Here is a 72,089-nt window from a genome sequence, read left to right as displayed (position 1 = left end):
TTAGGGTTACGGTGAGATACTTAGGGTTAGAGTTAGTAGCCCTACCCCTACCCCTCTAACTCTAACCCTCTAACCCTAAGCACTAAAAATAACCCTAACCTTAGCCCTGACCCTAACCCTAGCCCTAACCCTAACCCTAACCCTAACCCTAACCCTAACCCTAGCCCTAACCCTAATTCTATTTTTTTCTGGTTCTGGACATGCTACAGAGCTGAAACTTCACAGGTACACTTTTTAGACCCCCCAGACAATAAATCCAAAGAATTTTTTTTTTTTTTTTTTTTTAAGTTTTCCAATAATTGTCTCTCTATCAAAAATGACAATTTTTAAGAACTTTTTTGTGTGATTTAGTGTGTAGGGGGTCTAAAAAGTGTACCTGTGAAGTTTCAGCTCTGTAGCATGTCCAGAACCAGAAAAAAAGATCATTTTTCAGTAGAGCAGGGATGGTGGGAACCAATTTTACACCTTTTATTACCTATGGGGTTATGGGGACCTTGCTTCATATTCCCCCCTCTTTTTCTCCCCTTCTCCCCCAATTTCCAGATTACCATCTAATGCAATGTACTTATACGCTTATACTCATTTACTTATAGATATGATCATACACCGACTCTGAAGAAGTGGCGTTAGTCCACGAAACGCGTCAGTCAATGGATGTTATGATGTCATGCTAATACTCTGTACTACTGTTTCATTGCCATGTTGGTTCTTTTGAGATTGTCATGGTTGGGGTGTACACATGTACTCCATTACTTTACTGTTATTATACCATGCTAGCCTATACGTGCAATACATTATTATTACCCCCTTTTTTTACGTATCAATAAATATGATATAACATTTTTTACTCAGTCATGTCTCTCATTCAAAGTCCCAACCTTTTTTGCATTGTCTCAATTGATATAAGGGATGGAGGCGCACGGCTAATCCCACCGTGCGTTTCATTTAAAGTCCCGCCCTCCCCCCTCCTTGTCTTACCTGAATTAGGGATGGAGAGACATGACAGGTTGATACAATTTTGTTTCATTGTGCATTGACTGCACATATTGGCTTACATTTTTTTTAGCCTAAACGTGCTGTGTCAATATAGATTCCCTCCGGCTTTGTTGGGGGTTTCTTTGCACTTTAGTCACAGGTATCAACCCCAGTTATATTCGTATATTTATATATAACATATACTCCATACTTGATTCATATTTATTTTCACAGGCCTATATGTGATCATTTAATGGCTTTCCAGTTTGCTCCAGCGGTGCTGGCTGGCGGTGATGGCTCTCTCCCCTCTGCATACCTCGGGAGCTGCGATGTGTGACGGGGGCCCTCCCCTTCCCCCTATGCTCTTTGAGCACGGCGGATCGGGTGGGCGGTCCCGACACACATCGGCGTCACGCTCTGCGCCGGCGTGTGACGTCATCTGGTGCCGCAAGCCGACGGCTGCTGTTCCATCCGGTGCATAAGAGGAAGCCGGCTGGGCGGTATGGCGTCTGCCTCCGCTCTACGGCTCCATATCTCTGCACCTCGTGACGCTGGGCGCTTGATGGTCGGCGGGCTCGGGCGCTATAGCGTGTCACACTCTCCTTTCTGGCTGGATTTACTCTTGTTACAGGTTATTTTATATCATCTTTCTACTTCTACTACTCTTACACCAATTCCCTTCCCTTATCACTCCGCTCTCCATTCAGTCACTATTACATGCTTCCTTAATCAGGCACAGCTATCAGTCGGGCTTCTTCCGACTTTATTCACATCTATCACTTCATTCACATTTTTACCACCGTCCCATGACTCCCCCCTTTTTTCTGCCTTTACTAGCTCACTTCACCACATATCACCCTCACACCCATTCACTTAATATAATTTCCAAGTTTATATGTTTTGACATTTCCCTTACCACAACTCCCTTACTACATATTCCAATACTAGCATTATGCTCCTCACAAAGTACATAGTCATGTAGGTATTCTATTACTATACATACCAACTAAGTAGCCTTATATCCCCTATATAGTACATACTTATCTATTACAGTTAATATTTATACTCATTTCATACAGATATACTTTGGCTACTGTTATATATTTATCATAACCATGACCATTTTATAATCTTTTTATTATCTCAGTCCCTCATCACATCCCCCCATTTCACCTCACTTCATTTTCCATCCTCACACCATCTTTATTTTCCTTCACCACACACATCAGTTCAGTAACATCAAGTTGTATACTCAATACAATTAATTACCACTAATTATGGCCATTTACTCTATTCAGATATACTCCGTTACCCAGCAACATTTCTACAAATTTACTCTATATGTGACACCTTCGCCTTACCCGCGGACCCCTCGTGCCCTCAGCTCCAGGGGGAGACATCAGGGGTTGTTGCCCCCACCCCCAGAACCAGTCACTGTTGGAACCACTGTGTAAGTGTTGGGGTTATGGGGACCTTGCTTCCCATTCCCCCCTCTTTTTCTCCCCTTCTCCCCCAATTTCCAGATTACCATCTAATGCAATGTACTTATACGCTTATACTCATTTACTTATAGATATGATCATACACCGACTCTGAAGAAGTGGCGTTAGTCCACGAAACGCGTCAGTCAATAGATGTTATGATGTCATGCTAATACTCTGTACTACTGTTTCATAGTGATGTCGCGAACATAAAATTCGCTGTTCGCGAACGGTGAACGCGAACATCGGCGAATGTTCGCGAACCGGCGAACATTGCGAACCGCCATAGACTTTAATAGGCAGGCGAATTTTAAAACCCACAGGGACTCTTTCTGGCCACAATAGTAATGGAAAAGTTGTTTCAAGGGGACAAACACCTGGACTGTGGCATGCCGGAGAGGGATCACACAAAAAAAGTTCTTAAAAATTGTAATTTTTTGATAGAGAGCCAATTATTGGAAAAATTAAAAAAAAAAAAAAAAAAATTTCTTTGGATTTAGCATCTGGGGGGGTCTAAAAAGTGTACCTGTGAAGTTTCAGCTCTGTAGCATGTCCGGAACCAGAAAAAAAATATGAATTAGGGTTAGGGCTAGGGTTAGGGTTAGGGCTAGGGTTAGGGTTAGGGTTAGGGCTAGGGTTAGGGTTAGGGTTAGGGCTAGGGTTAGGGTTAGGTTTAGGGTTAGGGTTATTTTTATGGCTAGGCTTAGAGGGTTAGGGTTAAGGTTAGAGGGTTAGGGTTATGGTTAGAGGGTTAGGGTTAGGTTTAGTGTTAGGGGCTAGGGTTAGGGTTACGGTGAGATACTTAGGGTTAGAGTTAGTAGCCCTACCCCTACCCCTCTAACTCTAACCCTAAGCACTAAAAATAACCCTAACCTTAGCCCTGACCCTAACCCTAGCCCTAACCCTAACCCTAACCCTAACCCTAACCCTGATTCTATTTTTTTTTCTGGTTCTGGACATGCTACAGAGCTGAAACTTCACAGGTACACGTTTTAGACCCCCCAGACAATAAATCCAAAGAATTTTTTTTTTGTTAAGTTTTTTTTTTTTCCAATAATTGGCTCTCTATCAAAAATGACAATTTTTAAGACCTTTTTTTGTGTGATTTCGTGTCTAAGGGGTCTAAAAAGTGTACCTGTGAAGTTTCAGCTCTGTAGCATGTCCAGAACCAGAAAAAAAAGATAATTTTTCAGTAGAGCAGGGATGGTGGGAACCCCTTTTACACCTATATGATCTTTTTTTCCTGGTTCTGGACATGCTGCAGAGCTGAAACTTCACAGGTACACCTTTTAGACCCCCAAACAATAAATCCAAAGAAATTTTTTTTTTGTTAAGTTTTTTTTTTTTTTTCCAATAATTGGCTCTCTATCAAAAATTACAATTTTTAAGAACTTTTTTTGTGTGATTTAGTGTCTAGGGGGTCTAAAAAGTGTACCTGTGAAGTTTCAGCTCTGTAGCATGTCCAGAACCAGAAAAAAAAGATACTTTTTCAGTAGAGCAGGGATGGTGGGAACCCCTTTTACACCTATATGATCTTTTTTTTCTGGTTCTGGACATGCTACATATATATATATATATATATATATATATATATATATATATATATGTATATATTAAAAAAATACTCAAATACCAGCCCTCAAAGGGGCTTTTGGGGACAATATATATATATATATATATATATATATATATATATCACAGAACAAAAAAAATTACACAAATACCAGCCCTCAAAAGGGCTTTTGGGGACAATATATATATATATATATATATATATATATATATATATATATATATCCAAAAAAAACCTCAAATACCAGCCCTAGGAAGGGCTTTTTGGGGTGCTGTCCTTACAGCAGGAGTGTACCAAGAACACTGGCTAACAAGACCGGGAACTGTCCCCAGCTATAACAGCAGCAGCAGCACTTTCCCTGCTCTCAGTAACACAGAAATGATCTAAAATGGATGCTGCCCTTGCTTATTTATAGGAGGTGGGAGGGTGTGGGAGGGAGGTATGCTGATTGGCCTGGAATGTGTCTGCTGACTGTGATGTTCAGGGTCAAAGTTTGCCTCAATGATGATGTATAGGAGGCGGACCGAACATCGCATATGTTCGCCCGCAGCGGCGAACGCGAACGTTCGAAGTTCGCCGGCGAACCGTTCGGTACATCTCTACTGTTTCATTGCCATGTTGGTTCTTTTGAGATTGTCATGGTTGGGGTGTACACATGTACTCCATTACTTTACTGTTATTATACCATGCTAGCCTATACGTGCAATACATTATTATTACCCCCTTTTTTTACGTATCAATAAATATGATATAACATTTTTTACTCAGTCATGTCTCTTATTCAAAGTCCCAACCTTTTTTGCATTGTCTCAATTGATATTAGGGATGGAGGTGCACGGCTAATCCCACCGTGCGTTTCATTTAAAGTCCCGCCCTCCCCCCTCCTTGTCTTACCCCTTTTACACCTATATGATCTTTTTTTCTGGTTCTGGACATGCTACAGGGCTTTTGGGGACACTAGATATATATATATATATATATAAATAAAAAAAATCCTCAATTACCAGCCCTTAAAAGGGCTTTTGGGGACACTAGATATATATATATATACCTATACATAAATATATATATAAAAAGAAAGATATATATATATATATATATATATATATATATATATATATATATATATAAAGAAAAAACTCAATTACCAGCCCTTAAAAGGGCTTTTGGGGACACTATATATATATATATATATATATATATATATATATATAAAAAATAAACAAATACCAGCCCTTAGAAGGGCTTTTTGGGGTGCTGTCAGGATGTTGTCCTTACAGCAGTAGTGGACCAAGAACACTGACTAGCAAGACCAGGAACACTGACTAACAACTGTCCCTAGCTATTAACAGCAGCAGCAGCTCTCCCTGCTCTCACTAACACACACTGCTTCAGAATGATCTAAGATGGATGCTGCCCTTGCTTATTTATAGGAGGTGGGAGGGTGTGGGAGGGAGGTATGCTGATTGGCTGGAAATGTGCCTGCTGACTGTGAAGTTCAGGGTCAAAGTTTGCCTCAATGATGTATTATAGGGGGCGGACCGAACATCGCATATGTTCGTCCGCAGCGGCGAACGCGAACATGCTAAGTTCGCCGGGAACTGTCCGCCGGCGAACAGTTCGGTACACCTCTAGTTATAAACCATCACATATACCCAGTGAAGTGAAACAGAGATTAAACAGAGATTAAACAAATCCTCCTACATAGGTTTTACTTCAACAACCCCTGCAAGTGGGCAGATCATGTTAAAATCTTTTATTTATCTGTCAGGAGCACTGAGGAGGGGGCGGAGAGGCTGCAGTTAGAGTATGTGAGAGATGATTGGAGGAAAGGAACACATCCCCTCCACACAGCAGAAGAAATGTATCCCCTGTGTTGTGAAATAGACAGGCTCAGTTCTGAGCTCTCCCTACCCACACAAATTTATCGCCTGTGTTTGGAAAACGTCTCAGAAGTCACCTATGCCGATAACAGAGGAAGGAAGCACCAGAGAGAAACAACATTTAGATCTTTGGAGAGAGATAAGTAAACATTGCAGATATATGTGCTTTGCTCATATTTCATGACTGAGACTTACAACCACTTTAAGTGCTTCTTCTCCAGAGTTAATAACTGTAATCCATGTAATCATTCTTCATAGCTGAGATCCTCCATCCCCCTTATCAATATTGTTGCATTTGCTGAACTTCTTTTAATTCAGCAACATCTTTCCTGAGGACTGGCAACCAAAATTGAACTACATTTTCAAGATGAGGCCAAACAGGTTTTTCTTAAGGGGTAGAATTTTTGATTTATTTCTTTAATGTATATCCTTTTTAATACATGGGAGCTAGCTTTGTTAGCTGTGGCTTGGCATTGCATGCTGTTGTTAAGTCTTTGATCTAAAAGTACCCCCAGACTCTTTTCAATCACTGATTCTCCTAAGGTAGCCCCTCTTAATGTTTAAGCATCAGTTAATGTCCGACTGTCAGCTGTACTAGTCCCATTATAAGTCGATGATTACCGCCATTACTAATATATAAAAAAAATCCAGTATATATGCACTAATTTGGATCAGAGACACGTAGCAGAATACATTTTGGCAAAAAATTACAAAGAAATTCGATTTTTTTTTTCAATTGGATATGCTTTGTTGCAAAAAGTAAAAAATATTGTTTTGGTTTTTTTTTCAACATTTTCGGTCTTTTTTCTTTTATATCACAAAAAATAAAAAACTATTGTTGATCAAATACCACCAAAAGAAAACTATATTTGTGTAAGAAAAAATATATCAATTTTGTTTGGGTACAGCGTTGCATTGCTGAACAACAATTACCAGTTAAAGTAGCGCAGTGCTAAAAAGCAAATAATGGCTTTGTCATGAAGGGGGAAAAAAACCTTTCAGAGCTCAAGTGGTTAATAAATCCTCCATCCTCTGAGTGCGGTACACCTAGAATAATACTTAACTTCTACTCAGAGTGAGATTTGCCTATGGGATTGAATGTGGCCTATGCACACAGGGGCAATATAGAGTATTGCCAGCTTAGAATATGTCAAAGAAAAGATCGCTGGACCAGGAGAAAAAGCAAATATTAACCCAGGTAGGCTGCAGTCAAGGCTTGTCATGGTTTAAAACCATGGCCCCACAATCTTTCTCCATGTCAGTTGCCACTGCTTATGCCGGGTTCAAACCGCTCTAGTTGCCTCCCTTTTCGCCAACATCATCATGCCTGCACTGTAATCAGTATAGGACCAGTGGTCACACCATCAGGTTCCCAATACTGTAGACAGACCAGTAGAAGTCTATAGGGACCAGATGAGCTGACAAGGACAGAGGAAGGATGTTTTTAACTCTGTGGAGATTGCACCCCATACATCTGGGGTGGGGGAACAAATATATTAAGAACAAACATTTAAAAATACAGGCTGTCAACATTGTAGCAGGCAATGGGATGTAAAGAATTTCTTTTTTTAATATTAAAAAAATATGGAAGAACAAACAAATAAAATGTGACCCTATATTTCTTTAAGGAAAATTCTGCAAAAAAGAACAAAAAAACAGAACAGAATTGTATTATACTTCCCCTTTAAAACATACATATTGCAAAGAGCTAAATGTCTTCCCGATAAGTATAGTTCATTTTTTTTAAAGGTCCAGTTATTTTTTTTCAAACGCAGAAATGAATTTGACTTTACTTTTACAATTCATATACTGTATATTATGTATTTTTTTATCTTTTTATTTTTTTATTTTACATGGATTTTTACAGTTGCGTTTGGATCAATGCTGCATTTTCACCTTTGTCGGTTCACTACAGTAGCTGCAGATGAGAAGAAATTGCCCCCAGCATTACCATTATTTTTTATCTTTTATTTCTGTTTTATCTTTGCTTCTCCTTGTATTTTCAATTTAGTTTTCACATTATGAGGTCCATTAATCAATATTTTCACCAAAGAGTCAAACATTTTTTGAATTAAATAGAAGAATTAAAAGAAATGGGGATCATTGGCAAATGCCGCATTATTCTTGGATAACAACATTGGTAAATTTACTCTTATGATTCGTGTTTGCTATCACTAAGTTCTTTCTTACAATTAAATTCATTATTTAATTGTTTATTTTATGTTACTTTTTTTATTGCAGGTATTTATTTGGCATGGTCATTTTAAGCAATATTTTACATTTTGTACATTCACAGCAGGCTGAAATCTCCATGCATATACAAAATATTAAGCTATAGTCAAAGTTTCTATTTATTTATTTCCTTTTTTCTGGTAAAAATGTTTGAATATATTTGCATGAAAAATCTCCTGCAAATTAGGGCTCAGGCTTTAGGTGAGGGTGGACCAAGAAAGTGAAAGATCACATGGTGTTAGTCTAACACTAGCAGCTTGCTGGCAGGAGGAGAGCAAAGTCTGAGTAGAGTGATGACCCCATCAGTGGGATTCTGCATGATAATTTAGCAGTCTGGAGATAGGTCAGTGACCAAGCTGTGTTGCTTAACTGCGCTGGAGAAAAGTGATTCCTTCAGCCAGGCTATTGTTTCAAACCTGCCTAGGTCAACAGTGTCTAAACAATATCCTGTATTGGTATTTCATCACTACATGTAGCTGTTTGCCTAAAGTCAAATTGTAAAGGATTGTTTTTATTATTATCAGTGAATAAAGAGGTTGTAACCCTAAAAAAAAAAAAAAAAAAAAAAAAAAACCCTGTTCCTTTAAAGCAGGTTAAACAGCATAGTGCCTGTGCTGTCTTATTCTGTCCCTTTCTGTACTGTAAAAAACCTGGTTGATCCTTCCTGTTCCTGTGTCCCCCTAAGTGAACTGACCACAGTAATCATGGCTGCTGATCCATGATACTGTGGTCAGTTTACGCGCCTCCTGCTGTGTTAGAGTCACCTCCCTCTCCCCTCTTTCCCTCCCTCCCTGCCTGTCACCTCCTAGTGTGTGAGCGAATTCCACCCTGCCCCTCCCCTCCTGCCCATATTAGTAGCTGGCAGTAAAGTCAGAGAGTAGGATTACTGCCAGCCCCTCTGTTCTAATAAGGTATACTACAGAGTATAAATGTTTTTTTTTTTTTTTTTTAAATAATTCCACTAAATACCTTAGATTGGGGGAGGAGAGTAGTGGGAGGTCACGTGACTACTTTCAGACTACCCTGAAATAAGGTATTTAGTGAAATCATTAAAAAAAAAAAAACATTTACACTCTGTAGTATACCTTATTACTGTGATGGCGAACCTTGGCACCCCAGATGTTTTGGAACTACATTTCCCATGATGCTCAACAACACTGCGGAGTGCATGAGCATCATGGGAAATGTAGTTCCAAAACATTTGTGGTGCCAAGGTTCACCATCACTGCCTTATTAGAACAGAGGGGCTGGCAGTAACCCTACTCTCAGACTTTACAATCACGTTAAGCTTTGCAAGGTTTACCTAAAGGCATTTTTGATGTGACTGTATACATGCTTGAGCACCATACTTTTGTTATTGTAATAAACATAATAATTTACAGATTCACAGCTGGAGGGAGCAAACACTCATTTTACAATTACCCTGCCCCACCACATACATGGTTTGTGCTTTGTGCCTTACAAAGAACACAAATTTTTGAGTCAGCCGACTCATTGAAAACAATGCATTTCCTGCATGACTGATATTATATCCCATCTTGGCACTTGTAGTCCACTTGGTTATCTGCTAATAGATTTATGTTGATGAGCTATATTCAGAAAACAATTATTTTCAAATATTTTTTTAAGAAATTAGAAAAAAATCTTTATGGATTTAAACTATCTCTTTGAGTTATATTTTTCTGCTATTGGATATTCTTGGCAACTTCATATAAAACACAACTTGAAAGAAATGATTATCCCTGACTTGTTGGAGTGCCTGGTGTGGTTGCTGGTTGCCGGCCTGAGAGGGGGACCCCAATTGTGGCATGGATCCTTTCACCTGATCGACAACCAGAGACCAAGGACTAACTTCTGTGGTGAGAACTACTTGGTCACTTGGGTTAATTTTAATCTAATTAGGCACTCCATCAGAGAAAAAGTGCCCCACTGCCAGAGTTCTGAGTTAATATCCTAGTTGCCATTTGCTAGGCAGGGCAGTCCCAAAGTCTTTAGGTTGCACTATGGTTACCTCTTAAGGAACCTCTTTTCAGCCATCAGAAAGATTGTCCTCAATTTCACATTCTTGCACATTAACATGCACAAGTTTTGCTGCAAGAAAACCTAGGAGGCCTGCATGGGATCAATGCTGGGTGGTCCTTCAGGTTATTCCCTTGCTAACTGTGTTTGTGAAGCCTGCTTGACTTTGTTCCTTACCTTCTGCTACGTCTGACTCTTCCCTGGATTACCCTTGTCTGTTTTTGTCTGCTGCCCATCCTTGTTATCCACCCCAGCCTGGACTTTTAACAATGCTTTGGCCATCTGATTCTGTACTTTGCTGCCAGCATGCTGTCAACCCTTGCCTGACATGGACTCTGTTCATGATTTGGTACCTCTCCCCCTTGTTGTTACCAAATTGTGACCTGACACCATGCTTCTGCCTATCTGACATTAGCACTTTCCAGTTCATGTTTACTAGTTCAACTTCCTGGCACCTGCACCCTCCTGCTACACTAGCAGTCCCTGTTTCCACTTCCAGGGGTGCTAGGATGGCAATTTTGGAAGAGCCCATCCTCATCATCTCCAGTTACTCTTATAGGTACATGACAACTATTGTTTAATAGCGTTGTTTCTGACTTTAAAATGGAACTTGACCCCTAACAATTTACAGCAAGGAACATACATTCCACATAATAATTATGCTACCAAAATTAGTGCGTGATGTAAACTGCCTCCAGAATTGCTTCTGTTTCTTCTTGCTGGAGGCTGCCATTTTGCTGAAGCCTAGAGCCCCTGAACAGCATTACAAACATAAAGCCGATTTAAAGCCACCGATTTAGTCATCATGCACAGTGGTTTCTTGTAAAGGCTGTTTATCATGACAGGAGAGAATCAGCGTTATAAACTCACCTAAGCTGCATTTTTTCGAAAGAGTTTAGCAGAGGAGTTTGGGAGTTTGTTTATTTAATTAGCCATGATTTAATTAATTCTGGCCATTGAAATGAACTCTGAAGTGCTAAACATGCCTAGAGTTTATGCGTGTTTATGCACATTAATGAACAAGCGTTTATGGGTGTTTTTGAGCATTTATGCACTTTTTTCAGCATTCACCGCTTTTTTTGTGATCAGAAGAACTACTCTTGAAAGTGATTTTAAGGTGTTCAGACAACAGCCCAGAAACTCCCCTGCTGATAAACTGCTAAAAACAGCCATGTGGACACATAGGATAACATAGAGGGGAGTTTAAGGGCTGTTAAAAAAAACACCCTAACTCACAAAAACGTGAGTTTATCAGCAGCAGTGTGCATGAGGCCTTAATGGTTTTAAAAAGCAGTTACATTCCTGAAATGCCGGGATTGCTGTCACATTTGCTTGTGTCCTCAGCCAAACTGTCAAACCATCAAGTGGCTGGTGTCATAACTGATCACATGTGCAGCACCATGGCTGTTACAGATCAAACAGAAGCAGCATCCTTAGCTGTAAAGGATAGGAGGGTTTAATTCTGCTTTAAGGCTGTCAGCAGATTGGCCTCTACAAACTCGTCAGTGCCTAAAAATGACTAGAAACGGAGAGCATCTGATCATGTGCAGAGCAGGGTGAAACAGTGTATTACTGGACTGTAATAGAATGTATTAGACTGTAAGACACTTAGTTGTAATGATGTACATAACTATACCTGCAAAAGGGTCCAGCCTGAAGACCCTTTTGCAGGTATAGTTATGTCGTTAAAGAGGAGTTCCACCCCCCCCCCCCCCGCCCCCAGGAAAGAAAATTAAAAGTCAGCTGCTACAAATACTGTAGCTGCTGACTTTTAAATATTAGAACTTACCTTTCCAGGGTTCCCGCGATGTTGGCAACCAAAGCCGATTTTCGTATTGGCTCTCGGGTGCTGCCGCCGCTATTCGGGGTAAGGGAACCCGGCAGTGAGGTCTTTCAGCTTCACAGATGGTTCCCTAAACAGAAAGAAAGCAGCGCCAGTTTAGTGAAGCATAAGGTTTATTAATACAAAAAAACAGGTAGTGACTTACTCTTAGGTAAGTAAAGGCCGGTATGGTAGGTGAATGGGATCATCCATCTTCTTCTCCTGGATACCGTTGTGGAAAGGAGGGGTGCGAGGTGCCGGTGGCGCATGGAGACTGTTGTGTGGCAGCCTTTCTGATGGTCCTGTGGTGGTGGAGGACTTTCATTGGGGCTCCACTTACTACTTCCGGTCAGCCCGACATCACTTCCGATGAGGCGGAGGGAAAGATGGGCATTGCTAGCTTTCGGAGCATCCATGCTCCTTCATTAGGCGGGTAAGTCACTACGTGTTTTTTGTATTAATAAACCTTATGCTTCACTAAGCTGGTGCTGCTTTTTTTCTGTTTGTACTCCTCAGAGCCTCTCCTTGTTCCAGCTGGCAGACGCTTTTCGTGGGCTTTTTCCCAGGAGTGGGGAAGAGTACCTGTCAAAAACAGGTACCCAGCTGAAAGGTGCCAAATGTGGCACCGGAGGAAGGGAGGAAGCACATAAGCGGAGGTTCCACTTTAAGGGGGGAATTCAGCTTTAATTTTTTTACTAAAGCTCCACTTTAACCTATAGTAATTCTGCAATGCCATAGTTGTTTCCTGTGTGTTTGGGGTGTTTGGGAGTGAATGGTATTCACTTAAACCTTCTCAATGTTTTGTAAATGTAATTTTTTTTTTTTTTCAAACAAAATTTTTTTTGTGTAAAAAAAAAAATAGGGTATACAGAAAGTATAGACATTAGTCATATAGTGAGGTACAAGAATCATGTAATTTGAACTTATTGGGGTTGATTTACTAAAGAAAAAATATACTATATAGTGCAATTGCTCTAGATCTGAGGGGAAGATCTGCTGATCATCCAATCATGTACAAGCAAAAATGCTGTTTTTTGTATTGTCCTTACATGTGATTGGGGATTCTTTGCAAAGTGAAGCTTCACCTCATTAACTAAGCTCTGGAGCAACTGAACTTACAGTGCATAGTATTTTTTGCTTTAGTTAATCAACCCCTGGTGTTATTGTTAATCTGTCTAAACCATCCTTTATTCTTGCAGGCTTTTCTTGTTAATAAAGCCAATTTAATGGGTTACTTAACCCACAACAGTAAAATCACTCTGTATATACAGTAAAACATGTTTTTTATACTCACTGTGGAACCTAAGGGGTTAATGCCCATCTCCTGTGAGAATAGAGCCTTAGGGACAAGCTGCACATGCTCAGCTTGGTGTGTATTGGTAGAGAGTTTTTTCTTTTCTTGGGAGGGTGCATGTGATCATCACAGGGCCAATCAGCACTGTCCAGACAGAGGGTGCTGTGGTCTCAAAGGACAGTCAGAGTAGAATGAAAACTCCTCCTACGAGCTTTAACCAGACACTGATAGAAGTCACAAGACTGCTATATACTGCTGATGAGAAAAGATGTAGCACATTCCAAGGTAGGTGCTAAAATCATCTATTTGCTCCTTCTGCTTATCAGGGGAGCTGATCTGTTAGTTTGCCTGTCACATGTTTCCAGGTGTGATTCACTGGATCTGAGGGAGAGTCCCCACTGTATCCAATAAGGGAGCTTGTTGGACGGTGGAGGAAACCTAGCAAGTGACACATCAGGTTCCTGTTTTATGGCAGTCCCAGTGGAAGGCCATTCCTGCGATGTTTCCTGATATTGACCATAAATACGGAGGGGCCATGTGACAGGGCACCTTTGGCAGGAAGCAGAGTCCCAGGAGGAGGCAGACGGCTGTCTCTCCTCCTTCAAGGTGTGAGGAAGGTGGTCTTCGGCAGATGGCCTAGTGAACCGGGTGTGGAGCTGAGCTGCAGAGGATCCTGAGTGCTGACAGTGGAGCTGGTGGCAGAGTGTCTCAGGAAAAACAGTGTCCGTGAGTACTGAGGGACCTGGCAAAGGGTCTGGCCCAGGAAGGGGGACCACTCCAGAGAAGTCAGGGGGATCGAGGAGCTAGCTCACACAGGAAGTGTAACAGTAAAGGGGGTGCCGTGTAGTTGACCCTGAAGAATAGGAACAAAGGGGATGCCAGGAAGGGCCCTGAAGATTGTTCTTCACTACAGTACAGTTTACCTCAGACAGTTAATTTCTTACTACGTCACTGCTACTGACAAGGTGAAGCAGCGGCCTAGCAATGTTCAGCATTATTCAGTCGTCCAAGCTAATTGTGCATAGTTATATAAGTTGGAGTATCCCACTCATTCCCTTCTCCTATCCAAGTTCTCAATAAATACACAAAAACCAAAGCTCCTAGACTGTTTCCTGACTGAGCCAAAATTACATGGAGAATGTTGAACTGTCGTGCTGTTGCTAATGGTAACTAGGGTTCTGCTACTTTCACACCTATATGTGTGTATGTGTATATATACATATATGTGTGTGTAGCGGGGGTTAAATATGCCTAAAGACACTGTTTGATATGTGGGAAGGAACTAGGCTCCCTCTAGTGGTAGCTGCATGGAATTTCCCGGGCTGTGACTTCCTTTTCATAAGATGAAGAAACTACATCTCCCAGGCTGCTTTGCAAGATCCAGGGTGCACGGCTGCACCGCACGGCACTATGGGGGAAGTTATTTAAAGGAGGAGGGGGGCTGGGCCGAAAAAGGCCTTTCTGCGCTGGACTCTGAGGAACCAGGGAGCGAGAGTGAAGGACTGGTGCCGGATATTGGGCCAAAGCCTCTTGGCCTGGGGGGGGCGACGTGGAACCGTCCCATCTCAGGCACGAGGCATATTCCTGGAGGTCATACTGCTGTTTACAGAGACCGGAAGTCATCCGCCAGAAGGACCTCGCGCGGCTGGCACATAGCCAAAGGACTGAGACCGCAGTGGAAGTGCGCGAAGGGGAAACTTCTGTTGGTGAGAGGGCACATGCCCAATAACTGACTTTATCTGCCGAAGAGATAGTTCTATCTACAGATAGCGGTAGCGCAACAGGAGGTGATAAAACCCCGGGGTTTATCAGCATACTCTCTCAGGAGACTCATAGACAAACAATAAGGTCTGAAAAGGAGTCGCCAGAGGCTTATCTCTCTCGCAGAAGTTGTTGCTCAGTTATACAGACCCCCTGCGGTGACAACTAACAGCTCGCTGTTTCTCTCTCTCTTGATCTTCATTCTTAAATTTGGATTACAAATGAGCTCTATTCAATAACCTTGCTAGCGAAGATCAACAAGAAAGAAGAGAACTCTGGGGGAGGGACTCAGATAGGCCTACCTACCTGGTACTGTGTCTAGCCTTAATGCAGGAGGAGTGTGGGGGTATTCTTTTACCTTTTTAAAGCTGTTTTAAATAACCTTTTATGGACTTGTATTGTATTGTATTGTATCTCCCCTATTCAATTTGATATATAGTAAACTAAGTTTGGTTAATTACAATCCTGTGCGTTGTTCCATTGTGTCACCCAGAAGGACTACCATTCAAGAAGGTAACAAGGTATTGTTGCATAGTGAAGTATTGTATTCCAATCTGTGTATCCATTTGATAGTCCAGTTCTATTCTGGGTCAGTTGTGCCTGAGGAGGGATCGAGCCAATTTGATTGGGTTGTTAGGCAGGGTGTAGACCCAATAATATAATCAGCAGCTCCTGCGGGGGTGGTGCTACACGTGGGGGCTCGTCCGGGATTTCTACAGTCCTGCAACACAACCCTCTCAGCCATAGAATCCCCTCCCACGCAGAAATGGATCCTGTCGCTGCTGCTGAGTGGTGCAAGGAAGAGAATGTCATAGTGGAAAATGGCCTGGTGGTTGAAATCAAGGGAGAAGCCTGGACTGAAGAAAAGCTCCTCCCTGTTTTGAGGGCACTATCCACAGACAGGAAATTCTGGGTGATTGACATGAAAACTGACACCACTGTCCCACACACGTATGCACTGTGTGAGTGGAGGAAGGGGGTCCCTGATTATTTCAATGGAAACAGTGTAAAAACTACTGACCAAACAGAACTTTTCCTGATACATCCAGGAGTTCCTATTGCGGGTCCCTCATCCACCACCCCTGGGGTATCCAGCCAAGAAAAAGGTGTCCAAGAAGGGCATCCTGAGTCATCACATTTGTCGACTTTTAGCTCAGAACTGTGTGCTGTTCTTGGGGAGATTGTGGCAAAATGTAGTAGGGACTCCTCGAGCTATCTGATGACTGGATATAGGAAGCTCCGGACATTCTCTGGGAAACAGCCTGTGTCTTCAGCAGAAGATGGGTTCGAAGAGTGGTTAGATACCGCCACTCAGGCTTTGGAGGAATGGGAGGTACCAGAACAGCACAAGAAGCAGAGGATCACAGAGAGTTTAAGGGGACCTGCATTAGAGGCTGTGCGTAATCTAAAGCTTAGCAAGAAGAACTGCACTGCACAGGATTATTTGGACATTCTGCAAGATGTGTTTGGTCGGACGGAGAACGTGGCTGAACTCCTCTACCAGTTAGACCACTGTTATCAAGAAGAGGGGGAGAAGTTGTCCGAATTCATTAAACGTCTGGATAGGATTATCCACCAGATTCTGTTGAAGAAAGGAATAGACCCCCGGAAAATAGATGAGACTCGTGCACGACAGGTTCTGAAAGGGGCTCAACCTTTAGATCCCATTGCCATACTGTTACGAACTCGTCAAGATGGCGGCATTCTAGAATACCCCGACCTGATTCGAATGGTCAGAGAGGAAGAGGTCATGTTGGATAACAAGAAGAAAAGTCGGCAGTTTGACTCAACTGCCCGGGTTAGAGTGGTAAGTGTGGAAGAGGGCGACTCTCAAGTTGAACTGCTAAAGACCCAAGTGTCTCAGTTGATAGAAATGGTGTCCATCCTGACTGGTCAGGTATCCACTCTACCCAAGGGGAGTATATCGGAGAGGCCAGATGAACCTGTTAGTCTCAGCACAGATCCAGAGCCACGGCCTGCAAGATTGTTAACTTGTTTCAACTGCGGGGGAGTTGGACATGTTAGAAGGGTATGTCCCAGCTCAGGAAAGGCTGCCACGAAACCTCGCGAGCCAGCGGGAAACTTCAGAGGACACCGGTGAAGGAGTCAACCGGGTGTCCGCCAGTCTTAAGGGGCTCCAGGAGTGGTGCAGGATCAGGGAAACCGAGTCAGGGGGTTAGACCCAAATATAACACCCCCAGTTCTAGACTCCGGGTTACTGAGGGAAGGAAAGTCAATGCACACCGGGTTCAGCGGGGGCCCAGATCAAGGAAGAAAACGGAGAAGAGGGCCAGGGTACAGAGAACTGAATCAGATAACAAGGCTACATCAAGAGAATTCCCAACTAACTTGGTCGGGCCCTCCCCAGTGGTCTCGGTTCAGGTAGAAGGAATTTACGCAAGAGCCCTCCTTGACACAGGGGCCCAGGTGACTCTTTTGTATAGAGACTTCTATGATAAATACCTTACCCATCTACCTTTGCAGAAGTTGGAAGATCTGGAGATATGGGGTATTGGGACCCAAAGTTTTCCTTATGACGGGTATCTGCCAATCAAGTTGACCTTTGATCCATCAGTGGCTGGTGAAGCGGAAACCTTCGACACCTTAGCGGTGGTCTGTCCTCGTCCACCAGGGGCCAATAAAAGCTCTCTCATCGTAGGAACAAACACTGATCTGGTAAGGCGCCTTTTGATACAACTGGTCCAGGGACAAGATGCTCAGGCGCCCAGGATCCATCCCATGCTACGGCAGGCCTACCAACGATTAGTGTTGGAGCAAGAGACCCCCGCAGAAGGAGTTGGACGACTCTGGAAGCTGGACAGAGCAGAAAAGGTCTTACAGCCAGGAGAGGTGGCCTGTTTTAAGGCTTCTGTTAAACTCACATGGCAACAGCCGGGTCCCTTCATTATCTTTGAATCAGGTCAAAAGGAGAGACAGAGAGGGATAGAAGTGATCCCTGAGGTGATCCCTTTGAAGGTGTTACAGGAAAACCGTGGAAGGGTTTTAGTGAGTGTCAGAAACACCTCTATTACACCGGTGAAGGTACCGGCCAGAGTGCTCCTGGGCCAAGTCAACCCGGCTACCCCAGTTGCCCCCATTGATTTCAAAGAAAAGGAACAGGGTGAAGCGGTTATAGAGGAGCTCTGCTCTGGAAACGCTGCCCTCCCGCCGGAATGGGTGAAGAGGGCCAAGGCACAACTTGCTCGATGGAGGGAAATATTCTCTAAGGACGAGTTTGACGTGGGATGTGCCAGGAGTGCCACTCATAAGATCCGCCTGAGTGAGGACAAACCTTTCAGGGAGAGAGTCCGGCGAGTCCCCTTAGGTGACTTAGAAGATCTACGTCAACAGCTGGCAGAGCTCAAAAAGATCGGGATTATCCGAGAATCCAGGAGCCCGTATGCTTCCCCGATAGTGGTAGTCCGGAAGAAAAATGGATCTTTGAGGCTTTGTATCGATTACCGAACGCTGAACAGAAGAACCATCCCAGACCAGTATACCACTCCTCGAATCGAAGATGCCCTACAGAGTCTGTCAGGAGCGAAGTGGTTCAGTGTGATGGACTTAAAGAGTGGGTATTATCAGATCCCCATGCACCCTGAAGATCGGGAGAAAACAGCCTTCATCACCCCTGTGGGGTTCTTTGAGTTCAATCGCATGCCTCAGGGGTTGTCCGGGGCCCCTTCCAAAGGCTGATGGAAAGGACCGTTGGAGATATGAATTTGATAGAGGTACTGGTATACCTGGATGATGTTATCGTGTTTGGCAGAACTTTGGAAGAACACGAGGAGAGGTTGGAAAAGGTCTTGAAGAGGCTACATGAAGAAGGTCTGAAACTTTCTCCTGAGAAGTGCCAATTCTATCAGTCCTCGGTCCATTACTTGGGCCATATCGTGTCTGGAGAAGGGGTGGCCACTGACCCGGACAAGCTGGATGCTGTTGCTTCTTGGCCGAGACCCACAAATGTGACCGAACTCCGGTCATTCCTGGGCTTTTGCTCCTATTACAGGAGGTTTGTGGAGGGGTTCGCCCAGATTGCCCGACCCCTAAATGAGCTCCTGAAGAATGAAGAAGATGATGTCCCTGAGTTGGTAAAGCCGGTGAAGTCCACCATGGGACCCCGGAAGGCTAAGGAATCCATCCAGGATCAGTGGACCCCGGAATGCGAAGGGGCCTTTGTCCAGCTGAAGAAAACCCTAACCACTGCCCCTGTGTTGGCCTATGCGGACCCCACAAAACCCTATGAACTGCATGTTGATGCCAGCCGAGATGGGCTGGGGGGGGTTCTTTATCAGGAGCATGAGGGTTATCTGCGACCTGTTGCCTATGTGAGCAGAAGCCTACTGCCTGCTGAAAGGAATTATCCTACCCACAAACTTGAATTCTTGGCCTTGAAGTGGGCAGTGGTTGACAAATTGAAAGACTACCTATACGGAGCTGAATTCGTTGTCAAGACAGATAATAATCCCCTCACCTATCTGTTGACTACGGCTAAGCTGGATGCAACAGGACACCGATGGTTGGCTGCCCTCTCTAGCTTTAATTTTAGTCTGAAGTATCGGCCAGGAATCGGAAATAGGGATGCAGATGCCCTGTCCAGAAGGTTGCATGCTCCACAGGAACCTGTGGAAGAATGGACTCATTTGGCTCCAGAAGGGGTGCGTGCCCTATATCAGGGAACTGAATTTCGATCCCGAGGAGGGTCAAGAGCAGAAGAGATTGGGGTTTCGGCTATCGGAGTACCCAAATGCTACTGCCAGGTGACCCAGGTTGAAGGGGAGGATTTGCCCCGGCTGTCCAAAAGGGACTTGCGGAAGGAGCAGTTGGAAGACCCTTTAGGAAAACTTCTCTTGGAAGCCTTGGAGATCCAGAGCCCTGAGTTGCTTCTAACTGACTCCTCTCAGGGGGCCCGTCTGTTACATAGAGAGTGGACCCGGTTACAGATCAGAGAAGGAGTGGCCTATCGGAGAGGTCCATCTGAAGATCTGGAGGAGAAGTGGCAACTGTTCTTACCAGCTAAATACAGAGAGGGAGTTTTGGCCGCTCTTCATGATAATCATGGCCATCTGGGGCCCGAAAGAACCTTTCAGCTTGTCAGGGACAGGTTCTACTGGCCTTGTATGAGGGCCGAAGTTGAAGGATACTGTCATTCTTGTGTCCGGTGTATACAGAGGAAGACTCTGCCACGTCAAGCAGCCCCAATGGGCCATCTACAAAGCCAGGGACCCATGGAGCTGGTGTGCATTGATTTCCTTTGCTTAGAGCCTGATTTGAGTGGCCAGGGGAATGTTCTTGTGGTAACAGACCATTTTACCAGATACGCTCAAGCATTCCCAACAAGGGATCAGAAGGCCTCAACGGTAGCCAAAGTTCTTGTAGAGAAGTTTTTTGTACATTATGGGTTACCACAATGCCTCCATTCTGATCATGGAAGGGACTTCGAAAGTAGACTGATCAAGAGACTGTTGGATATGTTGGGCATTCAAAAGACTAGAACCACTCCCTACCATCCACAAGGGGATGCCCAGCCTGAACGATTTAACAGGACTCTCTTGGATATGTTGGGGACTTTGAGCTCAGAGAAGAAACAGCATTGGGGCAAGCATGTAGCTGCTATCGTGCATGCTTACAACAGCACTGTCAGTGATGCTACTGGATATTCCCCTTATCGGCTGATGTTTGGAAGGGAGGCTCGGTTACCAGTGGATTTGGCCTTTGGCATTTCGCCTGATCATACCTCTTCAGCATCGCATAGAGGATATGTGGACCGACTGCGGAAGAGTCTGAAAGCGGCCTATGACAAGGCCCAGGCTACATCTGATCAACGTGGACTGCGGAATAAAAAAAGTTTCGATCTAAAAGTTCGGATCCATGACCTGCAGCCAGGGGACAGGGTCTTGTTGAGAAACTTGGGTGTCCCAGGAAAACACAAGTTGGCAGACCGCTGGAAGTCCCAACCTTATGTTATCTGTAAGCAACTGCTAAACCTTCCTGTGTACCAAATTCGGCCTGAGGGAAGTGTGGGTCCATTGAAGGCTTGGCATCGGAACCATTTGCTGCCTCTCTCTGAGGCGGTTCGTATGCCCCCTGTGGAAGACTTGTCAGAGGCCCCTTCGACTTCTCGCCGGTCCAGACCGGTTACCAGATCTCAGACGACGCTCCCAGATGAGGGAGAGGGAAGTTCTCTATCTGAAGATTTGGAAGATGAAGAGGAGGTACCTGACTGGTTGTGGTCATCTCAGTTGCCAGAACCCACACCTGCCTCCCTGTCCTCATCTGACTTGGCTGATAGAGGAGCCCTTCGGGCAGAAGCCCCTGAATTCATACCCTTTCATATGCTTCCAGAAGAAGCAGCTGAGGATGAAGATCCTGAGGAGGAGGTTGCACCTTTCTCTGAAGAAGAACTGACCGCTCTTGAACCATCAGGTTCCTCTGTGTTGGAGCATGAGGAGGTGGATATTGAAGAATCCTCAGAAGTGCCTGATCCTAGTACCTCTGAGAGCATGCCTCCACGGGAACAGAGGGAAAGGAGAGTCATTCACCCACCTAAGAGACTGACCTATGATCAATTAGGTGAATGTTCGGAAGAAGCTGTTTTTACCTCCAAAAGATCTCCTGACCAGCCTAGCTCCTCCACTGTAGATTTGGTGGGGGACAACCCTAGCTCACCCCCAGGCACAATTGTACAAGCCACCCAAGTTTCAGGGGGTCTGAGAGAGATCATGAGAACAAAGTATTGAAGTAGAAAACGTTTGCATTTAAGTTTGTACATAAGGATATTGGGTTGGCCATTATAATAAGCACAGTTTTTGATGTTCACAATTTGGTTTACTTTGTGAGTTAATGTTTGTGCACATTTTGTTGCTCTGACCTCACTATATGTTTTTTTCTCTTTCTCACCTTTTGATGTTTTTTTTTAAAAACACAAACTTTAAGATGTAAGTGTTTAAGAAATTGCAAATGCACATGTGTTTTTTTTTAAAGGAGCACTATATAAAAGCACTAGAAATCAGCACTATATTAACACCGTAGAAATCACTTATTTGCTTATTAATTGCACTTTATCGTTTTACTGTTGCACTGCTATCAGAATACAAAATTGGATACATTCAGATTGACTTATTTCAGCAAAATGTTAATGTTTTTGTTGTATAATGCCAACCTATGCACTAGGGTACATACTGTTGACCTCTTTGGGGACCAAAGTTTCTCAAGTGGGGGGAGTGTGTAGCGGGGGTTAAATATGCCTAAAGACACTGTTTGATATGTGGGAAGGAACTAGGCTCCCTCTAGTGGTAGCTGCATGGAATTTCCCGGGCTGTGACTTCCTTTTCATAAGATGAAGAAACTACATCTCCCAGGCTGCTTTGCAAGATCCAGGGTGCACGGCTGCACCGCACGGCACTATGGGGGAAGTTATTTAAAGGAGGAGGGGGGCTGGGCCGAAAAAGGCCTTTCTGCGCTGGACTCTGAGGAACCAGGGAGCGAGAGTGAAGGACTGGTGCCGGATATTGGGCCAAAGCCTCTTGGCCTGGGGGGGGCGACGTGGAACCGTCCCATCTCAGGCACGAGGCATATTCCTGGAGGTCATACTGCTGTTTACAGAGACCGGAAGTCATCCGCCAGAAGGACCTCGCGCGGCTGGCACATAGCCAAAGGACTGAGACCGCAGTGGAAGTGCGCGAAGGGGAAACTTCTGTTGGTGAGAGGGCACATGCCCAATAACTGACTTTATCTGCCGAAGAGATAGTTCTATCTACAGATAGCGGTAGCGCAACAGGAGGTGATAAAACCCCGGGGTTTATCAGCATACTCTCTCAGGAGACTCATAGACAAACAATAAGGTCTGAAAAGGAGTCGCCAGAGGCTTATCTCTCTCGCAGAAGTTGTTGCTCAGTTATACAGACCCCCTGCGGTGACAACTAACAGCTCGCTGTTTCTCTCTCTCTTGATCTTCATTCTTAAATTTGGATTACAAATGAGCTCTATTCAATAACCTTGCTAGCGAAGATCAACAAGAAAGAAGAGAACTCTGGGGGAGGGACTCAGATAGGCCTACCTACCTGGTACTGTGTCTAGCCTTAATGCAGGAGGAGTGTGGGGGTATTCTTTTACCTTTTTAAAGCTGTTTTAAATAACCTTTTATGGACTTGTATTGTATTGTATTGTATCTCCCCTATTCAATTTGATATATAGTAAACTAAGTTTGGTTAATTACAATCCTGTGCGTTGTTCCATTGTGTCACCCAGAAGGACTACCATTCAAGAAGGTAACAAGGTATTGTTGCATAGTGAAGTATTGTATTCCAATCTGTGTATCCATTTGATAGTCCAGTTCTATTCTGGGTCAGTTGTGCCTGAGGAGGGATCGAGCCAATTTGATTGGGTTGTTAGGCAGGGTGTAGACCCAATAATATAATCAGCAGCTCCTGCGGGGGCGGTGCTACATGTGTGTATATATACCCCTATACAGAAGTTTAGATGTTATGACTGTTAAACAGACAATGTTCGGGTCGAACCGATGGTCGACCCGAACCGTTCGATCATCCCTAATGGTAACCCAGGGGAACCCGTAACCAGCAGCTCCCAAGCGAGTAGTGTTACAAAGGTATTTAGCAGTTTACATTTACTAAAACTATTGCATTTCCATGTTCTGTGTACTGTGGGAGACCAGATATAGTGAATGCAGGCTCCTGGGTTTAGTAACTCTTTAACCACTTTACGACCAGCCTCCACAGATGTACTACGGCAGGCTGGCTCATACAGGCAAAGTTCCGTACATGTACGGAGCTCGTCTGGGAGGAGCTAGGGGGCAAGCGTGCTCCCACCCCTGCTCGTCAGCGGGGAAGCCAGTGCGTGTGTCAGGCGGCTCCGATTGCCACCTGACACCGGCGATCTCTCCCCGCTGACAGAGAAGGACGGACAGCTGATGTAAACACAGCCATTCGTCCTTCTCCCTCGGATTATGACAGAGACTATGTGATCCTGCTATATAGGATCGCATGTTTCTGCAATCGTCTCACAAGCCCAACCCTCCCACAGTTAGAAGCATGCACCTTTATCACCAACAGTATTAACCCCTTCCCTACCAGTGTCATTATTATTACAGTAACAGTGCATATTTTTAGCACTGAGTTCTGTAGTAATGTCACTGGTACCCCCAAAAGTGTCAAAAATGTCAGTTAGGGGTCCGATCTGTCCGCCGCAATGCCGCAGTCCAGCAAAAAATCGCAGATCGCCGCCATTACTAGTAAAAAAAAAAAAAAAACAATAAAGATGACATAAATCTTTATAGTAGTTAGTAAACGCAATAGCTTTTGCGCAAACCAATCAAAATACGCTTGCGATCTTTTTTTACCAAAAATATGTAGCAGAAAACAAATTAACCTAAAATGTTAAAAAATTTTGATTTTTACTTTTTTTTTTTTTTTGTTGAGAATGTCATATAAAAGAATGTGAAAAATATTGTTTTTTTTTTTTTCAAAATTATTGCTCTTTTTTTGTTTATAGCGCAAAAAAAAAAAAAGTGATCAAATACCACCAAAAGAAAGCTCTATTTGTGGGAAAAAAGGACATCAACTTTGTTTGGGTGCAGCATTGCACGACCTCGCAATTGTCCGTTAAAGTGACGCAGTGCCGAATCGCAAAATAGGGCCTGGTCATTAAGGGGGCAAATCCTTCTGGGGCTAAAGTGGTTAAATTGTTCCTAGAGATGTCCGTGTCATTCAAGTCCAGATACAGGACAGGTCATCACTGGAGCAGGACAGAAGGGCCAAACAACCCAGTGGCTCCTCTGGTGGTAGGGCTACCAGGACTTTGTACAGGGTAATAGGGAGAAAATAAGGAATGCTCATTGTTCAGATTTACATACACTTTGTTGCTTTAGTAATAAACTAAAAGCACTCATTTTTTGAGACTTAGCAAACTGAATGGTCACGTGCAAAAATACATTTTATAAAACAAAATGTGACTGAGTGATCGAAGAGAATATTGCTTTATTTTATTTATTTATGTAAACCGCCTAATTGTATCCCTTAGTATATTCTTTAGTAAATCAATGGCAAAGAGAACAAGAACAAAATAGAAACTAAACAAATAGAAGCTGAATTAATTAGGACAATGAATCTGATGGAATGTACGTCCTGCCTGTGGTGGAATGTGGTAGATTTTGGCAGATATCTTGATGAGAAAATTGGCCCTAAAGGCATAAAAATGCAGATCTTTCTAAATGTCATAACTGCCTTTAAGGAACACTGGGAAGCTCATTCTGATACCTATACATGCTACATGATAACCTATATGGAAGAATACCAATGAAGAATATAATTATGTTATTGCAAAAACAGATGCTTTATTTGTGTAACTCAAACCATACCGGAAGCATTCATATCATATTCAAATGGATAGTATAACACATACATTCATGGGGCGCTTGAACTGGGATTTATTAGCAATTAGGAAGGCTGAATAGGATTGAGACGCTTATGTGTCAGGGTAAGCATGCAACTGGGATCTAAAATATCATCAATAGTTTTTTCACAGACTTAATGATGGCAGTATAAGCAAAGGATGGAAGTTGTTTGTCTGATCATTCAGCTACACAGAAAACAATAACAACTAATAGATGAAACACAAAGGATGATTGAAGGCACATACCTACGTGGTCAGTTTATCTACACCAAGTCGCAGTCACAAATAGGGCACAGCAGGATGGTCCCTGAGCTCAATGATTCATTGGCTGTAGCAATATAATCTGTAAAGTGGTGGTCAAAAAATTGGAAAAGGAGGAAACATGGACTTTGCAGGCACTGGGTACTTAAAAATCACATTTTATTGTATAATGTATCTAAAATCATCAAAGAAAAAGACACAAAAAAACATATAACAATAATATCCCATATAAGGGAAATATAAAATGCAAAGTTGACAAATAGGTGATTACACTGTTGGTAATGCTGGACAATTACACAAATACAGTATAGTTTATCAGTAGTAATACTTTACATCGAGACGCTCATAGCCGCAGGTGACAGGGAATGCTACTGTCTTCCCGGGAAGATCGAGCGATGTATATTAACAGTAGATCGTACAATTCCGTTGAGCCATATTGCTCGACATGTTTCGCCTTATGCTTCCTCTGGGAGCTAATGGATCAGTATTCTGTATAATTCAATAGGCAATGACGATGTAGATAAAAGGCTTAATTAGTAGCCAGCATGGAAGGTGTATGAAGGATCAGAATCATCAATGTTGATGGTTATAGAGGTAAATACGCAACCAAGCGTTATAGGCCAGCAAGAGTTGGCATAAAGCACATCAACTGGTATGCCAATAACATATACTTGCATAAAGTGGAGTACTCATATATATAACAGGTATAAGTACTCAAAGATGTCCGGTAGGGCCAAAGAAGTAACCCTTACACAGCGTCCGATCCTGGAGCATACACCCTCCCTGGATGGGGGGTAAAGTGGTGGTAACTACTTAAGGACCAGGCCTATATCTGACACTTGTTGTTTACAAGTTAAAATCCGTATTTTTTTATAGAAATTTACTTAGAACCCCCCAAACATTGTATGTGTATGTATATGTATATATATATATATATATATATATATATATATATATTTTTTTTTTTTTTTTTTTTTTAGCAGAGACCCTAGAGAATAAAATGGAGATTGTTGCAATACTTTATGTCACGCTGTATTTGTGCAGCGGTCTTACAAATGCAATTGTTTTTGAAAAAAATATACTTTTTTGAATTACAAAATAAGAAAACAGTAAGGTTAGCCCAATTTTTTTTCTATAATGTGAAAGATAATGTTACGCTGAGTAAATAGAGACCCAACATGTCATTCTTCAAAACTCGGCACGCTTGTGGAATGGCGACAAACATTGGTACTTAAAAAATCTCCATAGGCGACGATTTAAAAATTTCTACAGGTTACCAGTTTACAGTTACAGAGGAGGTCTAGGGCTAGAATTGTTGCTCTCGCTCTAACGATCACGGCAATACCTTACATATGTGGTTTGAACATTGCTTACATATGTGGGCTCGATTTGCGTATCCATGAAAGACAGAAACTCATGAATAATCTTGAGTTCTTATGCGATGATTTTACCGAACTGCTGTAAATGCAACCTTTATATTGCTACAATAAACTTTAAAAGGTTTTATACTATGGCGAGTTTCTGTCTTTCATGGATATTGATATTCCTGTGAGTGCGGTGGTGGATGTACGTCTTATCATCTTTAAAGATTGCATCCAGTTTCCTCTACAATAGGGGCCCTGGTGGGGTTCTGACCTTCAGAGGTCTCTGTGATATGGTAAGAGGCCATCTCATTAGGATGGGGATTTTTCACTTTGGGTGACAACAGCCATTTGAACAAATAAAGGAGGAATACCACTGCTAATGCATCTTTTCACTTCACTGGTGTCTTGGTTAAAGGAAATTGACTTTTTTCCTTTTCATTTTTTCTAAATTTATGTATTTTTTGATTTGTAGTAGAAGCATTGCTTTTCTCCTTCTGATAATGCTGCCTGTGTAGGCAAGAAGCTTGGGGCAGAACAACTAATGCTACCTTTCTCAAGGGCCATAACACCACTGAGGCCAATTGAGGTGACCATCTAAGACAGCATTAATGGAGGCAGTGGAGGTGGCACTGAGGCCAGAGTATCCATTCTGGACACTCATAGGCAATGCAGCTCAGCAGGGTCTCTAAAAAGGTAGTACAGCCAGCCCTCCTGTACTTTGCCCAGGTCCCGTCAGTTTAACAGAGGGGGCCCGGACACCTGCTAAGCAGGAGGGCCAGCTGTATTGTCCTATTGCAGACATCAATCCTCTTCTGCCTCCCCTGCAGTGCAGCCAGCTTCTCCTCTTTCTGCCTCCTGCTGCACTTTAAGTAGATTAATCCTAGCACATGTGCCCCTTCCATCTGCTGTCTGGGACCACTGTTTGCCCGTTTCCCCACAGCCCTACTGGCTTCCCTCCTCTCTTCCCCCACCGGAAGCTGCTACAGGCACGCAGTGGGATGTTTCAGAATGGAGCAGCATATGTAATTTATTGGCCCCTTCCTTTCCTGAAGGAACACAGTGAGCAATCAGTACCAATCACTCATTTGTCCATTCATCACTGAAACTTTGTTTACTATGCTTTAGTTTATGAATGAGCAAGAAGCCTCAGAGCGCTTCCTATTCTCTCATCTGTGCAACTGAAGCTGCAGAAAAAGGGACTGATAAATCTAGGTCCTCAGCCACTTTCGGCCGGGGGGGGAGGGGGCTATCAGGTCCCTATTATTTCTAACAGCAGCCCTGCAGCTCAGTAATGATGAGCCTGACAAACTAACGGGTTCAGCATTTGGGCTCCCTGCTCAACTAAAACCAGCAAAGGAAAACTCTATTTGTGTAAAGAAAATGATAACAAAATAATTTGGGTACAGTATTGCATGACGGCGCAATTGTCATTCAAAGTGTGGCAGCACTGAAAGCTGAACATTGGCCTGGGCAGGAAGGGGGTGAAAGTGTCCAGTATTGAAGTAGTTAAAGCAGAGTGCAGAGATAAGTAATAAGTCTGATTGTCATACTACCAGCCCTCCTAGTTTCAGAAAATGAATAAAAGTGTTTTTTTTTTTTTTGTTGTTTAATTTCTGTTTATTGAAACATTTTTCAAAAAGACAAAGAAAAACCGAACATAGACCGTACAATCCAACATTAAATATGGTAAGTAGCTATGGAACAATATCAATGAGTGCATGAACATCTCAGCACACCCAGTCATGAAAAGTCTGAAAAAACATAATGATAACACACCATCTTGCATCATAAAACAAATGTCGGAGAGAACTTATAGGAAAACGAAAGGATAGCGAAAAGCAGAAAAGAAAGAGAAAGAAGAGGGGAGAGCAGCTGGGAGAGAAAGAGGATAAGAGGGGGGGGGGGGATTAGGCCACGGGCGATTTATGTACCCAACAATAAAAATTTTAATCAGATAGGAGTACATTAGAAGGTGATAAACCAAGGGGGGTGTCCTCAGTGAGTAGGGCCACATAGGATGAAGTGTTTTTAAAAGAAGACCAAGGTTGCCAGGTAGAGTGGAAACGGTCTAGTTTGTCACGGGCTATGAAAGTAAGTTCCTCTAATTGGTATGTCATATCAACTTTCCGTAGCCAGTGACGTATCGTGGGAAGGGTCAGTGAGCCCCAGAAGGTGGGGATCAGGGCTTTAGCCGCATTAAGCATATGAGGGATCATTGATCTTTTGTAGAGAGCGGCGTGTTAGTTCCATGCAGCAAAACAACCCAGGGATCTGATGGGATAGTAACTTCCGTGATGACTTGGATAAGCCGAAGCACTTCCAACCAGAACGGCCGAATTACCGAACAGTGCCACCAGATGTGTGCATGCGATGCAGTATTTCCGCATCCCCTCCAGCATAACGGGGAGATGGCCGGAGAAATAATGTGCATTTTCCTCGGGGTATAGTACCAACGGGACAATAGCTTGTAGTTGGATTCCGCCACCTTGGTGGAGAGAGAGGAAATGTGAGCCAATGCAAGAACTTTGTCCTTCCGAGCATCGGAAATTTGAGATCCAATATCCAGTTCCCACTTGTGTAGAAAGTCCGGGTAGGGTTGGCCTTGTAATGAGATAAGTGCCTTGTAAAACTGCGAGGTGGGGTGGAGGGGGGGGGGGGTCCCGAGGGCATAATATCGCCTCAATAGGATTCAATTCCTTGGAGTCACGATAAAAGTGTTATTGGGTTAAACCTACAAATCCTAAGAACCATGCCATTAGAGGCTATGCAAACATTTTGTGCTTTGATTGGAACTCTTTAATAAGGCAAAGAGTAATGTGCAGTGTTTCATTCTTTACATAACACTAGTTTTCAAATATTTTTTTTTCTAAATGATTCTGCATATTCTAAAGCTGCATACACTATCACACCCTATTACCATAGTTTGTATACAATCAATACTCTTCTTCACAGTCTAATCATATTTAGTTGTCATCTCCTATCACCATCTCCTTTAATGAACCATTATCGCTATCTCATCTACAAAAATCATTAGAATGGGACGAGTGTTTTTCTGGGTGTGCAGCTTGGAATGTTAAATCTGTGATTGTTCAAACAAAGTTTCTTTTCTTATCACTGATTGCTTAGACTAGGTTTGATTGCTGATACATATAAACTTGTCAGTTTAATAACACTAAATTGGATTTTGTTTTGATGCTGCTAAGAGCTAGAATTCCAATTTGTTGCTCATTGGGCACATTGTCGTCTAAGTGACAAAGTTCATATAGGATCTCCTGGGGGATCCGGGATGGTACATGCTGTCCCATGTCTTCTGGACATGCCAGCACTAAAATGAATCCAGCAGGGGGAGCTAAGACGTGGCGGGATAGATGTCTCCAGAGCAGGTATAAGCTAGGATGTCGGTGCAGGCAGGATGACTTTTAGGATTAACAGCGGAGCCTCAGGTAAGCACGTCCTACTGCATGCCATTCTTAATCATGACCCCCCCGTCCAAACTCTGACGTCAGAAATAGATAAATACCCACCTCCCCTTGTCATTTTACAACCGCTACCAATAAGTATTAAAGAGGAACTGCAGTCTACTCACATAATTTGTAATAAAAATATCTTTTGCAATTCTGAAGCCTCCCTCCAACCACTTTGCATATTATTTTATTTATACTGTGATTCTGTACCTGCCAAATATGCTGCAGAAATCTCCCTCTACTAAGTCTGGCATCCGCCATTTTATCTGTGGGCAGCTGAAGCTGCTGCCTGTTCACCTCCTGGATTTACACAAACACACAGAGGCACACAGAGGCACACACACACACACACCTATATACAGACACACACATCTATACAGACAGACACACTCACACCACTGCTTGCCTGGATCTCTGCAGTCTCCTGTTATCTCCGCCTTCATCCATCCCCCTCCAGCTCTCTTTGGCCCTCCTATGACTCATCCCTCCCTCCCTTTCTGGAAAACTCTTGCGAGAGTGAGAGAGAGAGAGAGCTGTGCAGTGTAGTAGAGTATCATGGGAAATGTAGTTCCAAAACATCTGGGGTGCCAAGGTTCACCATCACTGGCCTAGGCTAATGACCAGACAAGAAAGAGAGGAAGTGGGCTGTATAAGGCCTTTACTGGCAGAAAAAATGTTTTACTATCCAAAGTTGAACAACAAGGGCAGATGATTTAAGAGATGGAAAGATGAAAAAATGACTGAATAGACGCTTTAATCTATGATGCTCTATGCATTTTTTAATTTTTTTTCTACTACTGCCTGCTTCATCTTTACTGTGATGTTGATCTACTAAAGGAAAAAGGTTGTTAACTTTGCAAGTGAAGTTGTATTTTGCATGGAAATTTATCCCAAGGCTTAGTCAATGTGATGAAATTTCACTTTGCAAAGAATAATTAATCATGTGCAAAGAAAATAAAAAAAACTGAATTTTTGTTTGAGCATGATTGGATGATGGAGGTCAGTAGAGCCTTGCCAAATTCACTACGCTATGGGGAAATTTCCCATATAAAGTATGACTTCCCTTGTAAAATGAACAATCTATTTGTCTTTAATAAATCAAACTCATTGGATTTAAACATTTACTGAACTCACAATCTCTAATGAACTCCCTTATCAGGGTTTAGAGGCTGGTAAGTGTCTGGATGGTCATAGACTTAAGCTGGATACACACTATACAACTTTTGTAGTTAGATTTCCTTTAGATGTATCTTCAACTATGTAGTGCCTGCCTGATTGCATACAAATTAAACGTGTTTAGATTTGACCTCCTATTATATGGTTTTGGTAAATCTAAAGGAAAAAAATCGAAAGACAATTGTATAGTGTGTATGGTCCAATACAGTGGTTGTAAACCTCATACACGAAATATGAAGAAAGCATATCCCTCTATAGTACGTACTTGTATCAGTTAATAGCACTAAGGGGGTTATTTACAAAAACTAAGGAGTGCAAAATATGGTGCAGATCTGCATAGAAATTAATCAGCTTTGAGATTTTATTGCCAAAGGTTAATTAAAGAAGTTGAAGTTAGAAGCAGATTAGCTACAATGCACAGCTTCACCAAATTCCACCAGTTTTAGTAAATCTACTCCTGTGTGTCATTTCTGTCTGCTTCCTCATTCCTCTGCTATCAGCACAAGTCATCTCATACAAGTTTTCCTGACACAGAGAGAACAAAGGTGAGAGGGGAGGGAATTTCAGCTGATTGACAGCCTCATCTCTGTTCCTGTGTGCTGTGTGGAAGGGGGGGGGGTCTCTTCCTTCCAATCAGTTATCAGAACTCTCCTCAGTGAGCTCTGCAGAGTGTAACTTCAACTCTCAGCCCCCTTTTTCTGAACTGTCAGACAAACTTAGAAATTCAGAACTTTGAACAGATATAGAGAAGAGAAGACTTCAGGTACACAAGTACAACCTATGTAGGAGGCCAGTTGCTTCACTGGGTATATGTAAAGGTTTACAGCCACTTTAAATGGGTTAATATATACATAATAAATTCACTGTTAAAATCAGGCTCCAGTTAGAGCCTCTTCTTAATACTAATACAAGAGGCCCAATGAAACCCTGAAAACATTTTGGATTGTTCCTTCTTGACAATTCATAATAAAATAAACCCTTCATGGTTTTTCAGCATTTGGTCTGGTGCTCCTGTTTTTTCTATACCTCTTGTTGTATGTTCACCGTCAGCACCTTACGTTCTCAGTATCAGATAGACATGTGCAGTTTCTTTTGTTCCAAATTGAAATTCGCACAACTTTTTCGTTATTCAATAATAATGAATTTAAACAAATCTGAAACACTGAATCAAAATTTCAGACATAATTTGAATTTAAATAGTTTTTTAATCGAATGTGAAAAGTTTTTGAATTGAATTTGAATAATTTTCTAATCAAATTCAAATTTCTGAATAGAATAGAAATAAAGAATTAGAATAAAAAAAAAATAATAGAATAGAAAATAATAGAATAGAAAAAAAGGACTAGAATATAATAGAGTAAAACAGAACAGAATATAAAATAAAAGAATAGAAAAAATAGAATAGAAAAAAATACAATAGAAAAAATAGGGACAGAATAAAAAATAAAAAAATAGAATAAAGCAGAACAAAATAGAGTAGAAAATAAAAGAACATAATAGGGGGCGTGGCTTGGTACGCAGCGCAGATGGCAGCATGCTAAGGGAGTTCCGACAGACTCATGGCCCTAGTGTTTGATCCCGGTGGCTCTCGGACCTGAATATGGGCAAACAGAACCTCCACACTCCCCACACCCATACCCGCAGATCGCTGGCTTCTTCCTTGTCGCGGAACATATCGGGTTTGTTCAGGCCACAACCACCGTCCTGCAGCGGCATGCCTGGAAGCAAGATGGTGCCGGCTCACCAGCTTGATGAACTCAGTGAAGACTCACAGTCAGCCTCAGAGGACACAGGTAGGGAGATATTTCTCTCAAACCAGCCACTCACATGCACTGACATGTCTGGATTTGCAGCAGATATAAAATCCACTTTTCAGCTGCTATTATGGACTTAAAACCCAACCTAATAGTTCTCACTGACAAATAACATTTTTAGAAGCTGCGGGTAAACACAGAGACAGAGCCATTAACAGATTAGAGAGAGTAACTGCCACTCATTCTCTCCACTTTATAGAGATGAATAGACATCTGGAGGACCTGGAGGTGCTAGGTGGTAGGTGCAATAACATTAGAGTCATGGGGATCCCTTAATAGGTTGAAGCTGACCAAATTATCCCAGCTCTTCAGAGAGTATTCAACAGCCTATTAGAAAGACCTGAGGATATGGAGATCGAATTGTTGAGAGCCCACAGAGGCCTAAGAGCAAGAGGCCCTGATAATGCACCTCCACGTGACATAATTTGCTGTCTTCAAAACTTCACACTAAAAGAAGACATCCAACGGAAAGCCCATAGTAACGATTGAATTGTATTTTACCTCAACTGCTGCTCAAGCAACTCGCATTGAATTATATAAAATGGCATATTCCTCCCTGGGACACAGCCCTACAGTGGTATCGCACAACATCAAGGGATTGAATATCCCTTAAAAACGCACCACAGTACTGAGAGAACCCAAGAAAGGTAGACCGCATTTTGTATTCTTACAGGAGACTTACTTTAAAACAAGCCATTCGCCTGGGCTGGCCGACTCCTTTTACACAAGGGCTTTTCACTCCACTAACAATGACTCAAAGGCGAAGGGGGTTTCGATATTGATTAGCAAATAGGCCCCCCATTGAATTGATGGAACAATTGTCCGACACTGAAGGCAGGTTTCTGTCTCTCAAAGGTTCATACAAAGGTTCACCGCTGACATTGGCCAATGTCTACTTCCCAAACTCCTCCCACATCACTTTCTGTAACCGTGTAATCACAGAACTGTCAGGGTTTGCAGTTGGATGCATCAATCTGGGCGGAGACTTTAATGTTCCCCTAAACCCCGACCTCGACACCTCAAACGGTAAATCTTGTTTGACATACAAAATTCTTAAGAGAATCAAGTCTTTTTTACAATCCCTACATCTTATAGATGCATGGCTCTTTCTACATCCGGCAGATAAGGATTGTACCTTTTTTTTTCGCCTCCGCACAATCGATTCTCACACATCAACTACCTCTTTATTACACAAAAAGATTTTCCAACTTTAACAGTCACTCACATTGGCATACAGTCCATATCTAATCATGCCCCCATCTCTCCAACCATGAATTTGACTAATACATCCCATAAAGCCAACATATGGAGACTGAATTCTTCTCTGATAAAAAACCCTACATTTCTCCCCAAGATATCAGAACTTCTACATACTTTCTTCAAAGAAAATGAAACACCAGACAGTGATCCCTTGATTGTCTGAGAAGCGCATAAATGCACTATCAGAGGTGAACTGAATAAATTGGGGACTCAATGTAAACGGGACAGAGAAAGAGAAATTAAATTACTTATCAACAAAATCTCCAAACTGGAACTTTCACACAAACACTCTCTACTATCCAACATGCTGAAGACCTACTGACTAGGGTTGAGCGGACACCTAGATGTCCGTGTTCGACGGGTTCGGCCGAACTTTAAAAAAAAGTCCGGGTCCGTGTCCCGGACTTTTACCGAACTTTTCCCGGACACCGAACCCCATTGAAGTCAATGGGGACCCGAACTTTAAGGCACTAAAATGGCTCTAAAACACCAAAGGAAAGGGCTAGAGTGCTGCAAATGGCAGCAAAACGTAATTAAGAGCATGGCAAGTGCTCTGCAAACAAATGTGGATAGGGAAATAACTTAAAACAACAAAAAAAAACAGAAAAATAAAACAATGTTCTTCTTCATCTCTGAAGGACGAGGCCCATATGGAGTAGGAGGGAGGTTGAGGTGGTGGTGGATGTGGCGGTGACATAGGCGTGCGCACAGGGTGTGCTGGGTGTGCCTGGGCACACCCTAATCACCTAGGGCACATAGCATTGCCAGTGAGGAGATGGGAAAGATCTCCCTGGGACCTGCTCTGCTCTATTTCTCCTTGCCTACAGGTACATGGCCCCGATACATTACTCTCCCTGCTGGCAAACACATGCATGTGTATTTCAACTTTGGGGTGCACACCTTAATGCAATAGGCTGCGCACACCTATGGGCGGTGTAGGTGGAAGCGGCGGTGGAGGAGGACCAGGGCCGGATTAACAGCATCATGGGCTTGGTGCTGAGGATTTTGAAGGGCCTTAGGGCCGTGCCTTGCCATGCACCCAGAGGAGGAAGGGTGCAGCCATGCATGCCTAATTCAACATGGGATGCTGTCTCTGAAGCCCATAAACACATCCATGCATCGCCAACTGTCCCTCCTTGTCCGGCCTTCACGCTGTGTGGGGAGGTTCTGAGGGTGCTGCCTGGGGAAGCGAGCATAGAAGCCAGACTTCTGTGTTTACAAGTGACAGAAGAGCGGTAACAGTGAATATGGCCAACCCGGGGCCTATATAAAAGGTAGGGGCCTGGAGCTGCAGCTCCAATAGACCCTACATTAATCTGGCCCTGAGGAGGAGGACGAGGTAGCCAACACTGCTTCTTTTCACAAATTTTAAATGAGGGTACACCCCAAAAGAGTGAGAAAGAGCAAAAATGGAACAATGGGTGGGTAAGGTCGGTATCCATTGCTATTCTGCATAAGGTACGGAAAAGTCCCGTGGGATCCATGCCTGGTTCATTTTAATGAACGTGAGCTTGTCCACATTGTCTCTGGACAGGCGGCTGCGCTTGTCTGTTATAACGCCCCCAGCCGTGCTAAATACCCGTTCAGATAATACACTGGCTGCAGGGCACGCCAGCACCTCCAAGGCGTAAAGGGCAAGCTCAGGCCATGTGCCCAATTTGGAGACCCAGAAGTTGAAGGGGGCAGACCCGTCATTCACTACATGTAGGCGTGTGCACACATACTGCTCCACCATGTTGGTAAAATGCTGCCTCCTGCTAAGACGTTCCATCTGAGCTGCTGGTGCTGCTGTTTGTTGTGGCGTGCTGACAAAGCTTTTCCACATTTCGGCCATGCTAACCCTGCCTTCTGAGGTGCTGGCGGTGCCCTGGTTGCGTTGGCGACCTCCTCCTCCTCCTCCTCTGCCTTGTGCTTCCACTGTGGCCCCGCTGTCAGATGGGAATGCCAGCAGCATGGCGTCTACCAGCGTGCGCTTGTACTCGCGCATCTTGCGATCGCGCTCCAGTGAGTGAATTAAGGACGGTACGTTGTCCTTGTAACGGGGATCCAGCAGCGTGGCCACCCAGTAATCAGCACAAGTTAGAATGTGGGCAACTCGGCGGTCGTTGTGGAGACACTGCAGCATGTAATCGCTCATGTGTGCCAGGCTGCCCAGAGGCGACGAAAGGCTGTCCTCTGTGGGAGGTGTATGGTCCGTGTCCTCTGTATCCCCCCAGCCACGCACCAGTGATGGCCATGAGCTGGCCTGGGTGCCACCCTGCTGTGAACATGGTTCCATCTCCTCCTCCAGCTCCTCCTCCTCCTCATCCTCCTCATCCTCCAGAACTGTGCCCCTGCTGGACAATTGCGTCCCTGGCGTTTGCGTGTGCAGGAACCCACCCTCGGAGCCCCTTGCGAATGACTGCCCTGAAAGCCTTGGAAATGTTACCTCTTCATCCTCCTCCTCCTCCTCATCCTGTGCCACATCCTCTTCCATCATCGCCCGAATTGTTTTTTCAAGGAGGCATAGAAGTGGGATAGTTAAGCTGAGAACGGCGTCATTGCCACTGGCCATGTTGGTGGAGTACTCAAAACAGCGCAACAAGGCACACAGGTCTCGCATGGAGGCCCAGTTATTGGTGGTGAAGTGGTGCTGTTCCGCAGAGCGACTCACGCGTGCGTGCTGCAGCTGAAACTCCACTATGGCCTGCTGCTGCTCGCACAGTCTTTCCAGCATGTGCAAGGTGGAGTTCCACCTTGTGGGCACGTCACATATGAGGCGGTGAGCGGGAAGGCCGAAGTTACGCTGCAGCGCTGCCAGGCGAGCAGCAGCAGGGTGAGAACGCCGAAAGTGCGCACAAACGGCCCGCACTTTCTGCAGCAGCTCTGACATATCGGGGTAGTTTTTAAGGAACCTCTGCACCACCAAATTCAGCACATGCGCCAGGCAAGGGATGTGCGTCAAACCGGCTAGGCCCAGAGCTGCTATGAGATTTCGCCCGTTATCGCACACCACCAGGCCGGGCTTGAGGCTCGCTGGCAGCAACCACTCATTTGTCTGCTGTTCCATGCTCCTCCACAACTCCTGCGCGGTGTGTGGTTTGTCCCCCAAACAGGCAAGTTGTAAAACTGCCTGCTGTCGTTTACCCCTGGCCGTGCTGAAGTTGGTGGTGAAGGTGTTACGCTGTCCGGATGAGGAGGCGGTAGAGGATGAGGAAGCGGAGTAGGAGGAGTTAGGAACAGGAGGCAAACTGAAGCGCCCTGCAATCCTCGGTGGTGGAAGGACATGCGCCAAATTGCTATCCGCCTCAGGCCCATCCGCCACTGCATTTACCCAGTGTGCCGTTAGGGAGATATAACGCCCCTGACCGTGCTTACTGGTCCACGTATCCGTAGTTAGGTGGACCTTGGCACAGATGGCGTTGCGCAGTGCACACCTGATTTTTTCCCCCACTTGGTTGTGCAGGGAAGGGATGGCTTGCCTGGAAAAGTAGTGGCGGCTGGGCACGACGTACTGTGGGACAGCCACCGACATAAGGTTTTTAAAACTGTGCGTCTCCACCAGACGGAATGACAGCATTTCAAAGGCCAATAATTTTGAAATGCTGGCATTCAGGGCCAGGGATCGCGGGTGGGTAGGGGGGTACTTCCTCTTCCTCTCAAGTGTTTGGGAGATGGAAAGCTGAACGCTTCCACGGGACATTGTGGAGATGGTTGTTGGTGACCCAGGTGGTGGTGTTGCTGACAGATCGTCTGTTTGCGGGGTGGCAGGTGCCGGTATCACTACAGATGTGGCTGGAGCGGCCGAGACTGCAGCAGAAGAGGAAGCAGGATGAGCCAGAGACGTTTCTTGGTTTTGAAGGTGTGTACTCCACTGCAGCTCGTGCTTTGCACTTAGATGCCTGATCATGCAGGTTGTGCTCAGGTTGAGAAGGTTCATGCCTCGCTTCAAGCTCTGATTGCACAGGGTGCAAACCACTCGTGTCCTGTCATCAGCACATTTTCTAAAGAACTTCCACGCTAGAGAACTCCTTTGAGCTGACTTTGGTGCGCTCGTTCCCTTGCTGCGTTGGGCAGTAGCGGGCGTAGTGTCTAGGGCACGGCCGCTCCGCTTCTGCACCCTGCTCCCTCTTCTGCTGTGCTGGTGGCTCTGTGCGACCACCGCCTCTTCCTCCAAACTACTCAGTTCACCTGCATGACGTTCATTCCATGTGGGGTCGAGGACCTCATCGTCCTCCACATCATCTTCCACCCAGTCTTCACCCCTGCCCTCCTTGTCGGTCTCCACAATGCTGAACGCCGCAGCAGTTGGCACCTGCGTTTCGTCATCATCGGAGACGTGCTGCGATGATCCTTGCATGTACTCATCTTGAGGAATAAGTGGTTGGGCATCGCTGCACTCAATCTCTTCCACTTCTGGGGCAGGGCTAGGTGGATGGCCCTGGGAAACCCTGCTGACAGAGTCCTCAAAAAGAATAAGAGACTGCTGTATGGCTTGGGGCTCAGACTGCTGGCCTGATTTGCAAGGGGGTGAGGTGAAAGACGGTTGGACATTGGCTGCAGGTGCCAACTCTGACCTTTCTGCAGTAGACTGGGTGGGAGACAATGTGAAGGAACTGGAGGCACTGTCAGCAGCAAACCAATCTACTATCGCCTCAACTTGTTCTGGCCTCATCACTTCTAGGGGCGTTTGATGCCCTACCAAATACTGATGCAGGTTCTGTCGCCTACTCACACTTGAGGAAGGTGTTTCACTTGTGCGTGTAGCTGGCACAGATCGACCATGTCCTCTCCTTGCAACAGGAGCTCTACCAGCAGCACCACGACCCAGGCCACGGCCCTTATTTGACGGTCTCCTCATATTTCTGTAATTTAAGATCTTGCCCTAGAAAGGTTTTTATTGAATAGCGGAATAGAAAATATGATCCAAAAAAAGTGTATGTATATCACACGTACACAACCACACTAGGCCCCAATTACTATTGTTTGTACCCCTAAAAGGCTAGATGAGGAGTAGGGGGAGTATGGAACAGGCAGCACCCTCAAACCTTCAGAAGTATGAGATGAACCCCAACAACTTGGAAAGGTGGATCTCTCTCACACGTACCGACACAGACTATCCCGCAATTCAATTGATCCTCAAAGGTTTTTATTGAATAGCGGAATAGGAAATATGATCAAAAAAAGTGTATGTATCTCGCACGTACACAACCACACTAGGCCCCAATTACTATTGTTTGTACCCCTAAAAGGCTAGATGAGGAGTAGGGGGGGTATGGAACAGGCAGCACCCTCAAACCTTCAGAAGTATGAGATGAACCCCAACAACTTGGAAAGGTGGATCTCTCTCACACGTACCGACACAGACTATCCCGCAATTTAATTGATCCCCAAAGGTTTTTATTGAATAGCGGAATAGGAAATATGATCAAAAAATGTGTATGTATCTCACACGTACAGAAGCACACTAGGCCCCAATTACTATTGTTTGTACACCTAAAAGGATGGATGAGGAGGAGGAGGAGTATGGAACAGGCAGCACCCTCAAAGCTTCAGAAGTATGAGATGAACCCCAAAAACTTGGAAAGGTGGATCTCACACGTACCGACACAGACTATCCCGCAATTTAATTGATCCCCAAAGGTTTTTATTGAATAGCGGAATAGGAAATATGATCAAAAAATGTGTATGTATCTCACACGTACAGAAGCACACTAGGCCCCAATTACTATTGTTTGTACACCTAAAAGGATGGATGAGGAGGAGGAGGAGTATGGAACAGGCAGCACCCTCAAAGCTTCAGAAGTATGAGATGAACCCCAAAAACTTGGAAAGGTGGATCTCACACGTACCGACACAGACTATCCCGCAATTTAATTGATCCCCAAAGGTTTTTATTGAATAGCGGAATAGGAAATATGATCAAAAAAAGTGTATGTATCTCGCACGTACAGAAACACACTAGGCCCCAATTACTATTGTTTGTACACCTAAAAGGATGGATGAGGAGGAGGAGGAGTATGGAACAGGCAGCACCCTCAAAGCTTCAGAAGTATGAGATGAACCCCAAAAACTTGGAAAGGTGGATCTCACACGTACCGACACAGACTATTCCGCAATTTAATTGATCCCCAAAGGTTTTTATTGAATAGCGGAATAGGAAATATGATCAAAAAATGTGTATGTATCTCACACGTACAGAAGCACACTAGGCCCCAATTACTATTGTTTGTACACCTAAAAGGATGGATGAGGAGGAGGAGGAGTATGGAACAGGCAGCACCCTCAAAGCTTCAGAAGTATGAGATGAACCCCAAAAACTTGGAAAGGTGGATCTCACACGTACCGACACAGACTATCCCGCAATTTAATTGATCCCCAAAGGTTTTTATTGAATAGCGGAATAGGAAATATGATCAAAAAAAGTGTATGTATCTCGCACGTACAGAAACACACTAGGCCCCAATTACTATTGTTTGTACACCTAAAAGGATGGATGAGGAGGAGGAGGAGTATGGAACAGGCAGCACCCTCAAAGCTTCAGAAGTATGAGATGAACCCCAAAAACTTGGAAAGGTGGATCTCACACGTACCGACACAGACTATTCCGCAATTTAATTGATCCCCAAAGGTTTTTATTGAATAGCGGAATAGGAAATATGATCAAAAAATGTGTATGTATCTCACACGTACAGAAGCACACTAGGCCCCAATTACTATTGTTTGTACACCTAAAAGGATGGATGAGGAGGAGGAGGAGTATGGAACAGGCAGCACCCTCAAAGCTTCAGAAGTATGAGATGAACCCCAACAACTTGGAAAGGTGGATCTCACACGTACCGACACAGACTATCCCGCAATTTAATTGATCCCCAAAGGTTTTTATTGAATAGCGGAATAGGAAATATGATCAAAAAAAGTGTATGTATCTCGCACGTACACAACCACACTAGGCCCCAATTACTATTGTTTGTACCCCTAAAAGGCTAGATGAGGAGTAGGGGGAGTATGGAACAGGCAGCACCCTCAAACCTTCAGAAGTATGAGATGAACCCCAACAACTTGGAAAGGTGGATCTCTCTCACACGTACCAACACAGACTATCCCCCAATTTAACTGATCCCCAAAGGTTTTTGATTAAATAGCGGAATAGAAAATATGATCCCAAAAAAGTGTATGTATATCACACGTACACAACCACACTAGGCCCCAATTACTATTGTTTGTACCCCTAAAAGGCTAGGAGTAGGGGGGAGTATGGAACAGGCAGCACCCTCAAACCTTCAGAAGTATGAGATGAACCCCAACAACTTGGAAAGGTGGATCTCTCTCACACGTACCAACACAGACTATCCCCCAATTTAACTGATCCCCAGAGGTTTTTGATTAAATAGCGGAATAGAAAATATGATCCCAAAAAAGTGTATGTATATCACACGTACACAACCACACTAGGCCCCAATTACTATTGTTTGTACCCCTAAAAGGCTAGGAGTAGGGGGAGTATGGAACAGGCAGCACCCTCAAACCTTCAGAAGTATGAGATGAACCCCAACAACTTGGAAAGGTGGATCTCTCTCACACGTACCAACACAGACTATCCCCCAATTTAACTGATCCCCAGAGGTTTTTGATTAAATAGCGGAATAGAAAATATGATCCCAAAAAAGTGTATGTATATCACACGTACACAACCACACTAGGCCCCAATTACTATTGTTTGTACCCCTAAAAGGCTAGGAGTAGGGGGGAGTATGGAACAGGCAGCACCCTCAAACCTTCAGAAGTATGAGATGAACCCCAACAACTTGGAAAGGTGGATCTCTCTCACACGTACCAACACAGACTATCCCCCAATTTAACTGATCCCCAGAGGTTTTTGATTAAATAGCGGAATAGAAAATATGATCCCAAAAAAGTGTATGTATATCACACGTACACAACCACACTAGGCCCCAATTACTATTGTTTGTACCCCTAAAAGGCTAGGAGTAGGGGGGAGTATGGAACAGGCAGCACCCTCAAACCTTCAGAAGTATGAGATGAACCCCAACAACTTGGAAAGGTGGATCTCTCTCACACGTACCAACACAGACTATCCCCCAATTTAACTGATCCCCAGAGGTTTTTGATTAAATAGCGGAATAGAAAATATGATCCCAAAAAAGTGTATGTATATCACACGTACACAACCACACTAGGCCCCAATTACTATTGTTTGTACCCCTAAAAGGCTAGGAGTAGGGGGAGTATGGAACAGGCAGCACCCTCAAACCTTCAGAAGTATGAGATGAACCCCAACAACTTGGAAAGGTGGATCTCTCTCACACGTACCAACACAGACTATCCCCCAATTTAACTGATCCCCAAAGGTTTTTGATTAAATAGCGGAATAGAAAATATGATCCCAAAAAAGTGTATGTATATCACACGTACACAACCACACTAGGCCCCAATTACTATTGTTTGTACCCCTAAAAGGCTAGGAGTAGGGGGAGTATGGAACAGGCAGCACCCTCAAACCTTCAGAAGTATGAGATGAACCCCAACAACTTGGAAAGGTGGATCTCTCTCACACGTACCAACACAGACTATCCCCCAATTTAACTGATCCCCAGAGGTTTTTGATTAAATAGCGGAATAGAAAATATGATCCCAAAAAAGTGTATGTATATCACACGTACACAACCACACTAGGCCCCAATTACTATTGTTTGTACCCCTAAAAGGCTAGGAGTAGGGGGAGTATGGAACAGGCAGCACCCTCAAACCTTCAGAAGTATGAGATGAACCCCAACAACTTGGAAAGGTGGATCTCTCTCACACGTACCAACACAGACTATCCCCCAATTTAACTGATCCCCAGAGGTTTTTGATTAAATAGCGGAATAGAAAATATGATCCCAAAAAAGTGTATGTATATCACACGTACACAACCACACTAGGCCCCAATTACTATTGTTTGTACCCCTAAAAGGCTAGGAGTAGGGGGGAGTATGGAACAGGCAGCACCCTCAAACCTTCAGAAGTATGAGATGAACCCCAACAACTTGGAAAGGTGGATCTCTCTCACACGTACCAACACAGACTATCCCCCAATTTAACTGATCCCCAGAGGTTTTTGATTAAATAGCGGAATAGAAAATATGATCCCAAAAAAGTGTATGTATATCACACGTACACAACCACACTAGGCCCCAATTACTATTGTTTGTACCCCTAAAAGGCTAGGAGTAGGGGGGAGTATGGAACAGGCAGCACCCTCAAACCTTCAGAAGTATGAGATGAACCCCAACAACTTGGAAAGGTGGATCTCTCTCACACGTACCAACACAGACTATCCCCCAATTTAACTGATCCCCAGAGGTTTTTGATTAAATAGCGGAATAGAAAATATGATCCCAAAAAAGTGTATGTATATCACACGTACACAACCACACTAGGCCCCAATTACTATTGTTTGTACCCCTAAAAGGCTAGGAGTAGGGGGAGTATGGAACAGGCAGCACCCTCAAACCTTCAGAAGTATGAGATGAACCCCAACAACTTGGAAAGGTGGATCTCTCTCACACGTACCAACACAGACTATCCCCCAATTTAACTGATCCCCAAAGGTTTTTGATTAAATAGCGGAATAGAAAATATGATCCCAAAAAAGTGTATGTATATCACACGTACACAACCACACTAGGCCCCAATTACTATTGTTTGTACCCCTAAAAGGCTAGGAGTAGGGGGAGTATGGAACAGGCAGCACCCTCAAACCTTCAGAAGTATGAGATGAACCCCAACAACTTGGAAAGGTGGATCTCTCTCACACGTACCAACACAGACTATCCCCCAATTTAACTGATCCCCAAAGGTTTTTGATTAAATAGCGGAATAGAAAATATGATCCCAAAAAAGTGTATGTATATCACACGTACACAACCACACTAGGCCCCAATTACTATTGTTTGTACCCCTAAAAGGCTAGGAGTAGGGGGAGTATGGAACAGGCAGCACCCTCAAACCTTCAGAAGTATGAGATGAACCCCAACAACTTGGAAAGGTGGATCTCTCTCACACGTACCAACACAGACTATCCCCCAATTTAACTGATCCCCAGAGGTTTTTGATTAAATAGCGGAATAGAAAATATGATCCCAAAAAAGTGTATGTATATCACACGTACACAACCACACTAGGCCCCAATTACTATTGTTTGTACCCCTAAAAGGCTAGGAGTAGGGGGGAGTATGGAACAGGCAGCACCCTCAAACCTTCAGAAGTATGAGATGAACCCCAACAACTTGGAAAGGTGGATCTCTCTCACACGTACCAACACAGACTATCCCCCAATTTAACTGATCCCCAGAGGTTTTTGATTAAATAGCGGAATAGAAAATATGATCCCAAAAAAGTGTATGTATATCACACGTACACAACCACACTAGGCCCCAATTACTATTGTTTGTACCCCTAAAAGGCTAGGAGTAGGGGGGAGTATGGAACAGGCAGCACCCTCAAACCTTCAGAAGTATGAGATGAACCCCAACAACTTGGAAAGGTGGATCTCTCTCACACGTACCAACACAGACTATCCCCCAATTTAACTGATCCCCAGAGGTTTTTGATTAAATAGCGGAATAGAAAATATGATCCCAAAAAAGTGTATGTATATCACACGTACACAACCACACTAGGCCCCAATTACTATTGTTTGTACCCCTAAAAGGCTAGGAGTAGGGGGAGTATGGAACAGGCAGCACCCTCAAACCTTCAGAAGTATGAGATGAACCCCAACAACTTGGAAAGGTGGATCTCTCTCACACGTACCAACACAGACTATCCCCCAATTTAACTGATCCCCAAAGGTTTTTGATTAAATAGCGGAATAGAAAATATGATCCCAAAAAAGTGTATGTATATCACACGTACACAACCACACTAGGCCCCAATTACTATTGTTTGTACCCCTAAAAGGCTAGGAGTAGGGGGAGTATGGAACAGGCAGCACCCTCAAACCTTCAGAAGTATGAGATGAACCCCAACAACTTGGAAAGGTGGATCTCTCTCACACGTACCAACACAGACTATCCCCCAATTTAACTGATCCCCAAAGGTTTTTGATTAAATAGCGGAATAGAAAATATGATCCCAAAAAAGTGTATGTATATCACACGTACACAACCACACTAGGCCCCAATTACTATTGTTTGTACCCCTAAAAGGCTAGGAGTAGGGGGAGTATGGAACAGGCAGCACCCTCAAACCTTCAGAAGTATGAGATGAACCCCAACAACTTGGAAAGGTGGATCTCTCTCACACGTACCAACACAGACTATCCCCCAATTTAACTGATCCCCAGAGGTTTTTGATTAAATAGCGGAATAGAAAATATGATCCCAAAAAAGTGTATGTATATCACACGTACACAACCACACTAGGCCCCAATTACTATTGTTTGTACCCCTAAAAGGCTAGGAGTAGGGGGAGTATGGAACAGGCAGCACCCTCAAACCTTCAGAAGTATGAGATGAACCCCAACAACTTGGAAAGGTGGATCTCTCTCACACGTACCAACACAGACTATCCCCCAATTTAACTGATCCCCAGAGGTTTTTGATTAAATAGCGGAATAGAAAATATGATCCCAAAAAAGTGTATGTATATCACACGTACACAACCACACTAGGCCCCAATTACTATTGTTTGTACCCCTAAAAGGCTAGGAGTAGGGGGAGTATGGAACAGGCAGCACCCTCAAACCTTCAGAAGTATGAGATGAACCCCAACAACTTGGAAAGGTGGATCTCTCTCACACGTACCAACACAGACTATCCCCCAATTTAACTGATCCCCAGAGGTTTTTGATTAAATAGCGGAATAGAAAATATGATCCCAAAAAAGTGTATGTATATCACACGTACACAACCACACTAGGCCCCAATTACTATTGTTTGTACCCCTAAAAGGCTAGGAGTAGGGGGGAGTATGGAACAGGCAGCACCCTCAAACCTTCAGAAGTATGAGATGAACCCCAACAACTTGGAAAGGTGGATCTCTCTCACACGTACCAACACAGACTATCCCCCAATTTAACTGATCCCCAAAGGTTTTTGATTAAATAGCGGAATAGAAAATATGATCCCAAAAAAGTGTATGTATATCACACGTACACAACCACACTAGGCCCCAATTACTATTGTTTGTACCCCTAAAAGGCTAGATGAGGAGTAGGGGGAGTATGGAACAGGCAGCACCCTCAAACCTTCAGTATGAGATTGTGTTCACTGTACCCCACAAAGATTGAGTTCACTGCACCCCACAATGATTGTGTTCACTGCACCCCACAAAGATTGTGTTCACTGCACCTCACAAAGATTGTGTTCACTGTACCCCCCAAAGATTGTGTTCACTGCACCCCACAAAGATTCTGTTCACTGTACCCCACAAAGATTGTGTTCACTGCACCCCAAAAAGATTGTGTTCACTGCACCCCAAAAAGGATGTTGTTCACTGCACCCCAAAAAGGATTTTGTTCACTGCACCCCAAAAAGGATGTTGTTCACTCCACCCCAAAAAGATTGTGTTCACTGCACCCCACAAAGATTGTGTTCACTGCACCCCAAAAAGATTGTGTTCACTGCACCCCAAAAATGATTTTGTTCACTGCACCCCAAAAAGGATTTTGTTCACTGCACCCCAAAAAGGATGTTGTTCACTCCACCCCAAAAAGATTGTGTTCACTGCACCCCAAAAAGATTGCGTTCACTGCACCCCACAAAGGATTTTGTTCACTGCACCCCAAAAAGATTGTGTTCACTGCACCCCAAAAAGGATGTTGTTCACTGCACCCCAAAAAGGATTTTGTTCACTGCACCCCAAAAAGATTGTGTTCACTGCACCCCACAAAGGATTTTGTTCACTGCACCCCACAAAGATTGTGTTCACTGCACACCAAAAAGGATTGTGTTCACTGCACCCCAAAAAGATTTTGTTCACTGCACCCCAAAAAGATTGTGTTCACTGCAGCCCAAAAAGATTGTGTTCACTGCAGCCCAAAAAGATTGTGTTCACTGCAGCCCAAAAAGATTGTGTTCACTGCAGCCCAAAAAGATTGTGTTCACTGCAGCCCAAAAAGATTGTGTTCATTGCAGCTCACACACAGAAAAATGGATGTGGATCACTGACACCTGCCTATCTCCAATCCCACACCACACAGCAATATCGATTGTAGTTTGTAGAACACAGTTTCCCTAAAATTCAGCAGACTCTGTCCCTAACAGGATTGAGAAGAGATCGTAGATCAGGATTGAGTGCAGATTCACCCCACCCCCCACACAGCAATATCGATTGTAGTTTGTAGAACACAGTTTCCCTAAAATTCAGCAGACTCTGTCCCTAACAGGATTGAGAAGAGATCGTAGATCAGGATTGAGTGCAGATTCACCCCACCCCCCACACAGCAATATCGATTGTAGTTTGTAGAACACAGTTTCCCTAAAATTCAGCAGACTCTGTCCCTAACAGGATTGAGAAGAGATCGTAGATCAGGATTGAGTGCAGATTCACCCCACCCCCCACACAGCAATATCGATTGTAGTTTGTAGAAGACACTGACCCTATATAATTCAGCAGACTCTATCCCTAAAATGCCTACAACTCGCCCTGCCTAAACACTCCGACCTGTCCCTCAATTCTATCCGGACACAAATGGTTTTTTCCTGCCTATCTTTCCCTAATCAGCAGCCAGCACGTTGATGTGTGCTCTGTCCCTGAATCTAAGCAGCATAATGACGCCGCTGCGGCTGCCTCGAACTTATAAAGACTTGGTCACATGCTTCAGACGGCCAATCACAGCTACTGAGACATTTGCAGGCATGGCTGGGATGGCTTAAGGCACACCAGTTAAACGATTGTTGATTGGCTGTTGAAAGCCCGCCATGAAAAGAGCGCCAAAGCATGCAAAACCCGGAAATAAAACGACCGAACACGGATTTTTACCCGAACATACAGTAAAGTGTCCGTGTCCGTGTTCGGGTACAAAAAATCCAATTATTCGGTACGAACACGAATAATACAGTCCGTGTTCGCTCAACACTACTACTGACGGCTAGGAAAAATCTCCAGCAGCTTCTAGAGATCAAGGCAAAATGCATACTATTTTTCTAGAAAAAAATGTATTATGAATCCGGTGACAAAGCTGGTAAACTACTAGCCAGAGCTTTAAGGGAAAATAAGATCAATCATAACTAGGGTTGAGCGAACCCGGACTGTATTGTTCAGGATCGTACCAGACTTTTGGGTGTTCGGTACCCAGACACGGACCCGAACATTTCACTGTATGTTTGAGTACTGTCCGTTGTTCGGTAATGTTATTTAATGTTTTGGCACGGTTTCAACAGGTGCAAGGCAGCCAATCAGCAAGCGTTTAACTAGTGTGCCCTTAGAAGCCATCACAGCCATGCCTACTAATGGCATGGCTGTGATTGGCCCAAGCAGCATGTGACCCAGAGTCTATATAAGCTGGAGTCACATAGCGCCGCGCGTCACTCTGCTCAAACTATACTAGGGAGAGGTTCCTGATGCTGCTGAGGGAGAGATAGGAGATTACTGTAGGGTCAGGTTGGAGATTGCTTTCAGGGAAAGAATAGGAAGAATCTTCTTTAATCAGACAGTGATCTACATTGATTGTATTGTGTGGGGGTGCAGTGCACAATCTTTTTGCCCGGAGGGAGAGATAGGAGATTATTGTAGGGTCAGGCTGGAGATTGCTTTGAGGGAAAGAATAGGAACAATCTTCTTTAATCAGACAGCAATCTACATTGATTGTATTGTGTGGGGGTGCAATGCACGATCTTTATGCCCTGACCTGAGCCCATTGAGGAGGAGAAAGGAGAAAAAAAAAAACTTTTATCAGTCTATTAGGTGGGCGGCGTGCGGTGCTGCACATTTAATGCAAGCTCAGTGCATATGTGTCTGCTTAATCTGCATTTAAAAAAGAAAATACTTTTTTCCTTCATATTTTACTTTGACATACATTGTTAAGACAGACACTGCTTTTCTAACATGCTCTTCAAAAAGCACCAATGTAAGGGGAAAATAATTATTTTTCAGTATTTAGGGAAAAAAAAAACGGAAAATTTATATCAATACTTACCGTAATTTTCCTTTCCTGATAGAACTCCATGGCAGCACACGTATGGGTAGGCTCCGCCTCCTCTCCTACCCTATAGGACCCCACTCCCATAAATTTTTGCTCCAAGCCAGGAGCCGTGTTCCATATATAGACTACTCCAGCAGATGGGAGGGAACTCCTGCTGCCATGGAGTTCTATCAGGAAAGGAAAATTACGGTAAGTATTGATATAAATTTTCCGTTTTCCTGACAGACTCCATGGCAGCACACGTATGGGAAATAACTAGCCATACACACCCGGGTGGGCAACTGCTAGTCAAACAGAAATAGGTTTAATTTGCACCGTCAACAGACAAAATTTTTAAACCAAAATCAACTGAGGATAAAGAAGCAGGTTCAACACAATAGTGTGACATGAAAGTGTTAATTGAGGACCATGAGGCCGCTCTGCAAATGACATCTGGTGCAACATGAAGGGAAGCCGCCCAAGACGTAGAAATCCCTCTGGTGGAATGCGCCGTCACCACTTCCGGAGGAGCCAGTCCCTTGGCTCTATATGCCCACTGGATGGTCTGAACTATCCAGCTAGAAATTGTTCTGGAAGAAGCCCTCTTGCCTCTGTTCTTTCCATAAAAGAGAACAAATAGATAGTCTGACTTGCGAAAGGAAGCTGTGAACTTCAAGTATGTTTGAAGGACTTCGCCCACATCCAACGGATGGGTACTCTGGTCATCTTGAGACTTGAATGTAGGTAAAACAATCTCTTGGTTGACAAGAAAAACTGAATTTACCTTCGGATTGGACCCTAGCATAGGGACCAGGACGACCCGATCAGGAAAAAATGTCAGAAAAGGTTCTTTGCAACCCAGGTCACTAATTTCAGAGACACGTTTAGCCGATGTGATGGCTACTAAAAAGGCCGTCTTCATAGACAGATTCTTAAGGAAGAAGGAATCTCCATGTTCCAAAACTGTTGCTGAGAGAAACTCAAGGACTAGTGGAAGGTCCCATTTGGGGAACCTGGGTTTCCTGGGAGGTCTCATTCTTGACGCACCTCTGAAAAACTGCCGGACCAGAGGATGTTTTGCCCATGAGGTCCCCGTGAAGGCAGAGATTGCTGAGATCTGTACTCTGAGAGAGCCAACAGCCAGAGATAGGTCTAAGCCTGTCTGGAGGAACCCCAGAATATGATGGATCTTAGGATTAGTGATGAAATCGGACTCATTAGACATGTAATCCTCAAACTTAGACCAGATCCTCTCGTAGACTTTGTTGGTGCCCGGTCTCCTGGCACTCATCATTGTGGACATTGCCGCACTTGGACAGCCAAGAGCTTTTAGTCTTTCCCTCTCAAGGACCATGCCATGAGATGTAACTGCGCTGGGCATGGATGCAGCACTGGACCCTGAGATAGAAGGTCCGACCTGAATGGCAGGGGAACAGGATCCCGAAAGCTCAGTTGGAGCAGCAGAGGAAACCAGGGCCTCCTTGGCCAAAACGGAAGAATTGCTATGACTTCTACCCTCTCTCTCCTGAGTCTCTGCAGGAACTTGAATATCACTGGGACCGGGGGAAAAGCATATGCTTTGTGGAACTTCCAGTGGTCCGTCAGAGCATCTACCCCGTAGGCTTGGGGGTAACGCCATCTCGAGTAGAATTTCGTCAGTTTGGCATTGTTTGGAGAGGCAAACAGGTCTACCTCCGGAAGAATCCCCAGAGAGATGACCCACTTGAAGGTTTCTGGATGAAGAGACCATTCGTTGTTGTCTAGATTGGTTCTTGACAGAAAATCTGCCTGAACGTTCTGGACTCCTGGAAGATAAGCAGCTGATAGATTGGAAAGATTCCGTTGGGCCCATGCCATGATCGGTTTCACTTCTTCCAGAAGGGAGGAACTGCGGGTGCCCCCTTGCCTCTTGATATATGCGACTGCCGTCGTATTGTCTAGCCGTAGAAGGACCGAGGACCCTTTCACCAAGTGACGGAAGGCCATGATGGCACGAAAAGCTGCCCGAAGCTCCAGGACATTTGAGACCAACCCGAGGGTGGGAAAGTCCCACCTGCCCTGGGCCACCTCTGACAGGCAGTGCGCACCCCAGCCCGTCTGGCTGGCATCCGATGTCACAACGATCCAAGGAACGGGAACGATCGAATGACAATTCAGGAGATTTTCCCGTTGTAGCCACCAAGGCAGACTCGCCCTCATAGAGGATGTTATCCGTACAGGAGTGTCTGGATTCCCGGAGCTCCATTGGCGGAGGAAACCGATTTGAAAGGGCCTCATCCTCCACTGTGCCCACTTGACCATGGGGGCCGTGGAGACCATGGTCCCTATTATTTTCAGACACTGTGATGCCCGAAGATAAGGGGTTGACATTGCCGGTTGTATTCTGCTGCGGATCACCGGAATCTTCTCCACTGGAAGAGAGATGGTGCCTCTGGAGGTGTTGAAGAGTGCCCCCAGGAAGATCAAGGATTTTGTCGGATCCAGATGGCTTTTCTCCAGATTCAAGAGCCACCCGAATTCTTGAAGGGTGGAGATTACCTGAGATCTGTGTTGCAGAATCTGTGCTTGGTCTTGAGAAAGAAGAAGCAGATCGTCTAAGTAGTGAAACAGTCGGATCCCTTTCGATCTGATCAAAGCTACAATAGCCAGTAAGATCTTTGAAAAGACTCGAGGTGAGGTGGTAAGCCCGAAAGGGAGACAGGTAAACTGGAGATGCACTTGACCCACGGCAAAGCGAAGAAATTTTTGTAGTTCTGCTGCCACTGGGACATGGAAATAGGCATCTTTTAGATCTATGGAGATCATCCAATCTTCTGGTTGCACCACTTGGCGGATAGTGAAGAGTGTCTCCATCCTGAACCTCTCTTTCTTTATGAAAGAGTTCAGATGAGTCAGGTCTATGACCGGCCTCCAAGAACCGTTCTTCTTTAGAACCATGAATAGAGGTGAATAAAGGCCTTGAAACCTTTCTTCGGCCGGAACTGGGATGACAGCACCTTGAGAGATCAGGGAATCTACGTATGACAGAAGAATTGACTTCTTTTCTTCCACGCGAGGTAGAGCCGTAGGGATGAACCGCAGAATTGGAGTTTCTTCGAAAGACCAAACGTGACCATGAGACACGGTCTTGACGGTCCACTGGTCTGTAATCGAGGCTGCCCAAACGTGCGCAAACTGACGTAGACGAGCGCCTACTCGCAACGCTTGAGCAGGCCTGATATCAAAAAGACTTTGTGGTCTCCCGACCACTGGAAGGTGTTCCCTTGTTGAACTTCTGACCTGTAGGTTGAGATCTTTTCCAATTCTTTCTGAACTCACGTCCAGGCCTGTAAGAGCGAGCTTCTCTGGATCGATCCGAACTTGGTTTGTGCTGAAATCTTCTGCGGTCAAGCAAACGGCGATCCTGAGGGAGGAAACCTGATTTACCACCAGTGGCACGGGTAATGGCACTGTCCAGTTTGTTGCCAAAAAGGGACGCACCCTCAAACGGAATCCTGCACCAGGCTTGTTTGGAAGCAGGATCGGCCAGCCAGGGACGTAACCATAAAGCACGTTTGGCCGTGACAGAAGAGAGCATGACCCGCGCCACCAGGCGAATGATATCAATGGAAGCCTCTCCCAAAAAAGGCCGTTGCCAACCTTAGTTCATACACAGCCGAGCTTCTGGCTGCTTCCTCTGAGACACCTTGCAGTGTGGTCTCCACGTTATCTACCCAAGCCTCCATAGCTTTGGATGTGGCTGCAAGGGCTAGGGCTGGCTTGCAGGTCATACCAGCTAACAGATAGATCTTTTTGAGATCCGTATCAATTCGTCTATCCAGACCATCTTTAAATGAGACGGAATCTTCCAAAGGTAGGGTAACGTGTTTGACTAGCCTCATCAAGGCTGCGTCTATTGTAGGTGCAGAATCAAGATGCTTCACTTTGTCGGTCTTAAAAGGATATAACCTGGAAAATTTGGACGATAAGGAATTCTTCCTTTCAACTCCATGCCATTCGTCTGTAATGATTTCCCCCAGCTCACTCAGAAAAGGGAAATGATCCCGTTCTTTCTTGAGATGTTTAAAGTATTTCTTCTGTTTTGCTGGGGAGTCTGCTGGCTCTTCCCACTTTAACGCCTCTTTTACCGCTCTCACTAGCGGAGAGATCATGGCAAAATCAAAACCTGAACTTTGGTCTTCTAGGTCATCCTCACTTTCAGAGGAATCCGAGAAGTGACTAGGCTGGGAAGTGCCTGGCTCTACGTCTTCCCTCTGAGGGAGAACTGGAGTATCAGTTGTATGACCAGACAGCCGGTTGGGATCCCAATCCCTTAAGGATTCTTGCACGATCCGCCTGACCAGGGTTTCCACTGGTGGATCTGGGACTTGTTTTTCCTTGATTGCCCAAGAATAGCAGGCATCACACAAGGATCTATCCTCAGGGACTACAGCCCTACAACCCCAGCACGATTTGTGTGCGGGGCGGTCAGCATGTCGGGAAGACCGGCTTGGACAATCATCATGGCGCCTAGACCTAGACCTGGATCTATGGTGCCTGGATTTGGATGATGCATGGTGATGGCCTGAAGGTGATCTATCCTTTGATCCCGATGCAGGACGTTGGTCAGACCTAAAAGGGCTGAAAACAAAGGAAAGAAAAGCTCAGGCTACAGTAAGCCAGCTGGCAGACAAGCGAGAGTTAAAAGCTAAAGCTCACCTGTTGCGCAGGGACTGGCCACCGGGGGGCGGTGAGGCATCCATTGCAAATCACAGCGAGATAACCTGCAATAGGAAGGATGTAAGAACTCAATCTTACCTTCCCATAGCCGCCTTTCCCCTCCCCCATTCAAGCAGGACTGACCCAGCACAGGACTTACCAAACACAGGCAGAGACACAGCGTGGGGAGGCCGCCGCAAAAGCCCACAGACATCCCAAGAATGACAGCTCCATCAGCTGTTTAAATTTCCCGGGAGCCGTAAAGCCACGCCCCCCCCCCGACGCCACCGCGTCATGGAGGACCGGAAGTGGCGTGCGCACATGCGCAGACCACTTAGGAACCAAGCCTCGCAATGAACACCCAACTGGGAATCAGGAGGCAGGGGAGGAGCCGAGAGCGACGGCCTGGAACGCAGGAGCGCTCCAGCCGCCATACTAACCAGGAAGCAAAACGATGTAAAATATAAAAGTAAGCAATGCATTACCACCAATACCGACAGAAGGACCTGGAACGCTCCTCAACCGGAGACTAGCGTGTGCGTCAGGGCATAAGGGCCTCCCGCTAGTAGCAAGGACGTTTGGCCAAGCGATGCAGCCCACCTCTCATTCAGGATTTATGGCATCTTCCGGCATCATTTCAAATTGCCCGGGTCCACCCAGTAGTACTGAGATTGCTGGACTAAGGTAGAAAGGCATCATCCAGGAAAGCCACACGCCACCAGGTATGTAAGAAAACGCATCCTATAAGGTAAGACTTCTCTTGCGGAAGGAGGACAAAAAAGGAACACGGCTCCTGGCTTGGAGCAAAAATTTATGGGAGTGGGGTCCTATAGGGTAGGAGAGGAGGCGGAGCCTACCCATACGTGTGCTGCCATGGAGTCTGTCAGGAAAATATTTTTCAGTTTTTCATTCAAATGTTTTTTTTTTATTCAATAGCGCAATAGAACAACAACAGTATCCAACCTGTTAGGTGTGTGGTGTGTAGTGGCCATTTCATGCAAGCTGAGTGCATATGTGTCTGCTTAATCTGCATTTAAAAAAGAAAAAAACGTTTTCCCTTTATATTTTACTTTGACATACATTGTTTAGACAGACGCTGCTTTTCTTAAATTGCGGCCTAGTCTGCATCTGTACATGTGAGATACACCCGTTGTATACTGTTGTTCTATTCCGCTATTCAATAAACACCCATTTAGGGAAAAAATATTAAATTGCGGCCTAGTCTGCATATGTTACTGTGAGATACACCCTTTGGATACTGTTGTTCTATTCTGCGATTCAATAAACAACCATTTAGGGGACAGAAAGATATTAAATTGCGTCTTAGTCTGTATCTGTACGTGTGAGATACACCCTTTGGATACTGTTGTTCTATTCTTCTATTCAATAAACACCCATTTAGGGGACAGAAAGATATTCAATTGCAGCTCAGAACCAGTTTTCATTATCCAGAATATCCATAGCCCACATATTTATACCTTCTCTGATTTAGAATTCTCTATCTATGATTGTTATTTGTATACGATTTGTAATGCATCTCATACATTTCAAACAAATATGAAGCTGTAATCTGAATCTCTTGAAAGCAAAAAAAAAAAAAAAAAAGAACAGAATAGTAAAGAACATAAAAGAAAGGAATATAATAGAATAAAAAATTGAATAGAATAAAATAGAAAGAATATAACCATCTTCTGAAAATCAGATTTCAAATAGAATACATTTGAATTTGAATAGAATAGAAAAGAATATAATAGAAAATAAAATAATATAGACATTTTTAAAAATTCTATCAAATAAATGGGAATTGGAAAATAATATAATAGAAAATAATAGAATAGAAAATAAAAGAATAGAAAAGAAAAAACAAAACATAGAATAGAATGGAATAGAAAGAAAGAATATAACCATCATCCAAAATTTGAGTTTCAAATAGAATAAATTTGATTTAGAATAGAATTCCATTCTAATGCAAGTCAAAAGAAATTAAAAAAATTAAATGGATTCAAATTCGAATAAACAAAACAAATTCCGAAAACAAATTAAACAAATTTACCAAAATAAATTTATGTAAATAACGATTAAAAATAAAACTAAACACATTTTTTCATTTTTCACATGTCTAGTTTCAGAATGTAGGGTCCACTCCCTAATTTTCCATAACAGAATTAAACTCCCTCTTTCCTTGACTGGCTCCAACATCTTATTTTCTAATTTTGGCTCTAGTCTCTGTCAGACCCAGGGTGGATTTGATTGAAATCACTGGAAAAAAGGCTTGATTTAAATCAATTTGATTTAAATCATAATTTTTAAAGAACAGCTGTCATCTCTGTCCTGCAGCAGCTCCTCCTCTGACTTACTGTTGACTCACCCACAGTAGCATTCACTTAAATGGGAAGGCTGGTGATGCAGCAATGACACAATAGGTGAGGGACGTGGCGGCAGCAGGTGAGTGGATGCCAGCTAACAGGTGCTGCCATGATGTATCTGAAATGACAGGTGCTCTTTAAATGTAAGGACTCATTCTCTTTAGCTCTTTAAATGTAAGGACTTATTCTTTCTGAGATTTAGTATAAAATTGTGTGAATGCATCAATGCAGTACATGTTATCTCAGCTTGTAGAGCTTGGATTCATTGAATGAGTTTATCAAAAATGTAAGAGTACACCCCCAAGTGACAATGTCCAAATTAGGCCCAATTAGCCATTTTACCTCCCCGGTGTCATGTGACTTGTTAGTGTTACAAGGTATGAGGTGTGAAGGGGGAGCAGGTGTGTTAAATTTGGTGTTATCACTCTCACTCTCTCATACTGGTCACTGGAAGTTCAACATGGTACCTCATGGCAAAGAACTCTCTGAGGATCTGAAAAAAAGAATTGTTGCTCTACATAAAGATGGCCCAGGCTATAAGAAGATTGCTGAGACCCTGAAACTGAGCTGCAGCATGGTGGCCAAGACCATACCGTGGTTTAACAGGACAGGTTCCACTCAGAACAGGCCTCGCCATGGTCGACCAAAGAAGTTGAGTGCATGTGCTCAGTGTAATATCCAGCGGTTGTCTTTAAGAAATAGACATATGAGTGGGGTGGGGGGTCAGTCTGTCAGTGCTCAGACCATACACCGCACACTGAATCAAATTGGTCTGCATGACTGTCGTCTCAGAAGGACGCCTCTTCTAAAGATGATGCAAAAGAAAGCCTGAAAACAGTTTGCTAAAGACAAGCAGACTAAGGACATGGTATACTGTAACCATGTCCTGTGGTCTGATGAGATCAAGATAAACTTATTTGGTTCAGATGGTGTCAAGTGTGCGTGGCAGCAACCAGGTGAGGAGTACAAAGACAAGTGTGTCTTGCCTACAGTCAGGCATAGTGGTGGGAGTGTCATGGTCTGGGGCTGCATGAGTGCTGCCAGCACTGGGGAGATACAGTTCATTGAGGGAACTATGAATGCCAACATGTACTGTGACATACTGAAGCAGAGCATGATCCCCTCCCTTCAGAGACTGGGCTGCAGGGCAGCATTCCAAAATGATAACAACCCCAAACACACCTCCAAGAAGACCACTGCCTTGCTCAAGAAGCTGAGGATAAAGGTGATGGACTGGCCAAGCATGTCTCCAGACCTAAACACTATTGAGAATCTGTGGGCCTTCCTCAAATGCAAGGTGGAGGAGCGCAAGGTCTCTAACATCCACCAGCTCTGTGATGTTGTCATGGAGGAGTGGAAGAGGACTCCAGGGGAAACCTGTGAAGCTCAGGTGAACTCCATGCCCAGGAGGGTTAAGGCAGTGCTGGAAAATAATGGTGGCCACACAAAATATTGACACTTTGGGCCCAATTTGGACATTTGGACTTAGGGGGTTTACTCACTTTTGTTGCCAGCGGTTTAGACATTAATGGCTGCGTGTTGAGTTATTTTGAGAGGGCAGCAAATTCGCACTGTTATACAAGCTGTACAGTCACTACTTTACATTGTAGCAAAGTGTTATTTCTTTAGTGTTGTCACATAAAAAAATATAATAAAATATTTACAAAAATATGAGGGATGTACTCACTTTTGTGGAATACTCTATATATACTACATAACTAAGCTCAATTTAATGCTGAATAAACAAAATGATTAATGTATCCTAAATAGAAATCTATCTTTAGATTTTTACTCCAAAAGCATTTTATAAAAATACATTTGACAAAAAATCTGATTTGAATAAAACATTTTTGATTTTTTTAAATTATCCATTTTTTTAAATTATCCATTTTTATCCACCCTGGGCAAATCTCATGCCCCCTTGCCAGTTCTTTATCAATCCCTGTACCCTCACAGATATCTGTATAGGGTTCCCAGCTACATCCAAGTGCCACTGCAAAGGATAAGATAGCTCCTCTGCAGCTCTTCTCCAGGATCTCCAGGACACCACATGGAATACCAGCCACCTATCTGCTCTGAAATCATATTCTGTTCTACCTTTACCTGGCAATTTGAAAGCAAGCTTATGTACAGAATATCATTCCGGCAGCAATTCTGGGCAGCCCTCCAAGTTCAGAGATCTGAAGAAACATTTCCTCCTATTTCTTTCTTAGTGGGAGTTCTAATCCAAAATAGTTACAGTTTCCCCTTCTCTCCAGTGAAGTTTGACTTTTTGAACTGTTCATCAAATAGTCATAAATGTGTTAAAGCTGAACTCTAGTCACAAAAAAACTTTAATCTAACCACTTCTAGACCGGAAGGTTTTACCCCCTTAATGACCGGGCCATTTTTTGTGATATGGCACTGCGTTATTTTAACTAAAAATTGCACGGATGTGCGACACTGTACCCAAATAAAATGAATGTCCTTTTTTTTTCTACAAATAGAGCTTTCTTTTGGTGGTATTTGATCACCTCTGCGTTTTTTTATTTTTTGCGCTAGAAACAAAAAAAAATGCCCAATTTTGAAAAAAAAAAAAAAATAAACTGTATTTTTTACTTTCTGCTATAATACACATCCGATAAAAAAAATATAAAAAATCAAATTTCTTCATAAATTTAGGCCAATATGTATTCTGCTACATATGTTTGGTAAAAAAAAATCCCAATAGGCGTATATTGATTGGCTTGCGCAAAATGTTTTGTGTTTACAAGCAATGGGATATTTTTATTGTGTTTTTATTTATTTATTTATTTGTTTTACTAGTAATGGCAGCAATCAGCAATTTTTAGAAGGTCTGCAACATTGCGGCAGACAAATTGGACACCTAACTGACACTTCTGACACTTTTTTGGGAACCAGTGACATTATTAAAGTAATCATTGCAAAAAATATGCACTGTTACTGTACTAATGACATTGGCAGGAAAGGGGTTAACACCAGGGGCAATCAAAGGGTTAAGTGTGTCCCTAGGAGGTGCTTTTTAACTGTGTGGGGGGTGGACTCACTGGATGAACACAGAGATCCGTGCTCCTGCTTAGCAGGAACACAAGATCACTGTGTTCATCCCAGACAGAATGGCGGTCTGGCTTGTTTACATTGACAGACCGCCGTTCTACCTCTCTGGCGAGCGATCACAGGTGTTCGGGGGACATCGCATTCCCCAGATCCGCTGATTCGCTCCCCCTGTGGCAGGTACATGGTTTCACGCAAAAGAGTGGACCTGCCGCAGTATTTATATAATGTGGCTAGTCAGCAAGTGGTTAACTATATTTCCCAATCACCACAAAGAATATAAATACACTTTGTTTCCACCAAATTGCAATCTCATTCTTACCATATAAAAGTAGCAGTTACATCATCACTGTGCTGTACATATCCTGTGCAGAGAGCAGAGCTGTGGGAGTGACCCAGTAGGACCACCCAATACAGGCTTCTTGTAGAAAACTACAGGAGAGGGCGGAGACAAGACCAGTCACCTTATACAAGAAGTGAGAGCAGCAGTGAGTGGTCTTTATTACAGGAAGCTCCTGCACAGAGGCAACCTTTCACATTGGATTACTGCATAGATCTGGAAGAAATAGACACAGCACATAACAAATCAAGTAAGAAAACACAGGCATCTTGTATTTAACCACTTTATTACTTAGATATATGGTTGCAAAGTGTCACGGCTGCGCCAGATTACATACCTAATACGAGATCCAGGTCTGGGGCACGCAAACGGCAGCCGGTGGCCTGCTTCCGCTGGCACCCGCCGATCCTTCAGTGCAGAGGCAGTACACCCGGGTACTACTGTATATAATTTGTTCAAATTTTTTCCAGAATAGTACATATTATTTCATATAACCTCCTCATCCCATTGTGGTGCCATATTATTGGCCAATATAGAAATTGAGATTCCAAACTTACAGTTGATGTTTCAGTAACAAGTCTGCATGGATCAGTTCCTGACTTGTCAAAATGGAAAAAAGTATTGTGTATCAAAAAAGCTGTACATTTTATCATTAAAAAGCAGTTTAAGGTCCTAGTCAGGTGAATTTTGCCTAGGCAGAGATGATGGCATCAGTTTATTGCAGGAGAAAGCATTTTCTCAGTCTCAGCAAGGGGTAAATATTGTGTACCATTACCACCTTGTACACCTAGCACGACTGATAATGATTTGGGAAAGAAGCACACACAATTTTTAAAATTTTTGTATGATTTTATTAAAATGTTTTAAAAAACATAGACAAAAAAAAGAAATACATTTAAACATATATTGTGAATTGGCTGGTGGATTTTGTGATATTCGCAAATATTCCCTGGGGGCCAACAAGCCTGCTTAACCACATATTTTATTTTCAGTTAAATTCTTTTCTTTTCTTTTTTTTTTTTGTATATAATTGAAACACTCTTACTTCTGACTTTATTCATATAAGAAAAGTCTTTATTTCATTCCCAAAACTTGTAAAAGCATAATGACTGCTTACCAAAAAATATGAAACGGATGCTAATTTATATTTCTCTGATGACAAATATTTTGTGGCTAGTGACACTTTAAAGATTTTTTTAAACAATGCAATAATGTTTAAAAAATGTGTTCCATTTAGAATTGTAAACAGTGCAATTACCCCTAACAAATTTGACAGCATTCAGCTTTCAAATGCATTAGGCATGTATGCCTATTTAACACTGAAAAATCTGTTTGTCAGTTGGAGACATAAGCAAGTTTTAAATATCCACATTTATGTACATAATTTAACACCTTAAAATATTTAATAAGTCCCCTTTTGTTAATTTGCTCTTCTCTAGAGATGCATTTTAATGACTGATTACTTGGGTTTGTGGGTTTGTTATTTCTGTCATACCCCTGTTTGATCCTACAGGGCCACCAGCAGAAAGATTATTTTTGCCCATTCCAATTGGGGGGTGCTTCAAGTTTGGGTCCACCATGAATCTGACTTGAACCCAAGCTGTGGGAATTTCTCCAAACAGAAGCTAAATTACTATTTTTGGCCCAACCTCTGGCTGCTGCAGCCAGTAGTCATTCATAGCCACCACTAATTTAAGCTTCTGTCTGCCCAGAAAAGGATTGGGTTCCCAAGTGATGTTGCTGACTGCAAGTTCTACAGGTGCTCCATTTCACGTGCAGGATTAGGGCCTCCTCCAAGCATAATACTTTCAAAAATTGTATATTTTTAATTTTGTGCTTTAAGCCCTATTATACGACTTGCTCTCCAAGAAAAGGTCTATTTTTTAAATTGTTTTTACATTGATAAATGGAAATACCCAGCTATCAATATCCTTTTTTTTACCGAAAGCTTAAAAACTGGCTTTTAAAAAAAGGGTAGCTATCTTCTAAGACTTCAGTGAGATTCGGGCAATACTGTACATTCAGGATTGCAGATTTAAAATTGGTGAACATCCAGCAAACCAAACTTTTCTTGGTTGACTCATAACATAACTAAAGTTAAAGCATTTCTGAACCTCCAAAAAAAATTAATATATCGCAGCTTAGAAGTCCCCACAGTAGATGCCCTGGCAGCATTGCTTTTCTTTTTAAAGTGTTATTTCTTTTAATTGCAATTCTGCCAGTAACACATTTCCTGACCTGGGATGACAACACTCACTTACCCTTCTGGGTAACCCTTTTCTTTCCTTAATAATTTACGAAGGACATTGTTCTAACATAAGGAGAAATAGTTGAAAACAATGTAACTGTCAGGGTAACAGATAACAGATATAACAGCATTTGCAATAGTATATTTAACAGGCTTACATTTCAGTTCAGTTCAACAGAAGTTTATGGGATGGGATTACATATTTTTTGTAGTCCTTTAATCTGTTGATACCTATGGAATACAAACAATATGTGCTGCAACAAAAGGTGGGCTTTAACACCCAGACACTGCACGAATGCGTCAGTCGACGGTCAATGACAGCTTTCAGTCCCCACCAATGATTGATAGCTGTCAAAACCAGGTCCCAATCATGTGACCACTGCAGGCATTCAGAACCCTTAAAAGGATGCAGGAACAGGTGGGAAGAGGTTAAAGAATATGTTCACTTTCAAAGAAAGATGGGATACACTTGACAGATAGCTTTATAAAAACCCTATGAGTAGCTACCTAGCAATCTTGGACAGTGCAATGGGGGGGAGAGGAGATACATCAATGTGAGATAAGTGTTCATCAAGGCTTGTGCGGGGGCAGAGAGCAGCTAGGATAATATGTTTAGCATGTTGGGGGTAAAAATAATTCAACTTTATCTGCATGTTTTCCCCTTAAAGGAGTTGTTAAGGCAGTGCTCCCAATCACTGCCACCCCCTCTGCTAGGATAACATGTAGTACATACTGTATGCCATTTTGTAAAATTAATCTTCTAAATACCGTAATCCTTCTCCCCAATCAGCGGTCACGTAACCTCCCGTCACTCTCTTTCTCAGATGTACTGTATGTACTACAGAGGGAGGGGCCAAGATCTCCCTCGTCACGGGAGGTCACGTTTGCCTGGCGGTCACGTGACCTCCCTCTGTAGTGTATACATTGGAGGAAGAGAGCGACGGGTGGTCATGTGACCGCTTATCAGGTAGAAGGATTAAGGTATTTAGAATTTTACAAAACAGCATAAAGTATTTACTACATGTTATCCTAACAGAGGGACTGGCAGTTATTGGAAACAGTAATGTTTGCACTGCTCGGAACAGTGCTAGAAAGGGACAGCTCACACACAGAGCGCACATGCAGAGAGGGGAGGGGGGAAGAGGACAGAGGAGGACACAGGAGACAGAGAGGACAGCTGCGGATGATGGAGACAGGTAAACTGACCACGGTGTCAGGGCTCAGCAGCCATAATAAACCGTGGTCAGTTTACAGGAGGGAGGGCAGAACCAGGCAGGATCAGCCAGGTATTGCAGGTGATAGAAGGGGCCAAATGACACAGCACAAGCACTATGCTGTATACCAGGGATCCTCAAACTACGGCCCTCCAGCTGTTGCGAAACTACACATCCATAAAGCATTGTAAAACTCTGACATTCACAGACATGACTAGGCATGATGGTAATTGTAGTTCCTGAACAACTGGAGGGCCATAGTTTGAAGACCCCTGCTGTATACCATGCTTCAAAGGAACAGGATCCTTTTCTTTTTAAGGGTAACAAACACTTTAAGATATTTAGTTGACAAACATTTTTAATAGAGTTGTGTATCAAGGTGATTTTTTTTAGGACAGGTAGGGCTTTTATTTGGTAGAATGATAAAGTCAATATCTTCTTATTTTAAATGCAAAAGACAGTTTAAATCAGGCATAAAAATGTGTTTTTCCTTTTTCTACAAACTTTCCTGTAGCTATTCTAGCCTAATGAGAACAGCCTGAGGAAATGACTCCAAAAATTATTTGTCTGATTCTCCTGAGTATATTCACACCAAGTATGTGTAGTCTATATAAAGGAAGTGCTTTTATTAAGATGTACTTTCTCTCTTACTCTTGATTTTTGATTTGAAGCTGAAGTTTAATCTGTCTATATTTCGCCTTCTCTGGTTTCTCATTCCCTGCTCCTCAACATTCTAAGGACTTTATTACATAATAAAATAGCATTACAATACCTTTCCATTTTCATTACATACCTTGATTTACATGCAGTGTTGTCATCACTGTGTCTCTATGCTACCCTACACCATGCAAGCAGATCATGGCCTATTGGAGGCACTAGGATGTGGGACACAGCTCCCTTATACATCACAGCACCCTATCTCACTATTCCTCTCAATAGCCCTGTCGCAGTCAAGGGATCAGGCTTTAAGAACAGTTGCTATAGCAGTGGGCAGCTCACACAGAAACCAACAGGATAGGTACACAGGTATCAACCAGTCACCCTTGTTGAACACGCGGGCTCATCTGAGGTGCAGAGTCTAAGTACTAACCGGTGTTCACTAGAGCTACTCATGGTGGAGATGGATTTTGCTGCATGTTAGCATTAGGTCGCAGTCCTCAGGATCACCCCACCATGAGCTATGCAAACTGGGGTCCAGTAGTGGATTAAGCAACTAAAGATTAAACAGAAGCATAGTCCATAAACAAACCAAAAGGTCAGTAACGAGTAGTTGCAGGTTAGGATAAGGCAGAAGCATAGTATAGCGGAAAAAGCCAAGGGTCGATAATAAGTGGACGCAAAGTTTAGTCGGCAACAGGGAAGACAGGAGCGAGATACTGGCTGAGAGCACACTAATCTGGCAAAAAGGAAGTGCAAAAACATGGCTTAAAACAGGATGTTCTTGGGAGGAGCAAAGAGTTCACGGTTCAAGACAAACAAGATTCAAGGCAGGATCGTTCAAGGATTTGAGGGAGCTGTCCAGCATTTTCAGCAAGCACAGTCAAATCCAGACACAACCAGGCCCTGACAAGCCCTCAGCCAGGATTCAACTGGCAAAACACCATTATAGGTGGATGTCAGTCTGGAGTGTAGACTGTTCCTGAGGCCTACTGAATTTGCATGCAGGCTGCCCTTAAGTGATGTTGAGCCTCCATGATTGGAGGCTTAGCATCATATTGGACTTAAATCCAATTAATGAAAGGGGCAGGCCAGGGACAGTCAGTCTGGGGAGGAAAGGGCTGGATAATGCTGGATGTTCCCCAGCTTAGGAAATTAGGCTTGCTCTGTCTGACCTTCGGCAGCTTCTAATGCAAATTTAAACTTAAGAAAGGACCCTGTGTCACTGCAAGACTGAGGGCACAACTGGAGTTTAGCTTTAGATTTGTGTACTGGCTGCTCTCAACATTAACCCCTTCATGCCGACGGAATGCAAATATGCGGCCTCGGCTTCAGGGGGTTGTACCAGGGTGATTCCTGCAGCTAAAGGCATCACCTTGGTACCGTTGTTTAGAGCCGACGGTCAGCTTTCTTAAAATGACATCCGATGAGGCTGAGCAGCCTCTCGGCTGTTATTACAAGGAGGGAACTTCCCCCCTCCCCCCTCCAACCGCCTCCTCGGCTCGCTCAGGTCTCCCATCCCACCATCGGCTGGCTGAAGACCTGAACAAAGCCGGTCTTTTAGACCCCAGATCTCTACATAAAGAGTACCTGTCACTGCCTATTATTATCACAAGGGATGTTTTAAGAGCAAGAGCAACAATTCTAGCACAAGACCTCTTCTGTAAATCTAAACAGGTAACTGGTAAAACATTTTAAAGCGTCACCTATGGATATTTTTAAGTACCGAAATTTGCCGCCATTTCACAAGTGTGCACAATTTGAAAGCATGACATGTTAGGTGTCTATTTAACCTAATTTTTTTTAAAACATGGTAACCTTCTCATATGCGGAGACTTTGCCCCAAAGATGGACACCACAACCAGTAAACCATCTTACTCCACAACACTCCGACACCTTCTACACTCTTTCGAACTTTTCGATGCCTGGAGATGCCACCATGCTAACGAGAGGGACTACATCTATTTTTCTCACAGGCATTGTTCATATTCCCGTATTGATATGTTTTTGATGGACAAATGGCTGCTTCAAAAGTTGTCCTCCTACGCACATTCGCAACGCTGTGATCTCCCTATAGATTGCAGAAAAAGATGTCCCCCTTCCCTACCTGGGGCTGTAATGTTAGACTCCTACAAGAACCTATTTCCGCTTCAGTGGTTTCTCAGCATCTCAGGGACTTTTTTTTACAATAACAACGATTCAGTAGAAGATTCTTACACATTATTGAATGCACACAAAGCAGTCATGAGAGACAGGAAGAAAAAAACGCTACAATGCAAAACTCAACTCCCTGCTTTCTGAAATTCACACTTTAGAATCTCGTAAAACCTTGCTCAACATATGACTCACAAATACCCTCTCCACACTCAGAGAGAGTCTGTGAGACCTTCTTTCTCAACAGTATGATAGGCATCTTAGGCAAGTCTGCATGCAAAAAGTCTTTACCAAAGCTGCTACATCTGCTTCCTTTCCACCTGAGATGCTGAGAGCCTACATAGTTACAATACCCAAGCCAGGGAAAAATCCTAACACACCGGCCAACTTTAGGTCGATTTCACTCCTTAACTGTGACGTCAAAGTATATGCTAAATTATTAGCTAAGTGCTTAATGAGCATTATCCTCTCTCTAATACAATGTGACCAGATAGGATTTATGAAGGGGAGACAGACCTCAGATGCTACTTGAAGGATTTTAAATATTATTCACTATGCTGAAAAAAAAAACAAACGCCCTCTGCTACTATCCATAGATGCAGAAAAGGCATTTGACAGTGTTCACTGGGGGATGCATTAAGATGGCACTTTCCAAGTTTGGGTTTTAAGGTCATACACTTAATGCAATTTTGGCTCTATATTCCTGCCCCACCACCGAAGGTCTATACATCTGGCCTTCTATCTTAAACTCTCAACATTTCCAAACGGACTCGACAGGGTTGCCCCCTCTCCCCATCCATTTTAAACCTAATGATAGAGCCCCTAGCTGAGGCGATTTGCGCACATCCTCTGATTAAGGGATTTCAGTTTGATTCCATGTCGCGCATAATTAACCTATTTGCGGATGATGTTATTTCTCTCTTGACGGATCTGCTCACTTCCCTCCTGCATGCCCACAAGATCCTAATAGACTTTGGCAATGTTTCTTACTATAATGTCAATTACACAAAACCCCTTATTCTAGACTTGGGAGTACTAAAGACCACCAAGTAAAGGCTTCAAAAAACACTCCCTTACATGTGGAGTACACATGACATCATGTACCTAGGTATAAGACTGACCACAACCTCCTCCTTAGCTAGTATCAATTTTAAACCCTTAATCGCTAAGATAGAAACCCAACTCACAGAGATCTCAAAAAGAGAAACTTCCTGGCTAGGCAGAATAACAGCATTCAAGATGATAATCCTGCCTCAAATACTCTAAATATTTTGTGCTTTACCTATTCCCATCCCCTCCCACTTTATTCAAGCCCTGATTACATTTGGGCAGTCAGACTGGATCAATTTAGGTGGTGGTTCAGAGATGGAGATGTACCACTGTGGACAAAGGTAGAGAAATCCCTAGCCCCTACAAAATATCAAAAAACCTACCTTATAGGTGATCTCTGGAAACCATGGAATATCCAGGATAGTTCCCCCTCTATACGAGTATCTATACAAGCCTAGATTCTCTTGCACACACATTGTACATCCAATTCCTCAAAGGTGGCATACCAGTTTCCACTAGGTCTGCTAGAAGCCAAAATCCCTATGCTATCCACTAAACTGTGCACAACCTATGGTATCAATACCCTAGAAAATTTCTTAGTAAATTCTAGGCTAAAAAGCATAGAGAAACTCATCACCTAGTACAACCTACCTAGAAAAATGCATTTCCCAAGGTCTCAAATACTGCATTTTCTGGGCACATACCCTATTCCAGACCTACACTACCCCTAAAAGAATGGCAATTATATTCATCCCTGGAACACAATACCAAAAGTATCTCACTCCTCTACAACCTTATGCAAGAGAAACAGTCCTTCCACAAATCAACATCCCTCAAAAGGTGGGAATCGGACCTAAATTCCACCTTCACTGCAAACCAATGGAAGAAATCCTTCCAGGACATTTCTAAAGCTTCCCATTGCATTGCCCACTGGGAAATGATGATCAATATATACAATAGATGGCTGTACACCCTCCATAGATTGGCTAAAATGTTCCCAGACACCTCTTCTCTTTGCTGGCGCAACTGCGGCCAGACGGTTCATCTCCTACGTATCTTCTGGTGATGCCATAGTATAAAAAGTTATTGGAACCAGGTCTTCTAATAGATATCTACCCTTACTGGATATATAACACAGCTTAATCCGGAGCTTGCAATACTCCACATTGGTATTGAAAAATTCCCCCCAAACTTTAAACATGTTATATCCCACATGTTACTGACCGCTCGCACTTTAATTCTTCGAAATTGGAAGAGTGATACATTTACGAACATATCAGAGGTAAAGGTACTATGCCTTTGAATGCTTATTGGCTATTAACTCTTTATCCTGTCTTTCCTTTGATAACACTTGGAAAATCTGGACGGAAAATTGTGCGAATACACAATAGTATGCTACCGACACTATTTCTACTAACCTCAACCTGTTTAAAATGTCCATATGTTACCTATATTCAACAACATATATGTTATTTGTGATATGCATGTAGTCACAATTGTGTTTTTATCCCTTTTTCCTGTATGTTAATCTTTGAAAACAATAAAATTATTGAGAATAAATGTCTTCATCAATTTAGGCCAATATGTATTCTGCTACATATTTTTGCTAAAAAAAATCCCAATAAGTGTATATTGATTGGTTTGTGCAAAAGTTATAGCATCTACAACTGATAGGATATTTTTGTGGAACTTTTATTTTTTTAATTTATTTTTTACAAGTAATTGCGGCGATCAGCAATTTTTAGCAGGACTGTGACATCGCAGTGGACAAATCGGACACTAACTGACACTTTTGGCACTTTTTTGGGGACCAGTGATACTAATACAGTGATCAGTGCTAAAAATATGCACTGTCACTGTACTAACGGCACTGGCAGGGAAGGGGTTAACCTCAGGGGCGATCAAAGGGTTTACTGTGTTCCTTGCCAGTGCTTTCTAACTGTAGGGGGGAGGTGCTTTGACTGGGGGAAGACAGAGATCCGTGTTCCTGCATAGCAGAAACACAAGATCTCCAAATCCCCCCACCTCTCAGAACAGTGGTGTGCCTTGTTGACATACCACCATTCTGCCTCTCTCCCGAATGATCCTGAGGTGCCGGCCAACATCAGGTTCATCAGACCCGCTGATTGGCTCCTGCTGTGTCCAAAACAGTGGGAGTGTGACGCTGGTGGCACGCACGCATGCCCCAGACCCATTGCACAAAGTCACGTACAGGTACATGATTTCACGCAGGAGGGATGCCCTGCTGCAGTATATATGCGTGGGGCGGTCCAGAAGCGGTTAAGCAGTCATGGTCTACTGTTGTCACCATCAGGAAATGTGATCTGAGAAATGTTACACGGCCATTTCTGGAGAGTATGTAGGCAGAAAGAGTCTGCAGGGGAACAATAGCGCTGAGGAGGAGCTACAGCAGTGATGTCATCGCACCCTTCAAGGTGCTGCATGTGTTTGACTGTATTTTATATGAGTTTACTCCTGCTTTGTGTAAGTGCTGACGTTTTAACCTTTATTAAAAACTTTAACTTTAATACTACACTATGAGTTCGTCCTCTTTTCTCCTTCTCATTAAGTGCACTGCTGGACCATTTTGACTGCATGGTCTATCCACCTTGGAACCCTTGCTCTTGGCATCCGTCCATCCTATAGAGATATTGAGTTTAGGTGCAGTTATGCTTCCACCTTGGGTCCCGGTGGTTGATTGTGTATCATCCTGTTTGCTTAGTTATGTCCGTTTTGGAATCCTGGCTCCTGACATCCATCCATCCCCTAGGGATATTGGAATAAGGCGCATCCTGACCTCCATTCTGGGGTTTCAATAGCTGGTAAGTGGCTAGTGAGTGGGGTGTGCACTGTCTGGGTGTAAAGAATCCTTTTCAATCACTTTAAGAGCATTGGATTTTGTTAACACTTAAATGTTTATATGAACTTATTTTGCACTAAAGCACTTTATTTCCTGGACTATGGATTGTTCAAGGTATTTTTTTCTTTTATTCTATTTTTTTATTACGTGCACATATGTTTTCTTTTTCATTTGATTATATATATATATATATATATATATATATATATATATTACAATGATCCTATGCACTTCCTAATAATTGAGCAACACAATATTTGTTTTTATTACTCATATATTACATATGTGGCTATACAGTGAGTACAGCTATCACAGATATATATATATATATATATATATATATATACACATATATCTGTCTTGTTAAATTGTTAGATTGTGTTAGATTGTGACACAATTATTTGTATGATGACACTTTTGTGCAACTTGTTTCCAATTTTTTTAGTAGCATTAAGATGCAAGTATGAAAAAAAATATTTTTGTTAATACAAATATAGAATGTGTATATATTACATAGTGCTTTAGAAAAATAAACTTTAAGTTATAATTTATATTTATTATAATTAAGTTTTACAAAAACTAAGTTGCTAAAGAGTTCTCCAAAAATAAAAAACAATATATATATATATATATATATATATATATATATATATATATATATATATATACATATTTATACTGTGTATATATATATATATATATATATATATATATATATATACACACATTTTCTCTTTTGTAAGTTCTAGGTATAAATTACTAGATTGCAGTTGGTCAATAAGGGGTTAAGGAACCACATCCATTTAGATTCACAATAAAAGGATTATGATAGCTTCACTCAAATTCAAAGGCAAAGACATTTCAATCTATTACCAAAAAGTTGCAATATAGCAAAGTGAAATGTATGATGAAAAATATATTGGGAACAGATTTGAAAGAAGTCGGCAGCAATAAGGGAAAGGAATAAATGTGAATTCCCATCTGCATCGGGGCGAAGCAGTTTGAGCAGAAAAACAACATATTTGGTGTGGGATTTGTTGTTCTTTGAATCCAAAGGACTATGCAATCTGTTTTCATTTTGTAGAAAACTGCCACTGGAGACAAATGCAAGTCAGTATGGAAAGATGTGTGCTGAAAGGGCATTTGTGGAAGTAACTTTAAAATAACATTTTTTAGATTTCACATGAGATGATTGAACGGCACACATGCAGTAACTAATGTGCGCAGAGTTCAGAAATTGTTTGCAAAACAATGGCAAAGCAAACTACAGTGCAATACAGTTTAGCAAATAATTACAAATGAATCCTAGGTATGGCAGTTTGTACATAGTAGCACTGATCCAGCTTGCATCAATGTAAATACAGTATGTGCCTTACTGTGGGATCCCCATGGAAGCAAGAAATCACCATAGTAGACACTGCTACTACAGTGATCTCCACTTGCTTTTGGAAAATATATCAAGCAGCTGCCCTGCTGCATTGTGAACACAAGAGAACAATTGCATTATTCATTGACGCCACAATCTCTACCTTCTCCAAGCAGGGAACACT

This window comes from Pelophylax lessonae (assembly GCF_965119305.1).
Source record: "Pelophylax lessonae genome assembly, chromosome: 10".
Taxonomy (NCBI): domain Eukaryota; kingdom Metazoa; phylum Chordata; class Amphibia; order Anura; family Ranidae; genus Pelophylax; species Pelophylax lessonae.
Note: the sequence above shows the minus strand (reverse complement) of the source record.